Genomic DNA, 72,089 nt, shown 5'->3' with positions numbered 1-72,089 from the left:
GGCCACTGTTCTATCAGGCTGTCTCTGATGCCAGCTCTGAGAGCAGCACATACATGGAGATAGAGATAGGCTGCCTCCCAGTACTTTTGACCAGAGCCCTATGGGACATATTCCTACAGGACTGGCCGAAAGTGGTGCACTATAAAGGGAATAGGATTCCATTTGGGAGGCAGCCTATCTCTATCTCCATGTATGTGCTGCTCTCAGAGCTGGCATCAGAGACAGCCTGATAGAACAGTGGCCCCTGAGGAATCCACAGGGCTGTCGCTACAGCCTGCATGACCTGGCTTGGCCCTGCCTCCTGTCACTAGGTACCCCATGCTATGGGGCAGAGCAAGCTGGACAGAAGGGCACGGCATATGACTCTCAATGGGACCCGTGCAAAACAGAGAAGGAAGAGGCAGGGGAGCTCTTAAAACCTTCCCGACTGACCACTACTGTTTCAGAAGACTTCATTTGCCAGAAAATCCTGTTTTATGTCATGGTACAGTATGCTGCCAGGCCCTATATTGGATGTCAGATGTCAGCCGTTAGTGACAACAGCCTCGCCCAGTGAAGGCACACTCAATGACCAATATGTCAACTAGCTACATCATCCCCTTCAATGAAATCACCCATTCTCTGCCTATTCTAAGCTAAACATCCACAACCGTTTGGCCTATAGCACGCAATGTCTCTTTATTGCCCCCCAAACTCGGGTTGTTTGATTGAGCCGGACAATTTGTACTTGAGATATTGAAAACTAAAAGTAGTAAGTATGGTGGTTAGTCTCAGGAAACAAATCCAAAAGCCTAAACAGAGAAATATGCAACAGGTTTCAACCACTTGATACCTTATGCCAAAAGACTATCAAGGAGATGATAATACCGAGTTTTTAGACTATACCCACAAACCCTAAAGCAAGGACATGATTAGCATGCAAGATGTGTGGAACATGCAGTTCCGTACAGACTGATACAACACAGTACAGAAACAGCCATGGCTGGGGTTCAAAGTTGATGGATGGTAATATAACACACATAGAGAATGTGTGCTGTGATGATTGGCTACAGCTCTTCTGACTATCATTAATAAGGCCTTAATGGGGTGATAGTGAGATACGATTCATCAAATGATGTCTTGGTCCAGTGCTCTGCTGTGATTGGTCCATGGCTCATGAGTCTCTGTCAACTTTGCCAAAAAGTGCTGAATGACTCAAAAGACATGTTCCGACACCGAGCAGCAATCAGATCCATGAGTTGTGGTCCAATGCTCTGCAGTGATTGGCCATTGGCTTGTACTCCAGCACAATGAGTTGCAGGCCACAAGCTAGGCCTTGGTGTGGAACACTGCAGTCATCAGCCCATGACTTTAAGAAGGACTGACAGTGAATGGAAGGAGTGATGTACTAGATGCCAAAAACAAGTTAAGGAAGCTATATACAGTACATGAAGTCCATTCCAAAAGGCACTACGTACATGGTCTGCAGCAGGCTCTGCGGCACCGAGCAGTTAGCCTTTGAAGAGAAGTTCCAAAACAATCCGGGCCCCATCTATCACTACAAAATAAAATCATCCAGTGGTGGTTGAAAGAAAGAGGGGGAAAAAGTGAACAGCAAAGTTTAAGCCATATCATCATGACTCATAGGTCGATTTTTACAGTGACAGGAACAGAGCAGCTTTACATGGAGGAACAAACACACCGGGTATATTGCTCTTTGTGGTTTTATTCAGACCCAGAAGCAGCAGAGGATCAGAGCTGGTTCCGTACAGTGGGCTTTGTTGAGCTTGCATATGCTAAAGGAAAAAAAGTGGACCTCATAACTGTTATTTAACACTGTACAGGGTGAGAATACAACCTAATAAACAGCGTGATTTAAATAACAGGAACATTGTGTCTAATGTCCAATTGTTCAAGCGTTTGATCCTATAATCAAATGTACAGTATTAGGGTTCTGCACCAGTCTTATATAATACAATGAATTGGGGTTGCACCAATATGATTTCATATTATCTTGTCGACAGAAACTGTACAAATGAACAGGACATATTTCTCACAGGGTGAAAATCATACATATCAGCATTTACCTTCAGCCCAGACCAGGAGCATGCCATCCTTTTTCTGACAGATGGTGATCACTCACAACATGTCAGGCCTGACATTCAGCCTCAAATCGCTACGTTTTTCCTACAGGTCCCAGTGTGAAACTACCATTCAACAAGGCAGGCGGCCGTGCACACACAGCATGTAAATGAACATCTACAGACACACACAGGTATCAAAGGAGAGGTAACAGATATCCAATTTAAATGCCCTCTGATGAACTCTTTATTGAGACTGTAAAACTTGTAACAGTCTATTTGGACCAGAATATCAACTGTCTTGCCTCTATCTCTAACTCTGACACATACAATGGCCTCAGATATGAAGTGTGGTTCTTTTGTGATTTGTGTGGCTGCTGTTTATTGAAGGGTAGGGTAGAACGTAAACCGTGTTCTACGGCTGACACACAACTGAACACAACAACTCAAAGCAGTTCGCTGTTCGCTAGTCCCTTTAACTGGAAAGCAGAAGGCCTGCACCCGGTAAGAAAGTTGTCTGTATATTCTCTACATGACTTGTTAATACACAGGCTGCCAGGGACGACTAAAGGCAGGACTGATCTATATGACGCACTCCTGTTTCTAGGGTTAATAAATTCAACCTGACGACCTCATACTCGCGCCAATGCAGAGGCTGGCACACTGTCCTACAGCACTGGGACACAGTCAGAGTCTCACTTATACAGCTAGGAGGAGACAGTAGAGGATCTGGGGGGCTAATGTCTCTGTACTGTATGTGCAGTCAATTCCCTCTCCCGTCATCTATGTAATATAACATCCTTATGCACAAACAAAAGAGTTAATTCAAGCTTTGCAAAAATGTGTTCTGTCATTCTATCTCATGTAGGTATTTTGTTATCTGATCCAAACTGAGCACAGTGAACATACAGACAGATAAGAACTTACCTGCTGTGGTGGTTTGAGCTGCTAGGGTGGCTGTTGATGCGTCTGGATTTTGCAGTGCGTCTGTTTCCCTCTCTCTTCCCCCCAGTCTGTTCTGGTCTGTGTGTCTGTGTGTGCTACAGAGAAAGGCTGTCTACTCTATGGGTTCTCTGCTACCCTCTCATCCTCCCTCCAACTCCCTCCCTCCCTGATAATAAACAGAGAGCACGTGTTATCCCCGATGATGCAGCATGAGAGCGCCACCACACTGACAGATCAGAGGCGAGGGAGGAGAGAGGAGGGGAGAGGGTGATGAAATTAAACAGGGAAGAGTGAAAGTGAATGGGAGGTAAATTAAATAGAGGATTGAGATAAGGAGAGATGCTAAGAGCCTGCTTGAGAGAAGGATATGGTCATAAAAATTCGATTTAGAGTGATAGAAGATAAAGGATAGATAATTTTGGGGTAAGAATTATTGCTCTTGAAAACAGAAGAGTGAAGCTTCCACTGCACCAGTAAGTTCACAATCATGAGCTTCAGAATACTATTTTTAACAGCACCCACAAAATGACACAAAAAATATAGTACATAATGGATTTATCGTTCCCTTTGACACATTTCAACTCTAGTCAGCCTCTCTCAGGCTCCCTCGCACCCACACAGGCATAAACCAATACAATGGCTCCCGGGGATCAGACGGTTTACTTTTGAACATGATTTTTTTTATCCTATGATATCAAAACACAGTGGACATCATGCAGACAACACTGGATCTGTGTTTATTTCTGAATCCAGTGAGCATGCCCCATCACATCTCTCCCCTCTCTCTACGCACTCTGTTGTCCCTTACGTCTAGATTAACGTCTGTTTTCTTCATTTCACAGTGACAAAGTGACCTACTTTAGAACATCACTGTGTGACTGACTAGACACAGCGTGTAATCAGACTGACTAGACACAGCGTGTTATCAGACTGACTAGACACAGTGTTATCAGACTGACTAGACAGAGTGTTATCAGACTGACTAGACAGAGTGTTATCAGACTGACTAGACAGAGTGTTATCAGACTGACTAGACACAGAGTGTTATCAGACTGACTAGACACAGCGTGTTATCAGACTGACTAGACAGTGTTATCAGACTGACTAGACACAGAGTGTTATCAGACTGACTAGACACAGTGTTATCAGACCAGATGGAGTGATTGCCAAAATCTCTTTCATACCTTGTTTATCTCAGCTAAGAGGAGACTGTTTGTATGCAATAATTAAAAAAGGTTTCAAACAGGGGTGCAACTTTGGTTTTAGAAGTGGGGGGGACATAACTTTTTATTTCATTAATAAATCTGTCGAAGGCTTTCGCATGGTCCAAAAGCACACCGTTACCTCGTTTTGTATCACATTCCAGTGATAAAACTGTGGGGAGAATGCAATTTTAGAATGTGGGGGGGACATGTCCCCCTCGTCCCCAGTGAAAGTTGCGCCCCTGGTTTCAAATGTGCTTATGTCTAACGTATGAGAATTTATGTTCATGAAATGTAATCATTACTGTAAATTATATTCTACGTATTTTTCTCCTTGTAAGTGGAGGTAAACTGGTACATTAATTGAGATAAATCACAAATGTTTTTTGTTATTGTATGGTATCTCTCTTAAGATATATATCAATCATAAGGTATCTAGAGATAGGTCTACACAGTCGACTTAACCTGGGCGATCAGTTAGACTGTGGCACGATGACCAGCCTATTGAATCAATGTGTCCTGGTTATTGAGTCATCCCTCTGTGTGCCTGGCAGACATCTCAACTTGGATGTCGGCTCACCACTTCAAGCTCAACCTCGACAAGACGAAGCTGCTCTTCCTCCTGGGAAGGCCTGCCAGCTCCAAGACCTCTTCATCACGGTTAACAACTTCATGGTGTCCCCCTCCCAGAGTGCATAGAACCTTGGCGTGACCCTGGACGACCCCCCGTCATTCTCTGCTATCATCAAAGCAGTGACACACTCCTGCAGGTTCATGCTCTACAACATCTGTAGAGTACGACCCTACCTCACACAGGAAGTGGTGCAGGTCCTAATCCAGGCCCTTGTCTCCCATCTACTGTAGACTACTGAAAATCTCTGTTGGCTGGGCTCCCCTCTTGTGCCGTCAAACCCCTGCAACTTATCCAGAATGCTGCAGCCCGCCTCGTATTCAACCTTCCCAAGTTCTCCCATGTCACCACGCTCCTCCGCAAACTTCACTGGCATCTACCACAAGAATATTGTGCTTGCCGATAGAGCAGCAAGGGTAACTGCCCCTCCATACCTTCAGGCTATGCTCGAACCCTACACCCCAACCCGAGCACTGTTCTGCCACCTCTGGTCTCTTGGCCGCCCCATCCCTATGGGTTTTCAGCTCCCGCTCAGCCCAGTCAAAGCTCTTCAACACAATTGAACAGCTCTCCTGGCACCCCAATGGTGGAATCTGCTTCCCCTGAAGCTAGGACAGCAGACTCACTGCCCATCTTCCGAAAACGTCTGAAACCCTACCTTTTCAAAGAGTATGTTCCTACTATCCCTGGCTTTCCTGAAAACGACTTTATTAAGGGAAAATGTACTTGCTACCACTGTGATATTGCGGTATTGCGTTGCTATGGCTCTCAGTCTGTTTTGACTGAGGCAGACACCTCAGAAATGTCTCATGCAGCTCCTGACAGGCTGTCAGACTCAATCGGTTGCTCACAGATGAGATGTGCACTTTAAAGAGGTATGCAGGACATGTCTGTACAATTGTATGCATTTGTGAGAAAGATGGTAGTAGTATAGTGGGTGTGATGTGACTTGAGTAAATGAGGGATACAAAGTATATTGAAAGCAGGTGCTTCCACACAGGTTTCTGAGTTAATTAAGCAACCTTCATCCCATCATGCTTATGGTCATGTATAAAAATGCTGGGCTGGCCATTATGTTATCGACCATGGCTATGCGACCATAGGATGACAATGCCCCCATCCAAAGGGCACGAGTGGAGTGGTCACTGAATGGTTTGTTGAGTATGAAAATGATTTAAACCATATGCCATGGCCGTCTCAGTCACCAGCTCTCAACCCAATTGAACACTTATGGAAGATTCTGGAGCCTAAGACAGTGTTTTCCACCACCATCAACAAAACACCAAATTATGGAAGTTCTCCTCGTGGAAGAATGGTGTCGCATCCCTCCAATAGAGTTCCAGACAACACAATCTATGCTATGTGCATTGAAGCTGTTTTGTCTCGTGGTGGCCCAACGCCCTATGAAGACACAATGTTGGTGTTTCCTTTGTTTTGGCCGTAACCTGTATATCTACACTAGCTACACACAGTACCAGAGTTATCATTTATTTTAGGTTCAGTGAGGTTACTGTTTTGAGTATGGAGTGCATACAGTTGTAAAGATTAGCAGAGTGTACCACCACAGCCTGGTTGTTGACCACCACCATGAGTGAGGAGTGTCATTTTAAAAAATGATTATACACTTATGGAGTGACATGTGTCACAAGCTGTAATATCAAAGTCTGATAAATAATCTATCTAGCATCCTGAGGCTGTCAGGGCGGTCATCTTGGACACCGCCCTTGGCCAGAGCCCGCTATCTCCTTTGGGCCATTGCTTCGATCAGCTTCATTAACAGCAAGACCAAACATAAGTACATTTGACAGGAGCAGATATACAATTAGGGGACCATGCTCTTAAGAAAGAGAACTCACAATCCACTGCTGGGACCAGTGCCATGTATGTTTTGGGGCCAGAGAGAGAATGTCCAAGAAAAGCTCATTTAGCAGGGTGAGTCACAGTGCTACGCTGACCTGTTCAGTCTGGACAAACTGCTCAGTCTTCACCAGACAGATTAGTATACACAGTGTTCACAAACAGGGACCAATTGGCCCTAATTTGTCTCTTTGCAGGGATACTGGTTTTGATGGTCCGGTACAGTAAACAGGTCAGAGACTTTATTGGGTTGTAGACAGGAGAGTAGATTTGAGTAGAGAACAGGCGATAGCCGAAGGGGCGTGGGCAGCTGAGAAGCTGAGGGGAGACCTGGCACACTGAGGGACTGTGTCCCAAATTGCAAACCTATTATTTTTATAGTGCCCAGGGCTCTGGTCAAAAGAAGTTCACTAATAAGGAATATGGTTCCATTTGAGACACACTGTGGAGTGGTGAACAGCCTGGGTGGGTTAGTTGTGGTTTAGTTCTGCGTGCTTATTGAACTCACTTCGATTCCATTTGTTTGCCCAATCGCTAACGCTCCCAATTTCACAATCGATCACACCCGTCATCTCCCTAGTGGGTAGCAACATGTCCTCTCATTGTGCTGCACGTTGACAACTACATGCCTTAAACAGTATATCAATTGCAACACTCTTATCTGCTCATCTATGGCCCACAGTAAGAGACCCTAATTTTCACCACCAATGCTACTGTGCCAGTCGAGGGGCTGTGGTGGCGACAGGCACCCAGAGTGCCAAAGTGGATCTGAGTAATGACTCATCTGTGTGTTATGCTGAGATTGGGCAGCTCTCAGACAGCGAGGGTGACTCTCCTCTGATGTATTTATGGAAACCTCTTCTCTTGAGATGCTCCCTTGTCCATTGACAGAACACCCAGTGCTACATTCAATCCACCAACAGAGAGGTAATAGAACACAGAGAGAACCAGGGATCAAGGCAGAGAGAGTCAATCAAGACAGAAAGGGAGATGGATGAGTGGTAACACTTTACATGTACAGTGCCAGTCAAAAGTTTGGACACACCTACTCATTCAAAGGCTTTTCTTTATTTTTACTATTTTCTATGTTGGAGAATAGTAGTGAAGACATCAATACTATGAAATAACACATATGGAATCATGTAGTAACCAAAAAAAGTGTTAAATAAATACAAATATAGTTGAGATTTGAGATTCTTCAAAGTAGCCACCCTTTGCCTTGATGACAGCTTTGAACATTTAAATTAACAGGTGTGCCTTGTTAAAAGTTCATTTGAATTTCTGTCCTTCTTAATGCATTTGAGACAATCAGTTGTGTTGTGACAAGGTAAGGGTGGTATACAGAAGACAGCCCTATTTGGTAAAAGACCAAGTCCATATTATGGCAAGAACAGCTGTCACGCCCTGACCTTAGAGCTTTTTATGTCTCTATTTTGGTTTGGTCAGGGTGTGATTTGGGTGGTGATTCTATGTTCCTTTTTCTATTTTTTTGTATTTCTTTGTTTTGGCCGGGTATGTTTCTCAATCAGGGACAGCTGTCTATCGTTGTCTCTGATCGGGAACCATACTTAGGTAGCTTTTTCCCACAGGGTTTTTGTGGGTAGTTATTTTCTGTTTTGTGTTTCTGCACCTGACAGGACTGTTTCAGTTTCCGTTCATACTCTTTGTGATTTTTGTTATTTAGTGTTCAGCTGAAATAAAAGTATGAACACTTACCACGCTGCGCTTTGGTCCGATGATTCCTCATCTTCCGACGACGAATATCGTTACAACAGCTCAAATAAGCAGAGAAACGAAATGACAGACATCATGCGGAACATTTCCAGAACTTAAAGTTTCTTCAAGTGCAGTCACAAAAACCATCAAGCCATATGATGATACTGGCTCTCATGTGGTCCGCCATAGGAAAGGAAGACCCAGAGTAACTTCTGCTGCAGAGGATACGTTTATTAGAGTTACCAGCCTCAGAAATTGCAGCCCAAATAAATGCCACACAGAGTTCAAGTAACAGACACATCTCAACATCAACTGTTCAGAGGAGACTGCATGAGACTGCAGGCCTTCATGGTCGAATTGCTGCAAAGAAACCACTACTAAAGGACACCAATAAGAAGAGACTTGCTTGGGCCAAGATTTTTTAGAAATGTTTACTTAAGTCAGATAAGAACAAATTCTTACGACGGCCTACCTCAGCCAGACGTTGGACCGCCCTATGGGACTCTCAATCACAGGCGAATGTGATACAGCCTGGATTTGAACCGGGGACTGCAGTGACTCCTCTTGCACTGAGATGCAGTGCCTTAGACCGCTGCGCCACTGGGGAGCAAAGGGTGGCTACTGTGAAGAATCTCAAGTATAAAATATATTTTCTCAAGTATATAAATATATATTTATAAGTTTAACACTTTTTTGGTTACTAAATGATTCTATGTGTTATTTCATAGTCTTGATGTCTTCACTATTATTCTACAATGTAGAAAATAGTAAAAATAAAGAAAAACCCTTGAATGAGTAGGTGTGTTCAAACTTTTGACCAGTACTTCTTGCAGAGCACTCACACCTACTGTAGGCAAACAATGGTTCTGTATCACAGTTTTTCCATTACCACTACCTAGCTGTTACCAACCTATTACAAAACCAGTGTTTGCCGCATAATATTGGGAAGAATATGTTCCTCTCTCTCTATCCTCCCACCTCCAGCCCATGGCGTTGTTGGGCTGTTGCATCAGTACCAATGAGTGCGAAGTGGGGGGAGATTATAACCATTTGAAGAGCATTGTGGGGGTGTTCGCTCAGATATACCTAATCCTGACACCTCATCACTGTGGCTGCAATGTTCGCCTCAGCTCCTCTCCCTCACTATGCCTTTAGGCAGGGAGCCTCTGTTCGCCTCAGCTTCTTTCAGAGCACTCACACAGACATGGAGTCTGAGGAGACAGAGAGGAAGAGGAGAAAGCAGACAGATGCAGCGATAGTTCTATTGATGTAGCTAGGCTACATGCTCCCTGTGGTGAGGACGAGAGGAAGGTGTCATCTCTCACAGAAGTACACCACATCAAAAGTTGACTTTTAGTTGCTTGTGTTAAAGTTTCACCTCTCTGAAGTTATGGTACTGATTAAACAAGATACTTTATGCCGCTGGGTAGTGTAGTTCAAAACATGAATAGAGACAGCTGTCAGGTATTGAACATTTAATTAAAAAATGATCTTATCATTTATTTAACCAGGAAGTTCACATTGCGGTGGGCATCCATTTTTATAAGTTCCAAGAAAGTAGCATAAGTTTTATACACAAGATTACAAACACATAACGTACATGAGTACAATTTGACATTATATCTCCTTAAAATTCATGATAATACCTTCTTATAAAACTCTAGTGTGTAGGGTATTGTTCACCTTTTTGTGCAGTTTTCCTATTCAACCATGCTATTCACTGAAACGGCTTCCATACGTCAGAATGCAGGTAACTGCATAAATTATGGAAACACTTAAGTAAATAATGAATATGAAGTATATTGAAAGCAGGTGCTTCCACGCAGGTGTGGTTCTTGAGTTAATGAAGCAATTAACATCCCATCATGCTTAGGGTCATGTATAAAAATGCTGAGCACTGTGGGCAGACCATTATTTTGGCTACCATGGTTGGGATGACAATGCCATTACCGTCTTAGTCATCAGATCTCAACCCAATTGAACACTTATGGGAGATTCTGGAGCAGTGCCTGAGACAGCATTTTCCACCACCATCGACAAAACACCAAATAATGGAATTTCTCTTGGAAGAATGGTAGTAAAGTTCCAGACTATTTGTCTATTTGTGTACTACTTGTATGTATACAGACTATTCTACATAGTTAAAAAAAAGAGAGAATAATAAGTCATTTTTAAAACGTTCCAGACGTGTAGAATCTATGCCAAAGTGCATTGGAACTGTTCTGGCTCGTGGTGACCCAAAGACCTATTAAGATACTTTATGTTGGTGTTAACTTTATTTTATCTGTGAAGTCATGTGGGTAAAATCTTTCGACGAGATCGTGTTATAGCAGAAAAAGTACTCGTCCACTTCCACTATTATTCAAATAAGGACAACGACTTTAATGAGAAGTGCTGTAGTAGTATTGACAACTACAGTCATAATAAAAGCCCAACTCTGCCTGCATAACATCTAGAAAATTAGACGGAAGTTTACTTCAACACAGCAAGAGTACATAAATAGGTTAGTTTGAAATGTTCCTGTCAGAGACCCTTAAACTAAACAGAAAGCAGAGGCTGCTGTATGGGGTGGTGTGTGTCAGTTCCTGGACTCCATCTGCAACTCTACCCTTTTTATTTATAATCTTTTGGCCAAGTATAGTCTCTAGTTGGCTCCAGGGAGAGCTCTGACAGCCGTCACAGCACTAGACAAGAGCAGACCAGAACATTCTAGACGTCTGCAAATCAGCCATACATTACAATCACACACACATTGCATTACAATCTTCGGATATCTAGATGAGCGGTTCCCAAACTTTTACCTTCCGGAGACCACCAAATCACTTCCAAAAGCTTGAGGAACACCATTAAATGGAATCCCAGATTTTTTTTTACATAAAATAACTTGTAGATCAAAATGATTGCTTATAGTAAAAATTAATACTCCCAAATGTTAGTTTTGGAATAAAAAAAATAAAAAAATGTTTTTAGATGTGGCCCACTTACAGTAACCCCGCAGAACACCAGTGTTGAAAACCAGTGCTCTAGACCAGGGTTTCCCAAACTTAGTCCTGGGGTCCCCGCTGGGTGCACGTTTTGGTTCTTGCCCAAGCACTACACAGCTGATTCAAATAATCAAAGCTTGTTAATGAGTTGGTTATTTGAATCAGCTGTGTAGTGCTAGGGAAAGAACCAAAACGTGCACCCAGGGGACGCCCCAGGACTGGGAATCCCTGATAGACAACCCTGGCTCAGTCTGGCGGATCATTGATTGACAGCTACTCAAGCCAAGCCATGATAGTCTCACTCTCACCTCAAGACCATGGAGAAATAGATCCTGTGCTAGAGCTAAGAACATTTCTTCAGCATCAATGACTGGATCCAGAAGTTTTCCTGGTCAGGTCATGTGGTCAGGAAACACTCTTTGCCCAATCAATGACAACACACTTCTACCATTACCAGAACTGCAGACAAAAATGGTGAATACATGAAGATAGCTCACTCAGGCCATTTACCATTGTCTGCTTAAAGGGGTGGCTATCCCATAGACACCAATGCGATAGCAGTCTGTTAAGGTCATTGACTTTCATCTAAACATAAAAATGAGGGAGTGGGATATCTCGCTACCTCTTCCATCTATACTGCATTGTCCCTCCAAATGGTCTGGACTGGTAAGATTCCTGATGGTCAAGCATAAAAAGTTACAGTACATTGTGATGTAAGACCATCACGAGGTAAAGTTTAATCATATTCTTCAACCACTCCCCTCCCCACAGAGGGCAGTCCCCCCAGGATCAATGTCTAGACCCCAGAGGGGAACATCAATAGGGTCCATCACATCACCAACTCACTAACAGGACAGCCATCAGCTGACCCACATTTAACACATGAGAGAACAGCTAGGACTTTCACTGCACTAAACAAACACACTCCGATTAAGTACAACACCATAATAATGTCCAGAACGGTGCAAATGGAGTGGCATCAGACACCTGGAAACCATCTGTTTGATGTATTTTATGCCATTCCACCTATTCCACTTGTCATTACCACGAGCCCGTTCTCCCCAATTAAGGTGCCACCAACCTCCTGTATACCACACAAATGGTATGTGCATTTCCTCCCAACAGGGATGAAGTTCAATAGTTTGACAATAGAGAATGTGCTGCACTCAGTCTCCTTAGTAAACGTCTATAGGTCCTATAAAATTCCTACAGGTCTTTCATTTGAGTGTGTGTGTGAAGTGCTGAGATTTGCCCTTGTGCATAATGACGTAGATGGAGCTTTTGATTTCTCACACACAGAAATGTGACGTGTGTGTCAATGTCACCTCTGGGAAACAGGCAGTGCACATGAACACTAAGGCTAGTGAATGACAAGCAGTGAAAGGTCAACACACTCACATTCATGTATCTCACATTAACACTAAAACACTTATCCTCCAAATAAACCATTAAACGTGGACATTGTAACCATGTGCCCTCAGCTGGCTATAACATCCCCGTAGGGCTCCCTGACTGCAGACATGATTCATGATATTTATTAGGATCCCCATTAGTGACAGCTAGTCTTCCCGGGGTTCAACACGCAACGAAAAAGACATTACAGAAAAAAATACTTTACAATTTACGTATATTTAAAACATTAGCATAGACATGACAGACATACATATATATATGGAGACACTGCATCTCATGAATATATACTGTACAGAGAGGATAAAATCAGATGTCATTATTATTAAATGTCAACATTACAGGTTATCAAATGTGAGAATGAGTTTCTTACACGTCATTTTTTTCACAGGCTGAAACTTGATGAAGACACAGTACAACTGAGATCTATTCTTAACTAGGCAAGACCTTATGACAGTATCAGTGTAATGAAAAAGACACAGTACAACTGAGATCTATTCTTAACTAGGCAATACCTTATGACAGTATCAGTGTAATGAAAAAGACACAGTACAACTGAGATCTATTCTTAACTAGGCAATACCTTATGACAGTATCAGTGTAATGAAAAAGACACAGTTCAACTGAGATCTATTCTTAACTAGGCAATACCTTATGACAGTATCAGTGTAATGAAAAAGACACAGTACAACTGAGATCTATTCTTAACTAGGCAATACCTTATGACAGTATCAGTGTAATGAAAAAGACACAGTTCAACTGAGATCTATTCTTAACTAGGCAATACCTTATGACAGTATCAGTGTAATGAAAAAGACACAGTACAACTGAGATCTATTCTTAACTAGGCAATACCTTATGACAGTATCAGTGTAATGAAAAAGACACAGTACAACTGAGATCTATTCTTAACTAGGCAATACCTTATGACAGTATCAGTGTAATGAAAAAGACACAGTACAACTGAGATCTATTCTTAACTAGGCAATACCTTATGACAGTATCAGTGTAATGAAAAAGCGCAAATGAAGCAGCATCAACCTCTCTGTGCCGTTCATTTTTAGCCAGTGTGACTTACAGGAGAAATGATGGTAAAGTGCCTTGCTCAAGGGCAAATAGACAGGTTTTCACCTAGCTCGGGGATTGGAATCAGCGACCTTTCAGTTACTGGCCCAACGCTCTTAACTGCTAGGTTACTTGCTGCCCTGTTTACTGTGTTGACACTATGGACTCTATGGCAGATCCAACCTCTTCTGCAGCCTAATGTTAATGTACTGTAGATGGGGTTCAAATGGACTCATTAGATGTAAATCAGTTATGGCATATTTACATGAAGTTGCTGTAGAAGTTACATTTATGGAGAAAGGGTTGATTATATTCATTACACATGCAGAGCTAGACTATGGTAATAAATACATGTTACACAACCAGTTTAAAGTTATTTGGCCTACATCATCTCTGATCATATGCAAACCACACACTTTTCAAAATAAGATCTCACAAAACCTTTGCAGTTTTTCCCCAGCATTCATTCGTTACATAAGAACAAGGACAACATCCAGTTCAAAGACTGACTTACATAACATAAAACAAAGCCTTTGAAAAACATGTGTACAGCATGTGTGAAGATCTCAGAAATCAAACACACGCTTACACTGTAATATTGGCCGCATTTAGACAAGGAGCCCAATTCTGATTTCCCCCCTTAACTATCATACCCCACTAAAAATGCTAATCTCCTCAGTTATTGGTAATGTTGAGAGGTTAGCATGTTTTGGGGGCATGATCTTTGTGCATCTGTAACTTCTCAATCATCCTTCATTCATGCTTATCTGTAACCATTAATGTGTACAGAAACATATTCTATTTTTTTAATATATTTTATTATATTATTTTTACAATCAAATTTACTCCAAAATACATTATTTACCATCCATTTCTATTGGGCACAACATACACCGAAACACAACCAAAACAAACGACAAATGCCTCTGACGTGTCACAAGCTTGATGTAATCAATGTGTGGCAGGGATATGGGACCAAATATTTATGACATCTTCAAATGGAGGGCCTAGATACATAAAGTGCTTTCATTACTAAAACGGTAAACAGATACGTATGAAAATACCCTCAAATAAAAGGTGACATTCTGTATTGTTGCCTCAAAAACATTTGATCTCATAAAGTGCTTTCATTACTAAAACGGTAAACAGATACGTATGAAAATACCCTCAAATAAAAGGTGACATTCTGTATTGTTGCCTCAAAAACATTTGATCTCAAATCCAAAATGCAGCAGTATAGAGCCAAATTAAATGTTTCATCTTCACTGTCCAAACAAATACGTAGGGGAGTGTACATACCTCAAGAAGAAGAGGTTCATAAAAACATGATGAAACACAAATGAATCTACTAATAGTCCTGTTGAATTCACTTGTTTGTTGTTTTTCAAAGATGACTGTGATGTGATTTGCCCAGCGAAAAAACACAGTAGCCTACATTAGTCAACGGGCAAGTTCGTTTTACATGGCTCGGTGCCCCGGGTGAGTTGAATTTTATATTTTATTTTTTAAACCATTCCATTGTCCTTTAAATAAATCTCCACTTTTCTTGGGCACTGGAACATGCAAAACAAATTTGCCCAATGAGGACAACATGATCAGATGGCACCCTCTAGTGGCCCACTAAAGGGACATAGCACTGAATGAGTTGTTCATGGACAGACATCACGTTTCAAGATCTCACCCCGTGGGGTCAAAATGATCACAAGAACGGTGAGCAAAAATCCCAGAACCACACGGGGGGACCTAGTGAATGACCTGCAGAGAGCTGGGACCAAAGTAACAAAGCCTACCATCAGTAACACACTACGCCGCAGGGACTCAAATCCTGCAGTGCCCGACGTGTCCCCCTGCTTAAGCCAGTACATGTCCAGGCCCGTCTGAAGTTTGCTAGAGAGCATTTGGATGCATTTGGAGGACAAAGAATGCTGAGTTGCATCCAAAGAACACCATACCTACTGTGAAGCATGGGGGTGGAAACATCATGCTTTGGGGCTGTTTTTCTGCAAAGGGACCAGGACGACTGATCCGTGTAAAGGAAAGAATGAATGGGGCCATGTATCGTGAGATTTTGAGTGAAAACCTCCTTCCATCAGCAAGGGCATTGAAGATGAAACGTGGCTGGGTCTTTCAGCATGACAATGATCCCAAACACACCGCCCGGGCAACGAAGGAGTGGCTTCGTAAGAAGCAATTCAAGGTCCTGGAGTGGCCTAGCCAGTCTCCAGATCTCAACCCCATAGAAAATCTTTGGAGGGAGTTGAAAGTCCGTGTTGCCCAGCAACAGCCCCAAAACATCACTGCATGGAGGAATGGGCCAAAATACCAGCAACAGTGTGAAAACCTTGTGAAGACTTACAGAAAACGTTTGACCTCTGTCATTGCCAACAAAGGGTATGTAACAAAGTATTGAGAGACTTTTGTTATTGACCAGATACTTATTTTCCACCATAATTTGCAAATAAATTCATTAAAAATCATACAATGTGATTTTCTGGATTTTTTTTCTCATTTTGTCTGTCATAGTTGAAGTGTACCTATGGTGAAAATTACAGGCCTCTCTCATCTTTTTAAGTGGGAGAACTTGCACAATTGGTGGCTGACTAAATACTTTTTTTGCCCCACTGTATATCCTTTAGTATGTTTCGTTAATGGAAAATGTAGGTTTGACTAGGTAATTAATTGCTTAATTAATTGGTGTTAATTGTTCTGAGGGGAGGTACTAGCCCTACAAAAGGAGCCTCTCTTTCAGTTCATGGGAAGGCATTTTGGATTGAGCTGTGAATGGGGCAGCATTGTTTTTAGCTGGCCCATAAGGTATATGTTTGATGGCAGTACTGTTGTTTTTGTTCCGGAATCACTTTGTAAATAAACACCCTTGCACAGAAGAACTTTTGCGGCTCCGCCATCTTTTTATTTTGACAGAGGTCAGGTTTTCCAGTATAGCCTTCTGGCCTACTCTACATGACAGGGTTTTGAAAGGTAAATAGCTGAGTGGTATGAAATCCTGTAGTCTAGTTAATTGATCATGTGCTGCACAAAGCACATTAAGCAGTTCAAGGTCAATATAGCCTACATGCAGTAGATTCCGATGGCAGCAACAACAAAAAATCTATAAAATTAGCTGGTTCATATAGATTCATATAAGCCTATACGGCAGATGCTTTGACCCAAAGCGACCTACATTAGTGTGTGCATAAAAATGCATTCGTAAGGGTGAGCATTGCAAGTGCCATGTCCCACCAACTGAGACACACTCCTTCGTGTAGTGGCAGACAGGGTGCTCTTCAACACAAAAATACTAGCAGGGAGTAGGTGCATTGTGTGTTTGAGGGCATGCTGTAGACCTACTTGTATCCTGAAGCACCACCTGTAAAAACTCCAGATTCTCAGGGCTGTCAAAGTGCAGCATCTGGGAGACTAAAAAACTCCATAGTTCTTGCCGATGACAAGCATACCCATAACATTATGCAACCACCACCATGCTTGAAAATATGAAGTGGTAATCAGTGACGTGTTGTGTTGGATATGCCCCAAATATAATGCTTTGCATTCAGGGATAAAAAAAAAAGAATATTTGCCACAGTTTTTGCAGTATTACTCTGGCAACTGAATTAGGGAGGACGCCTGTATCTTTGTAGCGGCTGGGTGTTTTGATACACGATCCGAAGCGTAATTGATAACTTCACCTTGAACCTTGTTTTACCCATCTATAAATAGGTGCCCTTCTTTGTGAGGCATTGGAAAATCTCCATAGTCTTTGTGGATTTAATCTGTTTTTGAAATTCACTACACAACTGAGGGACCTACCAGATAACTGTATGTGTGGGGTACAGAGATAGAGTAGTCATTAAAAAAAAATATTAACCATTATTATTGCACACAGAGTGAATCCATGCAACATATATGTGTGTATATGTGACTTGTTAAGCAAAATTTGTAAAAAAAAATAATAATAATTGTACTCCTGAACTTGCCATAACAAAAGGGAATACTGAATACTTGACTCAACACATTTCAGCTGTTCATTTTTAATTTATTTGTAAACATTTCTAAAAACTAAATTCAACTGTGACAGTGTCACAATATCTCAACTTAATTAATTTTAAATTCAGGCTGTAACACATCAGAATGTGGAAAAAGTCAAGGGGTGTGAATACTTTCAGAAGGCACTGTGTGTGTGTGTGTGTGTGTGTGCATATAAGTGTGTTCGTGTTGTGTCGGTATGCGTGTGTGTTTATGTGTGTGCGTATGTAGTGTATGTGAATTTGTGTGGGCTTTGTGTCAATGTAATGTGTGTTAGTGAGTAGTATATGGTGTGTATACAGTTTCTACTGTAGTTAGTGTGTGTGCGTAGGGTCAGTGCAAGGTAGGGTCAGTGCAAGGTAGGGTCAGTGCAGATATTTTGGGTACCATTAATTGACTATGTTGCAGTCTGGCTATTTAGCAGTCTGGCTATTTAGCAGTCTGGCTATTTAGCAGTCTGGCTATTTAGCGGTCTAGGAATTTAGCAGTCTCCTGGCTTTGGGGTTTCAGGCGGTCTCTTGTTTACTCCAATTAATATTGACTATTAACTATTCTGTAATCAGAATTGATTGGAAAATGTTTTGTTAAAAAATAAGACGTATCATCTTATCTTTAAACTCCCTGATGAAGGCCATGAAGTTTTAAATGTTTTGTTCCATTGAACTTGCCATACAAATAAAGGCATTTGAATGAATTAATATGAAGAGTGCATTGGTCCTTCTTTCTTTCTGATGTCTCAGAGCCTGTTGGTCCTAGAGCCGATGCTGCTGTACCGTTTGCCAAACAGTCTATGGCTTGGGTGGCTGGAGTCTTTGGCAATTCTTTGGGCCTTCCTCTGACACCGTCTGATATAGAGCTCCTGGATGGCAGGGAGCTCAGCCCCAGTGATGTACTGGGCTATCCACACCACCCTCTGTAGCGCTTTGCAGTTGAAGGCCATACATTTGCCATATCAAGCGCTGATTCAGCCAGTTAAGATACTCTCGATGGTGAAGCTGTATAACTTTCTGAGGATCCGAGGGCCCATGCCAAATCTTTTCAGTCTCCTGAAGGGGACGAGGCATTGCCTTGCCCTTTTCAGGACTGTGCGGGTGTGTGTGGACCATGTTAAGTCCTTAGTGATGTGGATGCCAAGGAACTCGAAGCTTTCGACCCGCTCCACATCAGCCCCATCAATGTGGATGGGGGCATGCTCTCCCCTCTTTCTTCTAAAATCCACGATCAGCTCCTTGGCCTTACTTACATTGAGGGAGAGGTTGCTGTCCTGGCACCACACTGCTAAGTCGCCGTCAGGGATCAGGCCTACCACAGTCATGTGGTCAGCAAACTTGATGATGGTGTTAGAGTTGTGTGTGGCCACGCAGTTGTGGGTGACAAGAAGTACAGGAGGGGACTACGCACACACCCCTGAGGGGTCCCTGTGTTGATGATCAGCGTGGAGGAGGTGTTGTTGCCTACCCTCACCACCTGGGGGTGGCCAGTCAGGAAGTCCAGGATTCAGTTGCAGAGGTAGGGATTTTGTCCCAGGGTCCCCAGCTTGGTGATCAGCTTGGAGTGGACTATGGTATTGAATGCTGAGCTGTAGTCTATAAACAACATTGTCACATAGTTATTTCCCATCTTGTCCAGGTGGGAGAGGGCAGTGTGAAGTGCAATGGATATTGAGTCTCATCTGTAGATGTGTTGAGGCGGTATGCGATTTGGAGTGGCTCTAGGGCGTCTGGAATGATGGTGTTGATTTGTGTCATGACCAGCCTTTCAAAGCGCTTCATAATTACAGATGTGAGTGCAACATGGTGATAGTAATTTAGGCAGGTTACCTTGGTGCTATTGGCAACAGGGACAATGGTGGTTAGTTTGAAACATGTTGGAATTACAGACTGAGACAAGGAGAGATTGAAATCCATGAAGAAACTTGCAAGCTGGTCTGTGCATGTTTTAAGATCGCCCTGGTATTCCGTGTGATTGTTAACCTGTTTCAATAGTTTTTCTCATATTAGCGACAGAGAGCGAGATCACACAGTCATCCGGAAAAACTGGAGCTTTCATGCAAGGCAGTGGTATATTCCTCAAAGTGAGTTTGGGAGTTCTGCATCGCTGGGCAACTCACTGCTGGGTTTCCTTTTGTAATCCGTTATTGTCTGCAAGCCCTGCCACATACGACGAGCGTTAGTGGCGGTATAATAGAGCCACACAGTGGTGTCATAATACCCATGAAACCTAGCGGTCAGGGCCTAAAATGAACACCCGCCACCTTCCATTTTGGCATTGGCGGGTAAGATGACTAGTTCACCAGCCACGGTAGCGGGTTATCAGGGCTCCACAGTGTGAGCATTTCACTCAAATCAAATCAAATTTTATTTGTCACATGCATCGAATACAACCTTACCGGGAAATGCTCACTTAAAAGCCCTAAACCTACAGTACAGTTCAAGAAAAAGTTAAGAAAACATTTAGTAAATAAAATAAAGTCAAAATAAAAAGTGCTGGAGAAGATCTGCAGAGAGGAATGGTAGAAACTCCCCAAATACATGTGTGCCAAGCTTGTAGCGTCATACCCAAAAATGGTTGGCAGCTGTAATCGCTGCCAAAGGTGCTTCAACAAAGTACTGTGTAAAGGGTCTGAATACTTATGTACATGTGATATTTCCCTTTTTGCTTTGTCATTATGGGGTATTGTGTGTAGATTGATGAGGGGAAAAAAACAATTTCATCTATTTTAGAATAAGGCTGTAACGTAAGATCATGTGGAGAAAGTTAAGGGGCCTGAATAGTTTCCGAATGCACTGTACATTGTTTCACATTTGTGACAGACCTCGCAGGTCACTAGATTTCTCCAGGAATTCAAGTCAGGGAAACGTGGGTTCTGTCCGGCTAGGCAGCCTCTCGTGAGGAAGCAAAATATCTTCAAGGGAGAAGAGGGAGGCAGGGGAAGGTCTGACTTGTCTCCATTAAAAAGTCACTGTAGTTAAAAAGTAGATACCCGCCAAGTAACAAGTCATTAGCTAGCTACTAGCTTCTGCTGTGTGTTTACACTTTGCTTCCCTGGTGTGTTTACACTTTGCTTCCCTGGTTTGGCACGAAACTTTGAAATGGCGCAACGGTTGGCTATTGAGTCAATCGAGAGCAATCGATTTCCAACAGTCAAAACAATTGGATAAAATAGAGAGCTTTGTAAACATTTGACCTGTAGTTACGTGGTATTATGAGAAGAGCACATGAGAGACGTGCTTAGCTTAATCCTTTAAAAAATATATAGCAGACTTGCTTCATTTTCACAGAATAAATAGGCTCACCTGTCTCATTAAACACATTCTCGATATTAAATTCTGAAGATAGAGTAGACAGCATGTTTATCTTAGGTGACTTGTATTCCTTTGCAACAACAATAAAAGTTTCAGTGGAGGTGAGTGATTTCATTTGCAATTAGTCATTTATCCAGTGGAGGGCCCAAGGTCGCTTTTGAGCTAGCGCCGAGACCCCTAGAGGGCGTAATTTTCCTGATGTTGTAATACCTGTTGGTATTGACGCAGTCAGCCCAGCCAGTAATACATTAGCGTCCCCTATGGACTGGCTCGTACATAAAACATCCTCCATTCAGGCTGCAAAGGCCTTTTAACTATCTCAATGCCTAGGACCAAGAGGCATGGAGAGGCAGCCTTTAGTTATTATGCGCCCAGTCTCTGGAATAGCCTGCCAGAGAACCTGAGAGGGGCTGAAACTGTGGATATACAGTATTTAAAAGACATCTTAAAACAGTGATTTTCCTTAGGGTGTTTTTTAGTTCAGTTTGTGTCAGTAAATTATTTATTATCTTATGTTTGTTGTGTAGTAAAGTTTTCGCTTTTATTTTCATTGTTTTTTATTCGTTTTTTCCTGTAAATCACATTGCGTTGCATTCCATGTCTGAAATGTGCTGTATAAATAAAGCTTGATTTGATTTGATGGTGTATGTGTGCCATTCAGAGCGTGAATGGGCAAGACAAAATATTTAAGTGCCTTTGAATGGGGTATGGTAAAAATTGCCAGGGGCATTGGTTTGTGTCAAGAACTGCAATGCTGCTGTTTTTTTCACGCTCAACATTTTCCAGTGTGTATCAAGAATGGTCCACCACCCAAAGGACATCCAGCCAACTTGATACAACTGTGGGAAGCCTTGTAGTCATGGGCCAGGATCCCTGTGGAACACTTTCGACACCTTGTAAAGTCCATGTCCCTGACGAATTGAAGCTGTTCTGAGGGAAACTCAATATTTGGAAAGTGTTCCTAATGTTTGCTATACTCAGTAAAAATACATATACAGTATATATTATAGGTTGCAGTAGGCTACAAAATAGACTTTCCAGTGACACTGACTCACCCAATGATGAAGATGAACCCTAGGCTACTCACCTGTCATGGCCGATGCGCTCGTGCAAATCAATAGCCTATCTTAAAATAAGCTACTTTGAAAAACAGCGCTGTTCGCTCAGAATCACTCAAAAAAATTGTAGTTAGCTTCTACAGACAGATTTGTAATTCATTTTCAGCAGCAGGCATTTGCTTTCCAAACTGTACGGCTATGATTTTCTCGTGATTGTATTTTGAAATTTGCAAAAAACTAATTGACAGCCACAACCAAACATAGAAATATAATCCATAGATGCAGTTTCCATTCCAAACAGGATTGGCAACCATTTCTAGGGTAAACATCAGTTTAACAGTCAAAGTGCCGGGGTTAAAGGTTCCAAAATCCTTCTATGGATTATATGACTATGGCCACAATGCAACAAGCTGTTCTATATTTGGCAAGCCCTGCCCAAATTGCAGCCTTCATGACAGTAAGTGTTTACTATAAAATGTTTTCCACAGCTATTTCTTAGCAGCTACTGATCCTCTGTGGCTAAATGATGCTCTCTGGTGTAGTGTTTTAAATGATTTTATTCATGTATGTTCAGACAGGAGTATGCTAGTATAATTTTGGGAATAAAAAACAAATTGTATTATAATTTTGACAAGCAAAAAAAACAACAGAATATTGTCAACAACCCTATGACAAACAACTTCAAATGAATAATAGCACCATCTTGCGGCCCATTGGGCTACCTTTGAGCCGTTCCATGATAACAGAATGATCCTCAGACTCAGATTTCTCACTTTAAATGTATGTCAAACAAAAAACAATGATTGCAAGGTTAAACAAACCATACAACTCTATAAACAAGGACTACTTTTAACAATTTCCACAGAAGATTTTACAAAATCACTTGAAGAACAGTGCAGATTCAAAGATCGGTAACATAATGATGGGTGTGCTCTTTGTGCCATGATTCTGTTACCAAACTTTGTATCTGCATTTTGACATACATTTTAAAGTGAAAGAATTCGAGTCTCAGCATCATTCTGCTACCATGGAATTGCCCCTTCTTAAAAAGCAGTTGGTAGATTTCCCTAATTGTTTTGATTTATTTTACTCTTATTTTAACAGGTACGTTGACTGAGAACACATACCGGTACTCATTTACAGCAATGACCTGGGCAGTAATTACAAGGGAGAGGAGAAGGGATGATTGAATGAGCCAATAGGAAGCTGTGGATTAAGTGTCCATGAAGGTATGAGGGCCAGATTGGCATTTTAATTAGTGTGTGTGTGTGTGTGTGTGTGTGTGTGTGTGTGTGTGTGTGTGTGTGTGTGTGTGTGTGTGTGTGTGTGTGTGTGTGTGTGTGTGTGTGTGTGTGTGTGTGCGTGTGCCTGTACAGTATGTCTGTGTGTGTGTATGTTTAATGCAGCAGCAATGACTATACATCAACAGTGATGTCCTGAATTGGGTTATTTGACCTCAGATATGAGAATCAGAGAATCTGTGCATTAGACTGGCTTTATTTTGCAGGAGTGAATGGGAGTGACAGGTGTCTGTCACTCCCGACTGTGCTGTCACTCAAACCTGCTCATTAGCCTAAATCCAAGAGATCATCCTCATCATACTGATACATTCCACACACACACGATGTGTTCATGGTATATCATTTGTCTTTCAACTTTGATGCATGCATGAATAATAGTTTTCTCATTAATAGCAAATAGCGGCAGTAATAATTTACGTACGGTTTATAAAGGGTTTGTCAATGGTTAATAGTGTTTATTCTTTTTTTATTTATAGTTTAAGAACCAGTAATAAACAGTTGTATGATAATTGCGTGATAAATTCATGCCAATAACCAGTAGGCCTATTTGGGGGAAATACCTTTAGGCTGTTAATTGTCATTTGTCAACAATCTCAATAATTCAGCATAAAAAAAAATATGAATGCTGTGCCATCTGCATGTTAACTTGGTTATGACAACGTTACTAGCTCATATCAATCTCTGTCCTCTGCTCACACTGCGTTCGTCTGACTTGGTAGCCTGGGGAGAGCCAGACATGCGCCTTCATTGGATTTCTAAAAGATAAACAGACAATTAGGACAATATTTTAATTTAATTTGATTAAGAATATATATAGACTACTGTATATTCCCTATTCACACGCGTTACATTGTTAATCCGAGTATGCGCACTGAACGCCTCCATTGTCTACCAGCAGCAAGGAGTGAGAGCGAGCGCGCGGATATGAGAATGCAGGGGAGCGGCATACATTGACCCAAATCTCCGGGAACCGGAGAACAAGCGGACCCGGACACACGTATGTCGTTGGAAAGACAGACTGGCAGACAGACAGCAACAGTTGTCATGGATATGGTTATGATCAGCTGAACCAGTCTTCAAGACAAAATAATAACATTAAAGGGGGGTAGCCTAGCCTACTGCAGGGAAGCGCGACTGTCGGAACCGTTGTTGCGCTTTGTGCTTGTCATCATCCCTGTTGTGATTTGGAGCAGGCTGTCCTGTCATTCGTTGTGAGGGGAAAACGTTTTGCGTTTTGCTTATCTTCATCAAAGGGAGTTGTTTTTCTGTCATTCATTTGACATCATCCTCCTATAAATGATCGTTTTTCTCTGTTGAGCTGAATCAAAACATTCGAGTCGCTCATGTTCCTGTCAGGGAAATGGGCTGTTGCGTCTGTTATACACAGCTGCTTTAGTCAGACTTGACAACCGGGATTTTTTAAAGCTGCCGTTTTGTCCCTGGCAAGAGGCGATCAAGTGCACTGCAGACAGGCGTGTCGGGGGCGATTCCAGTGACGGCTCTCGACTCTCTGCGGAGCCCCGTTTCAACAGCCCCCACCCAATTTTATCGGGCGATTTGGATGGGGGGCAAGCAGAGTACGGCAGGGCGGCCCCGGGGTGCTTTTCACGGTGTCTCGGCGGATGACAGCGCAGTGGCACCCTCGGCCCACTTTGGGCACTACCGACCAAGTGGCACTATGGGGTTACGCAGCCGCTCAGTGAGTTCTGTGGCTGGGATGGGCATAGAACATAGTCCTACGGTGCCCTTTGGTTTTTATACCCCCAGAGGAACAGACTCGGACAGGGCTGGAGGGGGGTCTGGCACTAACGCCACCCATGGTAACGGCTACCAGGAAACGGGCAGCGGGCCTCACACGGATGGTATGCTCTATCTGGGCTCCCGAGGGTCGTTGGCAGACACCTTGCCCCTGCACATTGCACCCCGGTGGTTTAGCGCCCACAGTGGTAAGTATCAACACAACCAACCATGGCTGGCTGCACACATCACAGTTATCAGGGCTTACAATGACATTAGGCCTTGATGTCATCAGCAAACTTCCCTGCCATCCATGGAACTTCATTAATGAATTAGTGTGTGTGTGTGTGTGTGTGTGTGTGTGTGTGTGTGTGTGCGTGCGTGCGTGCGTGTGTGTGTGTGTTTGTGTGTGTGCGCATGTGTGTGCATCAGGGCAGTTAATCAGGGGTTCATTGAGTGTCTGACCTTATGTATCTTATGTACACATAAGATGATGCACAGCTATCATCTGTCTCACTGACTGGGCTTGTCAGGGCCTGAGCTGCAGAATACTGACGACACTGGCTCAGGTCCCCAGGCACTCATTACCAAAGCCCAAACCAGCAACCCACAAGAGGGAATGTCAGGCGTCAACGTTTGCCTTTTATTGCTAGATGACCCTGCTGTTCCTATTGATGACTGAGACGCTCCCATAACGGATAAGGCTATGGTCCTGCTTCAGGTACATAATTCAGCCCTGTTTTCAAGACATTCAAGACAAGTCTCTCTCTGTCCTCTCTGTAAAATGGCTATTAATAGGGCTGATCACAGGTGCCTCCGTCAAGTGCCCTTGGGAAGTGGTGAGGGAGTGAGGGGGCGGGGGGTAGAAGGAAGACAGAGACACCAGATCTTAAATTTTACCAATTTCAAACTCTCCAGGCTGGTGTGGTCACACTCCTATTATAGTATGGATTTGAATTGATTGACAGAACCATTAAAAATATATTTTTTCTGGAAATTTCTTGGAGCCTTTCTCTTATCTCGGTGGAGCATTGGTCAGACATCTTGTTGCCTTCAACTGATTAGTCAAACTAAAAACAGTACTCACGGTCTGCAAAGCATGAAAGACTCTGGTGAGGTGCCACCATGGCAGGTAGACAGTAGACAGTTCTGTAGCATAATAAACAATGTCATTCATACTTTAAAACCCAAAGTCTGACACAAGGTCACATCAGAAATCCCCTATGACAATGGTAAACATGCCGACACACACACACACACACACACACACACACACACACACACACACACACATTACACTGCATTACAAATATTGCAGAGCCTTCTGATATTTACCAACTGGACTGTTTTGGCCTGCCATTTTCCATGCAGCCTCATTGATACTCCATTAATACTCTAATTCATATTATATGACTGCTGATTAGTCTGATCCTGGCAGGAAACCTCATTCTGATAGCCAACTGCTTGATCCAGGAGCAAACAGTTTCACTGATCCAGTTCCTGAACAGAGTCCCGTCTACATTGTTACTTAGTAAATTGCTCACCTACTGTTGTTGGTATGCACTCTCAGATTAGAGACCCCTTAGCAATGGTCTGTGTAATCTCTCCTCCTGTGATAGACCCATGGTGTTCACTCACCCATCACAGAGCTAAGTAATCACTCACCGATTTGAGCAGAGCAGAGGCACTGACTGAACTCTCTTTGAGCAGAAGCCAATGTAATTGTTCTAAAATGAAAGTCATAAGCAATCATTCACTTGTGTACACCGCCATTTTCATTTAAATGTAAATGATGATAACACACATGAACACATACACACGCATGCTACTGTAGACACAGTGTTGTGGCTGGGTTTTAGTGGCAAGTCTTTTTGGAATGATGGGATGTGCTGAACTGAACGTCTGAAGATCTGTGCTGAACTGTCTGGCAGTGGAATTCAACAATATAGGTCATTCTCAATTTATTTATGTTTTCCCTTCCCCTCATACACACTCTTTCTCTATCTCTGTCTCTCTCTCTTCTCCCAATGTCTCAGCACAGTGTACACAGACTCCGAGACACACACACACACACACACACACACACACACACACACACACACACACACACACACACACACACACACACACACACACACACACACACACACACACACACACACTCTACACTGGATGGCTAAGTGAGGGGTTTCTGTTGCTGCGTCTGTGACAACCACGTTTCTTGTCACTGCTATTTTCAAGATGAACACTTGCTTGCTCCGTCACAATATCCTCACACACTTGTTTCATCAAGACGCAGAGGACGAGGGAGGGAGAGAGGGAAGAAGGGAGATAGGGAGAGATGGAGGAAAGGAGGGAGAGAGGGAAGAGAGAGAGAGGGAGAGAGAGGCTTGACATGTTCCTCTGACAGACTTCCTGTCACCAGTGTTTCACAGCCAGTCTGTTGTTGAGTGACAGCCGACAGACCTTTCTAATAAAAGGATGCCACAAGTGCAAACAACTGGCCAATTAAAAGGACAGGGGGCGAGGGCAAAGGCAGTGGCAACCGTTGCCATGGTGCAGGGACTAAATCCTGTCACTATACAGCAGAGACTTTCTAAAGATAAACCTTTGACTTCAGTAGCAGGGGGCATTAGCCTCTGTCAATCAAAAAGGCAGATGATGCCACTGAATAGCAAGCATCATACTGATCACAGGATGCTTTCTATGTCATTAAGCATCACAAACCTAAATCACATCGTTTCCTAGTGCTTCCCGTCACAGCAAAGCAGTCTCATTCACTGTGTAATGATACCCTAGTCTCTCCCACACAATACACCCCAATGCCATTACACACCTCCCTCCAACCTACACTCTACCCCCCATTTCACCTGTATCTAAGGCCACATTACCTCCTGCAATCAAGGAGTTTAGTGAGGAACACAACAATAGGTCAGTATATCTCTCTCACAGCTCCCTCCTCCCCATCTCCCTCTCTGTCTTTACCTTTCTCATTCAGCTGTTTCCATGGAAACTGCTGTTCCTTCCGGTAAGGTAAAGAGTTGTCTGAGTTGCGATTGAGTTGGATGTGATGTAATCAAATGGCTACAGTCCATATATGGGCACAATATCCTGTATTCTGGACTAAACAGGTCTCTAGACATGCTGACACACTCCAGCATTTAGTATCATCATTAGAGGGACAACCAGCCCAGACACGTGGAAAGAAGATGCACACAGGCATACACTAACAAACAAGGTCACTCATTTAATAAGCTTATCCATGTTGTCTAGTCTAATGACCTGTGATAGACAGTAAACAAGTGATGTCCTTGACATGACAGAAAGAGGGCATGAAACAGCAAGGTGTTTATTCTTCTGAGAGACAGAGGCTTTCTAGACAGCAGGGAATTACAGGGAGCTAGCTAGCTGTCACACTGCTTGCCTGCCATTTGATTAGAGCAGGAGCTAGAGGCAGCCACAGACCTCCCATCTGTACTTTTAATGGTGACTTCTCTCCTCTGAGTGCATCCCAAATGGCACACCATTTCCCCATATAGTACACTGCTTTTGACCGGATGGATGGGTTGGACTTGCCGAGAGACGAGTTCAGATTGGTCTGCCATGTTGCATGCTTCGGTCTATAACATGAGCTGCTCAGTATGTGTAGATAATACTTTTTCCTGCAGCTTTTTTGAAAGATATCAATAAAAACTGCAAAAGTGTTACTACAGTGCTCTCAACATTTCTGCCCTGAATTTGTGTTGTTATCACGGAAGAACTTGCCTGAGTTTTGAAATAAGTGGAATGCCCGGTGTAAGCAGAATATGATAGCAAAGGAGATGGAGAAAATTATAGTGTTTGATTGCTTTCGGAGGGAGTCGAAAATCTCTGGACTAAGGCCAACCATGGCATCTGTGACAGAGAGGGAGAAGCATACATGCATACGGGTATGAGTCTAGGTAGCTACATTTTCAGATATTACACGTTTCTAAGTTTGTCAGATAGTCATTTTCATTGCAAGTTAAAGCATACTGTTAGCTAGCTAGCTAATGTTAGCTGGCTGGCTCCCTAGCTAACATTACATGCATGATCTCTTTAGTAATATTATTTGTATCTCAGAAATCCATTTGCATTGCTAGTTATAGCCTAATGTTGGCTAGCTAGCTAACATTGAACCTAGTTGGTTAGCTTTAGCTACCTGCAGATTCATGCGTGGTGGCTAGCTATGATAATCGGTTTGTATTACTAGTAGTATGGGTTGGGATTAGGGCTGTGGCAGTCATACAATTTAGTAAACTGGTGAATGTCACGCAAATAGCTGCCGGTCTCATGTTAACTGACTGTTATTTAACATAAACACATTTAGCATCTCCTGGTTTCCACGCATAGCCTACAAGCCAATGATGCAGACCTTTAGAACATCTATATTTTAAAAAGTCTAATAAATCCATGTAATATAGCCTACACCTTCACAATTAATCCATGTAATATAGCCTACACCATCACAATAAATCCATGTAATATAGCCTACACCTTCACAATGAATCCATGTAATATAGCCTACACCATCACAATGAATCCATGTAATATAGCCTACACCTTCACAATGAATCCATGATTTATTTTAGACAGGTCTAAAGAAACATGATATGAAGCAAATGTAGTCTATTTCAGAAGAATAGAATAGCATACTCTGAGTTGTCCTTATGTTAGGTCCTGATCTGGCTATGCCATATGGCTGTGGGCTACGCTAGTTAATTTAGCGGACAAGATTTGCTTAGAATTCCGTGGCATTATTTGTATATCATTTTATAATATAAAGAATACAGTTGAATAAAACTGAATAAAATAAAAAGGATATTTTCTACAAATAATTTGAGGGAGTGAACACATGTGGCTAGTCTGTGTTGAACGGTTAACAAAGAAACAGGGTCCACCTATGTGCTTAATTTAAAGTTATTTATCTAACTTTAGTTGTGATAAAAATGTTGGGCTATATGTTTTGATTTTTCATACATTCTAAGGCTGCATGGTACAGCTCTAATGATGACATGAAAGGCATGAGCTCTGCTTTGTTGTTTTGCGCAAGCTGTACAGACTTCATCAGTCTCTCATTCACAATTTGACAAAGACTTGATAATGCCTCAATTTTCCCGGCTGCATTCCCTTTGTGTGGCCGTAATGCCTGCCCAAAAATACATGCCTTTTGCGGCCAGTGGCCATTGTGCCCTTGGGCTGAATATAATAATTATAATTCCCTTCTCCCGGCTGCATGCCGAAGCACCTCTCACTCACATGGCTACAAGTGAAGACGAATACATCAGGGACGCAACTGCGCACGTCCTTATCCAATTCCGAGGCGCATATTGAAGATATTGGATGAACTATCTACATTTACTTTTCGTCAGCCGACAAGATGAGTAGGCCTAAAGAACTGCAAAAGTGCTAGCCTATGTCAATCTACTATCCTCCATAGCACAAAGGTGGACCTATTCTATTCTGTGTGAGAAATAAATATTCCAAACATAGTCTGGGACAGTTATGGGATGCGATAGATCCCAAATTAATAAAACCACTAGCATCAAAAAACCTGTTTTAAGCAATGAGCCTGATGCAACAGATGTTAGCTTAAAACGTGATAAACTATTTGGCTATTTCTTCACATTATAAGTGCAGCAAAGTGCACACGGCAGAAGGCTATAAGCGTTAACGCCATTCTCAAAGGTGACCACAATTGTGATTATGCATGTAATGCTTTTATTATAAAAGTGCATTTTTATGGTGAAAATGATCTTCCCCAAATTTGAAACTCACATGCTGCTTATGTATGCCATTTGGGCGCTATACCCGTTGTAAAGCAGATTATTAAGCTTAATTTTAAGAAGTTATTTGTCCACTTTAGTTGTGATACAACCTTATCAAAACATATTGGCCTATGGGCTAGGAGGCTACATGAGGTGATTTGAAGTCATGAAAAAAAGCATGCGCTGTTTCTTACCTTAAACTGCTAATATATAATTCACAAGCAAATATTTTCACCCATCACACTATTCCATATACTAAATAATATATGTGTGAAATTAGTTTTGATTTAGAATGGTCCATTATCATGCACCTGTCTCAAAAACGGGCAGTGGAAAAAATGCATGTAATCTGTGCACTTAAATAGTGAATTGAGGACACTTTCCCCGTGGTTCATTTGCATGCCAGCCAGGTAGGCTATACTCCTGTTGTAAATAGAAGCAATGTGGTTAATATTAGCAAAGTTGATAAATAAATATAGTATGCCTAGCCTATAGAAAGATGATGGGATCCTCCTCTTTTTAATAGAGGCCATCACTCTGTTTTCTCATGCAATTGCATAGCCTATAGATATTTGATTAAGTTGTCATTGATGTCAGAGTGATTAGAGGGACAATAGAGTGCTGAGTATCAGGCAGTTAGCACATTTGGTAGGCTACTAATGACCATCAGCAGCATCAGAGCTTGTAGAAGCCTAATTACTGTGACTAAACGGTCACGTGGAATTTGACTGCCATCATGACTCGTGACCGCTGGTGTGGCGGTAATACGGTCACCATAACAGCCCTAGTTGGGATTATTGCCGTGTCCAAAACAAATGGGATCTCTGAATTTAGAAATCACCGACTTCTGACTTCAGTGTGTTCAAGATAACTGGGTACTCAGAAAAATCTCTTTGAACGGTCATCCAACTTTGAATTCTAACTCAGGAACTCAGGCATCTTTCTAGAGTTCCTACTTTCCGACCTGAAGATCACTGACGTCATGATTTTACCTTGTATTTTTCCAAGTTCCCAGATGTTTTGAAAGCACCATTAGGTTAATTATTTAGCTAGCTAGCTACATGTCTGAACAAAAGACCGCCAGATGTAAACATCGCCAGATGTTTACATGCCCCATCAAGTTAGCAAGGTGTATCTGGGGATGATTACGGTCATCTATTGTATTTCATAAACATGTCTACATGTCTAGACAACAGTGACCCATCCACTTAGCTAGATGTGGCTGGGGGTGGTTATAGCTTTTATTTCTAATGACCCAGTGTGTCTGGGTAAAAATCACATAATAATTCTATAATATTTAGACAATATTTATCTGAACACTTTCTATTTTTGATGATGCTACTAGGCAAATATGCAGGTAACCATTTCACTGTATCTTTTACACATTCTGTATCCTGTGCATGTGACAAACTTTGATTTTTGTTTGATATAGTGTGTGTTTACTAGAGACGGAAATGTGAAGAACAACATGACCTGCACCAAAGTCAGATTAGGATATACTGTAGGTCAAGGACTAGATAAAGTGTGTTTTTGCTACCACTTACACCACTTTTGGTCTTGAAATCTTTGGTTGTTTTCTAACTTCCTTACTCACTCTGTTCAGCACATGACTTCACATGTGAAAGAGATGGTTGGGGCTAAGGCTTAAGAGGGTGTGAACGATGCTGAATGGGTGTAGACAAAGAGCTCCACTACGTGTACCAAAACATTCAAGGGCCATTTTTCCAAAAGTGGGGTTGCAAGTTTATCAACTTTCAAAGCAGAATTACTATCCCATTGTTCCTCAACTGCAGTGTATGATATTTAGGACCGAATCGAGCAGGTTTGTCACAAATTGATACCAATGAGCTAAGTGAGTGATATTAAAATATGTATCTGAATATTGATATTGGGACTTTGAAATCCAATGATCTGCCCCTGAGGGCGTCTTCTTAATGTGAAGACTCCCTATAGATGTTTATGTTTATGGAAGGCTTAAGAGAACATGTGGGTAGGCATCCACAGATTTTAAACCCACTGAAACCGACTCCTTTGATCTAATACATGTTATGTTTTGATATTCTAATCTATATCAACCATCAAATATTATATATCATTTATGCAGAATGCTTCAGGATATAACACGGAATTTCATTCAACTAGAGATGCATGGTTCATGTAGCGTACAGATTCATGATTGCTATAAAGTCAATTCAAGCTCAAGATAGAAGCAGAACATTTGTCTAAATGAATTGCTACAATGAATCAAAATGGTATGTTGGCTTGGAAGCTGAGGATGAGTCATGATGAAAGTCTTTGGAAACATCTGGAAACTAAGGTCTAAAAGTTAGTACTTCATTCATTCGAAACTAGAAAACTATATCATTGCATTTCATTCCTTGTTTTCCAGTTGAAGTTTCAGTCCCAGGTTCATCTGGCTAACATTTATCCTTGAATGAGAAGAGAGATTCACAGTTTTGGCCTATGGAGTAAATTAGTTGTTTTAATTGTAATTACGCAGTGGTGTTTGTGCCACATGAGTGAAAGATTATGTCAGATGCATGACCTTGCCTTACTATCCATTGCCTTACTATCGATTGACTTACCACCTGGATTCGGTCTTATGTAGTAACATTTGAATTTCTGTTTTTTACATTGGATAAAAGTAGAGACGCAGAGCTACAAAATTGTATATCATTCACTGCATTTGAGGAAACAATGGGAAAGTAATTCTGCTTTGAAAGTTGATAAACTTGTAAACTCACCTTTGAGAAAACCGTCTTTCAATATTTTGGTAGTACTATTGAGAGCCCTTCTTTGTCTACACCCATTCAGCACTGTTCACACCCTCTTAATCCTTAGCCCCACTCATCTCCAACCATCCTGTTCTAACTTGCCAGCTACTTCCAGATATCTAAGAGAGAGAGAGAGAGAGAGAGAACAGCTCACTGAACATTACTCTCCCTATCGCTCTGTCAATCACCCAAGCTAATTGGCTAACATTGGCTAGCTACTTCCAGACACATAATGAGAGAACAAATCACTCAATTGTATGACACTTTGTTGCTGACGTTTACTGACACCGTTCATATTCAACGGGTTTTGAGCATTCAAAAATGCATCAGTTATTCTGCGCTCTGGCACACTAAGACGAGAGTCTATTGTTAAGAAATGTATCTAGATAGCTAGCTAGGTAAACAATGAATCCCAAAGCATGACATAACATTAGTTTGCGAACCAGCCAGCTAACATTCGAGTGGAGTCTTTTGTTAAGACATGTAGCTAGCTAGCTAAACAATGAACCATAATCACAACTCATGATGTTACTACCCTCATGAATCTGCAGGTAGCTAACCAACCAGGTTCTATGGCTTTAACTAGTCAAACAAATGTGTCTGAGATACGAATAATAAGATCATACACATAACTTTAGCTAGCGACACAGCCAGCTAACGTTAGCTAGCTAACAGTACACTTGAAATGAAACCACTTTCTGTCAAAATTAGAAACGTGTAATATCTGAAAATCATACAAGTATACATCATGGTTGGACGTGTCTCCTGTCTGATGCCATGCATCGTTGCCCTTAGTTTGACGATGTAATCCAGACTGGTGATTTCTCCATCTCCTTAGCTATCATACTCGAATTTCACTGATTTCAAAACTCGGTCCTCCAGAAAGTGGAGAGCATGCACATAACCTTAGCTAGCAAGCTAGCCAGCTAACGTTAGCTAGCTAACAGTACACTTTAACTTGACATTAGGTTTATGCAGTTTTGCTACGCAATACTTTTTTTTAAAGCCACGTCCCACATGATTATCTAAACATACTGACCAGCTCCAATAGACAGACACATGCTACATGGCAGACCAATCCAAACTAAATTCTCGGCATGTCCAGCCCACTCATTATCTCAGCCAATCTTGGCTAGCGGGAAGATTGCTCTCTTTTTCTGTGGCTAAACCAACTAGGCTCGTAAGTTAACAATTTTATTCATATTTACAGATGGCATACAGGTTTTATATTAAGGCACATGAAAGTTCACATGTTCAAGAAGGCATTTCTGCCCAAAAACTAATTTTGCTAAAAATATATATTTTTTACGTTCAAACAGCTTTCCTGTGAAGTCGTGACTTGCGGAATACGCGTAGTTTCCTGAATCGGTTCACATTTGAAGAAAAGTGATAAAGGGTCTAAAACTACGATGAGACTGTGATAGCTTGTTGTATTGATTCAGTCTAAGTGTAGACAACATTGGTGGGTATGGGGAGGGTAATGTTCACAATTTACCCTCAAATCACAGTCATTTACATTTTAAGCGCTTCTGAAGAAGGGTAAATGCTGTTTAACATCGCCTAAAAGAGGATATGGCTTTCCATCTACTCTGTCTAACACATGGAGAGGAGTGGGAATATATTGAGAGGGTAATGATCCTAAGGAAGGAAGCTATCATAATGCTGGTGGCCAGTCATGGACATTTTATGAGCTTCCGAGACACAAGTATTTTTGTAAGGATTTTAATTCTTAATCATTGACCATGGGGAATGGGGCAGGACTACAGAGGTATCATAAAAAATGCACAGAGTAAAGAGTGAGTCAGTTGGCTTGGGTTGAGAAATGTGTCAGCTTTGTGGAGAGGTGCCATGGGACACTTTAACAGAGCGCAGTGTGACGGCTCTATTTCACTTCTGTAGAAACAGAGTATGTCCACTCCATAGTTACTAGGCCTATACCAATGGCTTGATATCTATACAGTGTGACAACTATACTGTACATTGTTCAGGGTAAGTAAACAGTGGCTGTACTATTACTTAGTAGGGTATGATGAATCTGCTGTGATGGTTAGTTTCAGGTTGGGACATTGTATTGTGTTGATATTTGTGCTCTCTCTGCCAGTATGAAGTATGTCTTGTTAGTGGTTTGATGAAGGGCCAGCTTTGTGTTCATGAAACACACTGTGTTCACTGTAGGGGATATCTTTGTTTGCGTATGTTTTCATGCAGTCTTGTGATTTACTTTAATGGTCCCTATTTAACCTCACAGTTTCCTAGAATACAATTAATCCCCCATGACTTACTGTAAACTTTAGTTCCCAGCACCACCCTAGAAGTCGTACTAAGTTGTTCCAAGCAACGAGTGGTATTTCTCAGTTACAGTATGTTCTCAGAGACTGATTTCTTTTCAGTGCTGCCAGTGGAAGGATGAGCACACACACAAAAAGAGGTCCACAGTATCGTCATGTGAACTCTGAACATTTCTTTGATCATTGAAATGGTCATAGAGTTGTTGCCATATACTGTCTGCATTGCCATTTACAGATAGGGCCTCTTTGGCCTCTTGCCTTCTGGGAGGTGATCCATGGACTGTCTCTGTCCATCACATCCAACCATCTCTCATAGAAAGTCCTCACTCTACCTTTCTCCTGCACCTCTATTGTTTCTAAAATGTCTTCCATTCCTCTCTCTGTCTGTCCCTAAGTGAGGGCTGAAAATAGCAACCAGTGGAAATGTGGGTCAGCTGTCATGGGGATGTGGGGCTTCGGTTTACTGACTAAATAGGTTTACTTTTATCTTTCTTAGTTGCTCCCTCTATCTATCAATCCCACCCTCATCCCTTTGTCATACTTGCTGTTTAGTTCAAGTTCCCCCTTACTCTCTTTCTCTCATTTATAAAGCTGTCTCATTCACTTCAGCTTGAGGCCTTTACGGTGTGTTTTCATCTCTCCATCTCTTCCTGACTGTGCTGGTCTGTCTGGTTATTGCTTTATGCTTTCTAGGTGAACCCCAGACAGACTCAGACCAACCAGACAAGTCTCAAAGTAAGAGTTTAGACTCTGATCCCACCGAAGGAATTAATAAATATTGACTTAGCATTAACATTAAAACACACTTTCTGGTGCGGGAGTGTGGAGCAGCGATAGTGCTGCAGTCTCCCAAGTATACATGAACGACGTGGGTACAAAACCCACCCCTGACACATTCCTCTACCTGTATCCCAACATGTACTTTCAATATTGTCTGAATAAAGAGAAAATACGTAACGAGGAATGAATAGCAACAACCTTTATGACTGTATAGTTGTCATTGGACCAAAAACAAGCTGATTTTGGCACAGCTGAGCTTTTTTTTGGCAATGTACACACAGCACAGCGTGGTCCCTGGACTGAGTGGTTCAATGACCAACGTGATAATGGCCTGCTGTTGTGCCCAAAAAGACTGGCAAGTCCAGCCCTTTGCCGGTGATCTGGGATGGTAAATGTGTAAATGTACAGGGTTTGATGCAGTGGCCAGTTAAACACTACTGAGTTGAGTCCCAAATGGAACCCTGTTCCATATATAGTGCACTACTTTTGACCAGGGTTGGGGATAGGGTGCCGTTTGGACAAAGCCCTGGTGTCTGTACTTATGGTAGTTGTGTACATGTGAAGTGTTGGGTGCAGCCATCTGAACACTACTGGTGTCTGTGTTAAAACAGTATTGAGGACTCATGATGCAAAACTCAACTCATGTGGTTGGAAGGAGAGCCACGCCAGGAATTGATGTAATCTCCTTTTATGTGCTTTGCTAATTCTGTAATATGCACAAAGCTGAAAACAAACATCGTAAGAGAGATAGCTAAAATAGAGCTTTGCAGTAATTTATGTCTGCTATTTGGAATGGGATATACACATTGTACGTCTTTCATTTGTATCAACATTTCGTTTTTTATTATTCAGGGACCATGCACAACAATTATCTTACCAGATTTAGCAACATAGCTCATTTTCATCGGCAATGTCTTTTCATATGCAGGTTAACATTCTTCATTTTTACAGATGATAAATGATGATAAACTACATGTTTATTACATAGTGAATAAGAGACAGGTCTGTATTACATGCAACGGGGAATGACTTGAAAAGACCGACACACACAGAAAGACAGAGAAACACAGACAGACAGAGTGATTCAATGTGAGTCTACATGGTTGATGCCACTGTTTGTGGTGCCCCATTCTAGTTGGGAACACTGGTTTGTAATAATCTAGGATCATTTGGTTCACTTATTCACTGTTGTGAGTTGGATGGTGGCAGTGAGAGCCAGAGAGCCAGTGTAACGTGCATACACTAAAGTCTAACCAATCCTCCCTCTCTTTCTCCACAGGGTTCAAATGTCCTGTCTGCTCCAAGTCTGTGGCGTCTAATGAGATGGAGGTGCACTTCATCATGTGTCTAAGCAAGCCCCGCCTGTCCTACAACGGTGAGACACCCTTCCTCATACAATATGGCCTCCTCCCTCCTCATCTCTGCTTCCTTCCCCTCAGGTCTGCCACTTTTCCTCCATGTGAATCTCTGAAACCTTCTCCTCTTCCCCATCTCTCTCTTTTCCTACTTCAAATTCTTGCCATCTCTTCATCCCTCCATCTCTCCATGGTTCATGTAGCCTCTCTTCCCCATCTTACTCAAATGATGCTGGCTGTGACTGTAAGAATGTAGCTATGAACTCTATGTGGCCCGTCTCTCTAGTACCAGAGCTGGGGTCACAGTGGTGTGTTATTCCCTCCATTGACTCTCTCCATAGCACTACTTAGTCTGTCTGTCTGCCTGTCTGCCTGTCTGTCTGTCTGTCTGTCTGTCTGTCTGTCTGTCTGTCTGTCTGTCTGTCTGGGGGCGTGTCTCGATAGGATAGTACTGGAGTTCATAATTGTCAAATACAGTAGATATAGAATTAGAATCCTGTATTTCTATATCAATGGCTTGACCTGCTTGTACTCAAGTAATCACAGTATCCAAACAAGAAAAGCCTGATCTACATGTACCATACAGTAGCCAAATACATAGATAGTGTCTGTATGTCATTAGCACTACAATAGTTTTTTGTGTAATGCTGTCGTCAAGGCAAAAAGTGGCTAATCGAATAATCTCAAATATGAAATATATTTTGATTTGTTTAACACTTTTTTGGTTACAACATGATTCCATATGTGTTATTTCATAGTTTTGATGTCTTTATTATTATTCTACAATGTAGAAAATAGTACAATTAAAGAAAAACCCTGGAATGAGTAGGTGTGTCCATACTTTTGACTGGTACTGTAAATGTGACCAAACGACTTGATTCATTCTTACAGTAAATAGCAACATTTGAAATTGTGTTTTTTACATTGGATAAAAGTAGAGACTCAGAGCTAGAAAATGGTAGAGGGAAGGCTCCTGTCTTTTTTGGGGCTAGTGGGAAGATTCCCCTCTTTTTCCTTGGCTAAACCAACTAGGCTCGTAATTTAACCATTTTATTTGTATTTACAGATGGCATACAAGTTTGTTATTAAGACACACGAAAGTTCACATGTTCCAGAAGGCATTTCTGCCAAAAAATGGGTTTAGATTATACATGAAAATACATGTTTATGTTCAAATGCTTCTACTGTGAAGTAGTGACGACATACACCTAGTTTCCTGAAACGAGTCACATGTATACCTGTCTTGACTCCCTGAGCACAGTATGTTCAAAGTCGATTCAGGTATACAATCAGCCTTTCCAGGACATTATGGGTGCCTGTTTGCTGTTCTTTTCCCTGAGTGCCTGCCTGGCTCCAGGTTGTGTGATTGACAGTGTGGCTGGCTGAGATATCTGTCTGCGTGTAGTCTTGGGCAGCCCTGTGTGACTGACTGACTGACTGTCCAGCCCAGCCTGTCTGGTCTGTCTGGGGCTGAAGGTGACCCTGTGGGCTACGTGTCACATATGACCAGTCTGCTTTCTGGGGCACATTTAAGGCCAGGTATGTCTGGACACATAGGGAGAGGGAGAAGGAGACCGATGAGAGGCTGAAAATGAATGGGAGTAAAAGATTGATTGAGATAGTGAGAAGAAAAAAAAGAGAAACTGACTGGGATTGATGGAAGAGTACGGAGAGTGATACAGTGATGGCTGATAAAGAGTAAGAGGGGAGAGGTTGTGTGGTTTTCCACTTCCCTGTCACTCTTTTTTTTCTTACTTTTTCTCCCCCTCTCCATCTCTTCCGCTATCCCTCTCTATCATTATCTCTTTCCTTCTCTCTGTCACTCTCTTTCTCTCTCACAGTCTGTCTCTCTCTCCGTATTTTGCCCCCCCCCCCCTCTCTGTCCGCAATCCCCTACATTTGTGACACACAGGGACAGGACTGTGGCTTATCTTATTTCCCAGAATGCTCTGTGGTCTATTGTCAATCAGCTGGGCCCACTGCCTGTCACACATCAGCAGATCTCCTCTCTGCAAGGCCAATGTACACACACACACACACACACACACACCCTGCCCGCAGTGGCCCGTGATAAATGTGTGTGCCTGTCTGTATACTTACTGTGTTTCTGTTTGTGGAGCATTTAAAGAGTTTTGTGTGTCTATAGAGAAATAATGAGATAGACAATACATACATTGTGTGGGTATCTGGCCAACAAGGTTTGCATTGTGATATTGGTTAAGGGTTTGAAATGCCACACATTATTGTGTTGTATACCCTGTGGTATTTACTGGTGCTTAGCGCCATGAACTCCCATCTACCCCAGTGGGTATTGCTCCGGCTAGGGGATGAACATGGGGTGACACGTAAGTTACACCCAGATAATACAGAAATAGCAGTGCATTAACAGCAGTCAAAGACAGTTCCATCAAAATGATATGAGACAATGTAATATCTTGACTGTATTGAATTATTCATGTAATATTTAGCTGATAAACTCCTCCCACACTCAGTGTCATTTGCATACAGTATTTTACCAACAGAGATTTGGCATTCTCCCCAAACACATCAAATAGGAGTAAAGTAGTTTGTTCTCTCTCTCTCTCTCTCTCTCTCTCTCTCTCTCTCTCTCTCTCTCTCTCTCTCTCTCTCTCTCTCTCTCTCTCTCTCTCTCTCTTTCTCTCCAACTCTATCCTCTCTATTCAAGGGCTATATTTAAGCATACAAAGTCGTAGCCCAAAAAAGACACAGTGGTCAGCTCACGTGGACTGCGTATACCAAGGCCTCACTCTCCAGCTCATACTCACATGTTCACTAAAACAGTGGCACATTCATTCACTCAACAACCACTTCACGAACACCCCTAGAATCCTAGAAAACACAAACATAACACAAACATAAGACAACCTATCTTAGCAACCACAAGAATTAAACAATTTAATACGAATAAAAATACATACACACTACACAGTCACAAACATATAGTACATAGGCCGTATACAGAGAGCCCTGTAGACATGATGCACTGTACATTGCAGTGTGAAGACCTAGACCAGGGCTCTCCAACCCTGTTCCTGGAGAGCTACTGTCCTGTAGGTTCTCTCCAACCCGAATTGAGTTCACCTGATTCTAGTAATTAGCTGGTTGATAAGGGGAACCAGTTAGTTACAACAGGGGTTGGATTGAAAACCAACAGGACTGTAGGTCTCCAGGAACAGGGTTGGACCTGACCTAGATCTAAATCCACCCATTGTACTGTAGACCACATTGCATGTACACAAACACACACACTCACTCACAACTAACCTGTCTCCACCCTCCCTCCGGCTGGTTGGCGTAATGCAGAGGGAGCTGCTGAAGCCATAGCTCCTTAGAGGATAAAGCTAAGGAGCAGGAGAGTGGACTGGGGGAGGAGGACGGGGTGCTTATTGTTCTAGCGAGGAGTGTGGAAGGGGAACAGCTGTGTATAGACTTACTGAGATCCAGTTTTGGAGATTGAGGATGCTGAAGGAGGAAAGGGGGTGGGGGAGAGGGGGAGGCAGCTAGGGGGTTGATGGGACTGGGCGGCTAAGCTAAGCTGATTTACATTCAGAGCATATGTCTTCTGTCTGTCTCACTCCATCTCACGCTGTCTTCTCCTCCCTTCACCTTAGCTGCCCCACATTCCCTCCCTTCCTCCTCCCTCTTCTCCCGCTTTCCTTTGTTCATATGAGGAGCTTCAATACTTATTGTTAGAGTTGCAAAATTCTGGGACGTTCCCGGAATCAGGAGGGAATAAGCAGGAAATCCGGATTCCTCCATCCAGGATTCTGGAAAACCAGGGAATTTATTATTAAAGTTCCCAGAATTTTGCAACCCTACGGTATTTACCCAGGGATCAAACATTTTTAACGGTCATTCTCAAAGATACACTTCCTTGAATGCTTTGAATAGAGCATCAGAGATTCAGAGCAGCTATCAACTAGTAGGCTACCCTTTGTTTTAAAACCACACACTCACTCACACAAAACAGTCACTGCAAGAAAGCATGCAGGCAGCACACGTTTCCAGGGGAAGAAGTATGGAGGGAGATTTGTTTCTTAACTCTGTAAATATGTTTATCACAATCCGTGTGTATATTCAACATAAAGTGCCTTCGGAAAGTATTCAGACCCCTTAACTTTTTCCACATTGATACGTTACTGTCACCCCCTGACCTTAGTATTCTTTGTTTTCTTTATTATTTTGGTTAGGTCAGGGTGTGACATGGGCGATATGTGTGTTTTTGTCTCATCTAGGGTGTTTGTACTGTCTAGGGTTTTTTGTAGATTTATGGGGTTGTTTCCATCTAGGTGTTTATATAGGTCTATGGTTGCCTAGATTGGTTCTCAATTAGAGGCAGGTGTTTATCGTTGTCTCTGATTGGGAACCATATTTAGGCAGCTATATTCTTTGGGTATTTTGTGGGTGATTGTTTCCTGTGTCAGTGTTTGTGCCACACGGGACTGTTTCGTTTCCATTTCACTTTGTTATTTTGTATTTGTGTCATGTTCAGTCTTTTCTATTAAAACATGGACACTTACCACGCTGCGTATTGGTCCGATCCTTGTTACACCTCTTCAGACGAAGAGGAGGAAATCCGTTACAATTACAGCCTTTTCTAAATTGATTAATAGTTTTTTTTCCCCTCATCAATCTACACACAATACCCCATAATGACAAAGCAAAAACAGATTTCTGTAATGTTTGCTAATATCACAGTACAACTTGGTTGGAGTCCACCTGTGGTAAATTCAATTGATTGGACATGATTTGGAAAGACACACACCTGTCTATATAAGGTCCCACAGTTGACAGTGCATGTCAGAGCAAAAACAAAGCCACGAGATCAAAGGAACTGTCCATAGAGCTCCAAGACAGGATTGTGTCGAGGCACATACAGTGGGGCAAAAAAGAATTTGGTCAAGTTCTCCCACTTAAAAAGATGAGAGAGGCCTGTAATTTCCATCATAGGTACACTTCAACTATGACAGACAAAATGAGAAAAAAATGCAGAAAATCACATTGTAGGATTTTTAATGAATTTATTTGCAAATTATGGTGGAAAATAAGTATTTGGTCAATAACAAAAGTTTATCTCAATACTTTGTTATATACCCTTTGTTGGCAATGACAGAGGTCAAACATTTTCTGTAAGTCTTCACAAGGCTTTCACACACTGTTGCTGGTATTTTGGCCCATTCCTCCATGCAGATCTCCTCTAGAGCAGTGATGTTTTGGGGCTGTTGCTGGGCAACACAGACTTTCAACTCCCTCCAAAGATTTTCTATGGTGTTGAGATCTGGAGACTGGCTAGGCCACTCCAGGACCTTGAAATGCTTCTTACGAAGCCACTCCTTCGTTGCCCGGGCGGTGTGTTTGGGATCATTGTCATGCTGAAAGACCCAGCCACGTTTCATCTTCAATGCCCTTGCTGATGGTAGGCTTTGTTACTTTGGTCCCAGCTCTCTGCAGGTCATTCACTAGGTCCCCCCGTGTGGTTCTGGGATTTTTGCTCACCGTTCTTGTGATCAGTTTGACCCCACGGGGTGAGATCTTGCGTGGAGCCCCAGATCGAGGGAGATTATCAGTGGTCTTGTATGTCTTCCATTTCCTAATAATTGCTCCCACAGTTGATTTCTTCAAACCAAGCTGCTTGCCTATTGCAGACTCAGTCTTCCCAGCCTGGTGCAGGTCTACAATTTTGTTTCTGGTGTCCTTTGACAGCTCTTTGGTCTTGGCCATAGTGGAGTTTGGAGTGTGACTGTTTGAGGTTGTGGACAAGTGTCCTTTATACTGATAACAAGTTCAAACAGGTGCCATTAATACAGGTAACGAGTGGAGGACAGAGGAGCCTGTTAAAGAAGAAGTTACAGGTCTGTGAGAGCCAGAAATATTGCTTGTTTGTAGGTGACCAAATACTTATTTTCCAACATAATTTGCAAATAAATTAATTAAAAATCCTACAATGTGATTTTCTGGATTTTTTAATCTCACTTACGTCCGGTCCCAAGTCACTCCCCAACTATTTGTTTGGTAGATTTTGGTTCCTAAACGAACCGTGTGTCTGCTATGCTGATTGAAGAAATCCAGTCTTTACAGAATGTACTGGTAATGGTGCCCTGGTAGGAGGAGGGTCTGGAAGCATGTTGAGGCTTTTGGAAGGCTGCCATCATTCACTGTAACCTTCACTGATTGAGTCAGGATCTTCCACCCAACCCAGAATTCGAGGAGCATCATTAGCATGTCTCTTAAGGCTAATAATGAACAGAACAAAATCATTCCACTACTTTAGTAGTTTGTACTTTTTTATAGTACACACTACTATTATAGCAAAACTGAATGTCTACATAGGTATTGAACTTGATTCCCGTTTTCAAAAAACTGCCGGAGATATCCAGTTGTCAGGCATTTTGCATCTGTTGGGCATTCGTCAACATTCTCATCACTGTCGTCGTCCAGGGGCCAGACTATTTGTGCAAGTACAATTTAATAGAAAAAAATGAAATAATTCAAGCACCTCTTGAGAATAACTAGGACCAAAAAGTGCTATGCTGATCTCTAGACTGAGATCCTGACCCTGTGGTATAACATAACCTTAAATACCCAATTCTCCTTTTTTCTCTTTCTCATTGGAACGTTAGGTGAGAACGTGCACTCAGATTTCCAGCATTTGCGCTGATTGGTTATCACACAAGTTCTTTTCCCCAGGGGGGTTGAGACCTGCTGTTTGAATTGGAAAGCATACGGTTTTCAAAGCGAGGAGGCAGCGCTCAGAGGCTGTGTGTGTGTGTGTGTTTTGAGTGAGTGTCTGAGTGACAGAGAGATGCAACCAGTGAAAGCACATCCACCCCAATTATTGACTCATTGTGCCATCAACATCAAAGATCTGCCCCCAGATGCACAGCCAGGGCTAGGTAAAGGGTATAGATTTACTAAAATGTCTAAATATTATGAAGGGCACTATACCTCTAGGCTGCCTCTCACCGAAACACCAGTGTAGCAATGTCTGGTCGCTATGTCAGGAAGTTCCACATGGTGGTCTCCTGAAGGCCCTTTCTCATTGTTTGTCAGACCACCTAAAATACATGACTACAATGCACACAAGCCTTAGGTGATGAGGAAGCAGTGCAACAGTTTTAAAAGGTTTTATAAAAATGTTGGCTTCATGCAGTTATATGCTAATTTCCTCAAGACAAAAAACAATAACAATTGCGCCTGGGGCGGCCAGTCGCACTGTTTCAGCTTTCAACCCCAGCCCCCGTGTGTCGAAACCAAGACACGTTTAAATGTAGAAAAACAAGACCTGACCGAGACTAACCATCTTAAAATGACAGATAAATACCGATTTTTTTTTACATTATCCATTGCACACTGGCAGGGCATGCTCATCTGTCTTACTGTCCCAGTACAAAGCAAGGTGCCCTTTAACTTTTGTGTTTAATCACTTCTACTTCTACTTCAACGTAACCAACAAGAGTCTGTACTCAGTGGTGCATCTTGACCTCTTGAGTTGAGAGACTACATAGGCTATTGTCTTATCCCAGACCGTGGCTCTTTCTCAACTGTATTTCCTGTTTTCCTCACCTCCTTGAATCCATGACAACAACAAAAAACACATGTGAGAAAAATGTCAGAGGAATCTCAAAAAAAAGGGAAAGGGGGATACCTCGTCAGTTGTACAACTGAATGCCTTCAACTGAAATGTGTCTTCCGCATTTAACCTCTGAATCAGAGAGGTGCTGGGGGCTGCCTTCATCGACATCCATGCCTTCGGCGCCCGAGAACACAATTAGGAAAGACAATTAAGAAAGAGACGTGGTCTCAAATAGCATTATATTTGTAGTCTCTCAACCCATGTGGTGAAGCCTTAGAGCAGCACCCAGTCCATGATATTGGTACCAACACATAGTACAGACACCATGAATGAACAAAGACCGCATATGTGGTCTCAGGATCAGAACAACAGGATAAAGTAAATCTATTATAATGACACATTGACACAATACATATTGTGTTCTTAGAATGACAATAATGTACACTATCAATATACACACCAGCTTAATGGTTTCACGGATGTCCAAGGCCAGACAGTCATATAGTTCCACAGTGGCAGTATCTGCTTTTCTCCCCAAGAAAAACATGGACCACAGCTGAGCTCAATCCACGGAGGCATGGACACCCATGACAAGGTGTATGACATTAAAGTGAGATTCATATCATGTGCCTTTATGCTCAAGTTAAGTCTGTACAGCATGATTACAAAACGTAGCCTTTTATTTAACTGGAAACATTGCCCTCAACCCACAAGACAAAGGGCAGGAAACTGACAAAGGAAATCGACAGAAACAGAATGCATGTCATTTACTAGGCAACAACATATTAATCAATGTTACAATGAACAACAAATTACTTGACTAGCTAGCAAATAAGCCTAGATGTAGCAAAACACAGCAAGCAGCATTTCTTACTTTTTTAATCAGATAATGGTCAAATTTCATACCTTCAAACCAGTTGGGAAAGAGCGATTTGTCCTGCCTACTTGTCCTCTAGTTCCTGAATGAAAACATCAGCTAGCTAACTATCTGGCTAGCAAGATCACCAATTCAGGATTTAAAAACTGTGTGGTCCTTCATAATTGACACATTCCTGAAGTTACAATTAGTTAGTTTAACATAAGTTGTTCATCTAGCATAAACATGACGAGATTGCCATCTATGTTAGCTAGCTTTATCGCATCCAACATTGTTAGCTAGCTGATGTTATAGCTAGGAAGCTATAGTTAGCTAGCTTTACTCGGCATCGGTTGTACAGTTGAAGTCGGAAGTTTACATACACTTAGGTTGGAGTCATTAAAACTTGTTTTTCAACCACTCCACAAATGTATTGTTAACAAACTATAGTTTTGGCAAGTCGGTTAGGATCTACCTTGTGCATGACACAAGTAATTTTTCCAACAATTGTTTACAGACAGATTATTTCACTTATAATTAATTATATCACAATTCCAGTGGGTCAGAAGTTTACATGCGCTAAGTTGACTGTGTCTTTAAACAGCTTGGAAAATTCCAGAAAAATGATGTTATGGCTTTAGAAGCTTCTGATAGGGTAATTGACATACTTTGAGTCAATTGGAGGTGTACTTGTGGATGTATTTCAAGGCCTACCTTCAAACGCAGTGCCTCTTTGCTTGACATCATGGGAAAATCAAAAGAAATCAGCCAATACTTCAGAAAAAAATTGTAGACGTCCACAAGTCTGGTTCATCCTTGTGAACAATTTCCAAACGCCTGAAGATACCACATTCATATGTACAAACAATAGTATGCAAGTATAAACACCATGGGAGCACGCAGCCATCATACCGCTCAGGAAAGAGATGCGTTCTGTCTCCTAGAGATGAACGTACTTTGGTGTGAAAAGTGCAAATGATGGAGGAAACAGTTACAAAAGAATCTATATCCACAGTAAAACGAGTCCTATATCGACATAACCTGTGTCTGGTGTCTTGTTAGACAATAAACTCTTCTTCCAGACTCACATTAAGCATCTCCAATCCAAAATTAAATCTAGAATCGGCTTCCTATTTCACAACAAAGCATCCTTCACTCATGCTGCCAAACATACCCTCGTAAAACTGACCATCCTACCAATCTTCGACTTCGGCGATGTCATTTACAAAATAGCCTCCAACTCTCTACTCAACAAATTGGATGCAGTAGTCTATCATAGTGCCATCCGTTTTGTCACCAAAGCCCTGTATACTACCCACCACTGTGACCTGCACTCTCTCGTTGGCTGGCCCTCGCTTCATACTCATTGCCAAACCCACTGGCTCCAGGTCATCTACAAGTCTCTGCTAGGTAAAGCCCCGCCTTATCTCATCTCACTGGTGACCATAGCAGCACCCACTCGTAGCACGCGCTCCAGCAGGTATATCTCACTAGTCACCCCCCAAAGCCAATTCCTCCTTTAGCCGCCTTTCCTCCATTTATCTGCTGCCAATGACTGGAACAAACTGCAGAAATCACTGAAGCTGGAGACTCATATCTCCCTGACTAGCTTTAAGCACCAGCTGTCAGACTAGCTCACACTACCTGTACATAGCCCATCTGTAAACAGCCCATCCAACAACCTCCTCCCCATACTGTATTTATTCATTTATCTTGCTCTTTTTCACCCCAGTATCTCTACTTGCACATTCGTCTTCTGCACATCAATCACTCCAGTGTTTAATTGCTATATTGTAATTACTTCGCCACCATGGCCTATTTATTGCCTTACCTCCTTATCTTACCTCATTTGCACACACTGTATATAGACTTTTTCTACTGTATAATTGACTATATGTTTGTTTATTCCATGTCTAACTCTGTGTTGTATGTGTTGAACTGCTTTGCTTTATTCTTGGCCAGGTCTCAGTTGTAAATGAGAACTTGCTTTCAACTAGCCTACCTGGTTAAATAAAGGTTAAATAAAAAAAATATTTAAAACAACCTGTAAGGCCGCCATAAAAAACAAACTGCGGTTTGCAACTGCATATGGGGACAAAGATCGTACATTTGGAGAAATGTCCTCTGGTCTGATGAAGCAAAAATAGAACTGTTTGGCCATAATGACCATCGTTATGTTTGGAGGAAAAAGAGGGAGGCTTGGGAGCCGAAGAACACCATCCCAACCGTGAATGAGAACTTGTTCTCAACTAGCCTACCTGGTTAAATAAAGGTGAAATAAAATACAAAATAAAAAAGCACAGGGGTGGCAGCATCATGTTGTGTAGGTGCTTTGCTGCAGGAGGGACTGGTGCACTTCACAAAATAGATGGCATCATGTGAAGGAAAATAATGTGGATATATTGAAGCTACATCACATCCCATTTTCGACCAAGTTAAAGCTTGGTTGCAAATGCGTCTTCCAAATGGACAATGACCCCAAGCATACTTCCAAAGTTGTGCCAAAATGGCTTAAGGACAACAAAGTCAAGGTATCACAAAGCCCTGACCTCAATCCCATAGAAAAATTGTGGGCAGAACTGAAAAAGTGTGTGCGAGCAAGGAGGCCTACAAACCTGACTCAGTTACACCAGCTCTGTCAGGAGGAATGGGCCAAATTTCACTTATTGTAGGAAGCTTTTTTTTCTCTCTCTCTCCGATCAAATCAAAATATAGATTGCCCACCCCAACTCACGCCCTGACCAAACCAAAATAGAGACATAATAAGGATCTCTAAGGTCAGGGCGTGACAGAAGTGAGTGAGTTGCTGTAACAGGATGTGGTCTGGTCTCCTACTTTGGTCTGGCACGGTGCAGCATTTCCTGTCAAATTAAAACTAGGTTTACTGGAATCCACCACCTCGTCTTTAAAGAACACTCTGTTTCAACATGTGTTTCAGTGAGTCACGGTAGGAGTATGAGCTAACATGTCATATCCTGCTGATCAAGACCTTGCTGAACAACCGGCTGGATGTTTCAGTAACAGCTCAGACTATACGGACACACAGACACAGACACACACACAGTACAGCATACCCTTATGAAAAAATACATTTTCACATGTTGAGCTGACATTTCACAAGTGAAATTTAATTTAGAGTTCACATGTTAACACCACCTTTTCACATCTATAACATTTATTTATAAAGCCCTTTACACTTCAGTTGAAACTCAGCCTAAAACCCCAAACAGCAAGCAATGGCGGTGGCTAGGAAAAACTCCCTAGAAAGGCAGGAACCTAGGAAGAAACCTAGAGAGGAACCAGGGTCTGAGGTGTGGCCAGTCCTCTTCTGGCTGTGCTAGGTGGAGATTATAACAGTACATGGCAAAGATGTTCAAACATTCATAGATGACCAGCAGGGTCAAATAATTGTAATCAAGTGGTTGTAGAGGGTGCAACAGGTCAGCACCTCAGGAAAAATGTCAGTTGGCTTTTCATAGCTGAGCATTCAGAGTTCGAGACAACAGGTGCGGTAGAGAGAGAAAGAGTTGAAACAGAAGGTCCGGAAAAAAGGTAGCAAGTCCAGTGAACAGGTCAGGGTTCCATGGCCGCAGATAGAGAATTTCAATAAGCATTTCTCTACGATTGGCCATGCTTTCCACCTGGCTACCCCTACCCCGGTCAACTGCCCGGCACCCTCCACAGCAACCCGCCAAAGCCCCCACCATTTCTCCTTTACCCAAATCCAGATAGCTGGTGTTCCGAAAGAGCTGCAAAATCTGGACCCCTACAAATCACCCGAGCTAGACAATCTGGACCCTCTCTTTCTAAAATTATCTGCCAAAATTGTTGCAACCCCTATTACTAGACTCTTCAACCTCTCTTTCGTATCTTCTGAGATTCCCAAAGATTTGAAAGCTGCCACGGTCATCCCCCTCTTCAAAGGGGGTGACACTCTAGACCCAAACTGCTACTGACCTATATCTATCCTACCCTGTCTTTCTAAGGTCTTCGAAAGCCAAAATTACAAACAGATTACCGACCATTTCGAATCCCACCGTACCTTCTCCGCTATGCAATCTGGTTTCAGAGCTGGTCATGGGTGCACGTCACCTCAGTTTTTATAACCGCTTCTATAACCGATAAGAGACATTACTGTGCAGCCGTATTCATTGACCTGGCCAAGGCTTTCGACTCTGTCAATCACCACATTCTTTTTGGCAGACTCGACAGCCTTGGTTTCTCAAATGATTGCCTCGACTGGTTTACCAACTACTTATCTGATAGAGTTCAGTGTGTCAAATAGGAGGGCCTGTTGTCCGGACCTCTGGCAGTCTCTATGGGGGTGCCACAGGGTTCAATCCTCGGCCGACTCTCTTCTCTGTATACATCAATGATGTTGCTCTTGCTGCTGGTGATTCTCTGGTACACCTCTTTTCAGACGACACCATTATGTATACTTCTGGCCCCTCTTTGGACACTATGTTAACTAACCTCCAGACGAGCTTCAATGCCATACAACTCTCCTTCCGTGGATTTCAACTGCTCTTAAATGCAGGGAAAACTAAATGCATGCTATTCAACCGATCACTGCCCGCACCTGCTCGCCCGTCCAGCATCACTACTCTGGACGGCTCTGACTTAGAATACGTGGACAACTACAAATACCTAGGTGTCTGGTTAGACTGTAAACTCTCCTTCCAGACTCACATTAAGCATCTCCAATCCAAAATTAAATCTATAATTGGCTTCCTATTTCGCAACAAAGCATCCTTCACTCATGCTGCCAAACATACACTCGTAAAACTGACCATCCTACCGATCCTTGACTTCGGTGATGTCATCTATAAAATAGCCTCCAACACTCTACTCCATAAACTGGATGCAGTCTATCACAGTGCCATCTGTTTGGTCACCAAAGCCCCATACACTACCCACCATTGCGACCTGTACGCTCTCGTTGGTTGGCCCTCGCTTCATACTCGTCGCCAAACCCACTGTCTACAGGTTATCTACAAGTCTCTGCTAGGTAAAGCCCCACATTATCTCAGCTCACTGGTCACCATAGCAGCACCCACTCGTAGCACGCGCTCCAGCAGGTATATCTCACTGGTCACCCCCAAAGCCAATTCCTCATTTGGCCGCCTTTCCTCCATTTCTCTGCTGCCAATGACTGGAACAAACTACAAAAATCTCTGAAACGGGAGATTCATATCTCCCTGACTAGCTTTAAGCACCAGCTGTCAGAGCAGCTCACATATCACTGGACCTGTACATAGCCCACCTGTAAACAGCCCATCCAACAACCTACCTCATCCCCATACAGTATTTATTTATTTTGCTCCTTTGCACCCCAGTATCTCTACTTGCACATTCATCTTCTGCACATCTACCATTCCAGTGTTTAATTGCTATATTGTAATTACTTCGCCACCATGGCCTATTTATGGCCTTAACTCCGTTATCTTACCTCATTTGCACTCACTGTATATAGACTTTTTGTTTTATTTTGTTCTACTGTATTATTGACTATGTTTTGTTTATTCCATGTGTAACTCTGTGTTGTTGTATGTCTCTAATTGCTATGCTTTATCTTGGCCAGGTCGCAGTTGCAAATGAGAACTTGTTCTCAACTAGCCTACCTGGTTAAATAAATAAAGGTGAAATACAAAAATAAAAAAAGATGAGAGCTAGGATGGAGTCCGTCACTCCTCAGTAGGCCAGGCTTGGTCCTGTTTGTGAATGAGTCCCAGAAAGAGGGCCAATTATCTACAAATTCTGTCTTTTGGAAAGGTTAGAAAACAGTTTTCAACCAGTGATTGAGTTGTGAGACTGCTGTAGAGTTCATCACTCCCCCTAACTGGGAGGGGCCAGAGACAATTACTCGATGCCGACACATCTTTCTAGCTAATTTACACGCTGAAGCTATGTTATGCTTGGTGACCTCTGACTGTTTCATCCGAACATCGTTGGTGTCGAACGTGGATAACAATATCCCTATATTCTCTACGCTCGCAAGATTTAGCCTTAGCCAGCAGCCTCATCAGATTAGCCTGCAGTAGCCCTGCCCCCTGGTAAACAGTGTATGATCGCTGGATGATTATTTTTAAGTCTAATACTGCGGGTAATGGAGTCGCCAATGACTGGTTTTCAATTTGTCAGAGCTAATGGTGGGAGGCTTCGGTGGCTCAGACCCCGTAACGGGTGGAGGAGAGACCAGAGAAGTCTTGGCCTCTGACTCCGACTCGTTGCTTAATGAGGAGAACTGGTTGAGCATTCCGACAGCATTTCTTTCCAGAAGCCATGAGAAAATAGTCCGGCTGCGGGGACTGTGCGAGGGGAATTATACTGCTGTCTGTGCTTATTTGTGGCATTCATTCATTCTTTCCTACACTTAAATTACCATTGCCTAACGATTACGTCTGAAGCTGGGCTTGCAGCACGGCTATCCTCACCATAAGGCAATAGTTTTCCTGTATATTACGAGTATAGCGATGTTAATGTTGCTACTTAGCTTCGGCTGGCGGAGGTCCTGTAGAACCATGTCCAGATAAAGTGTCTGGGGTGAATAAGTTGAATGAAAAAAGTTGAGCGAGGAAAAAAAAACTTTAGACTTTGTCGTAAAACAAAGATTTTGATTAAACGGTTATTAAAAAGTTAAAAAACGTAAAGTTGGCAGGTAGCAAAGTAGCAACAAAGTACCCATGTAAGGAGAATACCATGTTTTCACCTCATGTGAATTGTAGTTTCATATGAAATTTGCGGGTTTCACATTCACGTGAAAAAGTCACTTTCACATTCCAACCCCACAGGTGCATCTGCAATTCCACATGTGAAAGTTAGATTTTCAAAGGGAGTTTTCTTACACGTGAAACTGCAAATATGACTTTCATGTCATTATTTTTCATATGTTAACTTGCAATTCTATAACTGTGATTTTCAAATTCACATGTGAAAATCCCATTTTCCATTTCACATGTAAGAAAACTCCACACTTGAAAATCTCACTTTCACATGTGGAATTGCAGATGCACTTGTGGGGTTGGAATTGCAGATGCACCTGTGGGGTTGAAATAATGTTATTCTCCTCACATGTGAAAAGATGATTTCCACTGGTGGAGTTAGGGTAGGAACATCTAAAAAGCCCAAATGCGGGACCAGGGAATGATTTTGAGGGACATTCGCGGAACACTGGACAGAATCATTTTTGGGGGCAGGTTAATGGATCATGTTCAAATGGCAACATAGTTTTGCTGTATGAAGGGTGCTACCTATTAAAGGGGCAATCCATTTTTGGATTTATATACCCATTGATTCTTGAAGAATAGAATGTACAAATGCCTCATGAGTTTAGTTTAATTGTTGTACTCCATCAGAACCCAAAATATAATATTGTTTTACTCTGTTTGTAAACAAAGTAAATGTAAACAAACACTGTATAGTGTAAAATAACGATGGTTAAAACTAGAATTTTGATATCTTAGATGGTCAGTCCTTGCATCCACAGCTTAGTCTATGGATTTGAGAGTGTTTGCTTTTATCTAGCTACTTAGGGTCAGTCCTGGTCAGTCCCTGGATGGGAGACCAGATGTAGCTTGAAGTAGGGGGAAAACTTAACACGTGTTCAACCCACATCTGACTCTTGAAAATTTCAACAACAAATTTTTCTTCTTTATTTTTTTGTGATCTTTTCATGTGTATTTTTTGTAATGGGCAGCACAGCACAACGCAGCACAGCACAGCACAACACAGTCTCCAGGTTCTTCCTGTGCACAGAGACAGTAACTGTGAGCCATGTTGGGTCTACAAGCCAAACAATGATGTGGTGGTGGCACTGTGTAAAGGCGCCCGAATACTAGGTTCGGTTTGCTCCTAGCAGAACTCGACAAGGCGAAGTGAACGTCTGTGCCTCGCATACTAAGGAGTAAATCCAAATCATCTTCGCTCCTAGACCCTGTCCATGCATTTCAAGGCTGCATTGAGACAGTGGCTGCGTTTCAAACTTGTAAGAGACACACGCTCATCCACTTACCCTCGACTTATGCTCTTGGGGGAATCCCCATAACCATCTTTGTCGTCAGTCCAAATGATTAGCCAAGCAAGTGAAGTTCGCAACGTAAGCCCCTCAGCCCTCGTTTTGAATCGAGTTTGCGAGTGTACAATTATGTTCACTTCGGGGACTGAAACGCCCCATGATTAAATTTGTGACGATTGTACAGCCACTAAGACTTAAAACCTCAACGTCAATATGGAGAAGTCAAGATACAAGTGTAAGTAAAAACAAATGTAAATAAACTGTGCTACTAGTACACATGACGGCACAAACACATCTAGTAAAAGTAATGTTTTTGTTTGGTTATCTTTTGGAAATTGTAGAAATAAAACATTTTCCTTCTTCAGATGTTCCAGGTAGGCAGGCTAGCTAATTTATTTGCTAGCTATCATACAGTAGGCGTATATGAATAATTATATAGTTAATATTAGTAGACATGCAATCATAATTGACTGTAGCACATATAAAGCACCCACAAGCTACCGGTGACTGAAAACACAATCGTCGCGGGACGAACGAGGGACGAATTTCCGGGCAAGGGTGGTCTATTTAAAATTCCTTCCTTCCTCCCTCACCCCTTGCCCTGCAAGTGAAAACGTCATGGTACGTCATCAGAGGGTGTGTCTTTTAAGTGTTTGGAATGCAGCCAATGACTTATCTGTGACCCAAGACCTGCTCAGATAATCCCTACCATTGTGTTGCTGAGTTGTCATAGTGCTGCTGCAAATGTACATTGTCCGAGGAGCGTTGGCAGTCATAATGTAAGTAATCTAATTTATGTCCCTCTAACTCCCCTGATTGCCCCTGTCATTCCTAAAATTAACATGTGGAGCATCATTCATGAAATCGATAACTTGCTAGTAACCGATAACATTCATATACTGTCTATCTCTGAAACCCACTTAGATAATTCCTTTGATGATACAATGGTAGGAATACATGGTTATAACATCTGCAGAAGAGACAGGAATGCCAATAGTGGAGGTGTTGCTGTGTATGTTCATGTCATGTTCCTGTAAAGCTTAGAGAGGATCTCATGTCAAATGCTGTTGAGAGGATCTCATGTCACCTGAAGCTCATTCTTGTGGGAAGCTGCTATAGATCACCAAGTGCTAATAGTCAGTATCTGGATGATATCTGTGAAATACTTGATAATGTATGTGATATCAACAGAGAGGTATATTTTCTGGGTGACCTAAATATTGACTGGCTTTCATCAAACTGTAACCAGTGCCTGCAACCTGGTTCAGGTTATCAGTCAACCTACTAGGGTATTTATGCATTAATCAAATCTTTACTAATGCTGCAGAAATCCTCTCTAAAGCAGTATCCAAATCCATCAGATGTAGTGATCATAATACAGTAGGCATATCTAGGAAAACCAAAGTTCCAAAGGATGGGCATAATGTGTGACCGACTGCCTTGATTCAGTCTTATGTAGAAAAATTTGAAATTGTGTTTTGTTTTTATAAAACAGAAACATAGAGCTACAAAATGTTATATCATACACTGAATTTGACAATCAATGGGAAAGTAATTCTGCTTTGAAAGTTGATAAACTAGTAACCTCACTTTTAAGAAAATGGCCTTTGAATGTTTTGGTACCAACTGGAGAGCTCTTCTCTGTCTACACCCAATTCAGCATCGTTCACACCCTCTTAAGCTTTAGCCGACCCATGTCTTTAAGGGTTGATCAGGGCTTTCTGTACAAGCACCCAAGCTAACTGGCTAACTACCTCCAGACACAAATGAGAGAATAGCTCACTGAACATTACTCTCCATAGCAGAGCTGGTTAGGCTGTTTTTATGTTATCCTGAGCATTGGTGACTGCAACTGTGCTGTCAGATTGTCCGTATGGCCATATTCTGCGCTCTGGCACATTCAGACGAGAGTGCTCTGAAATCGGAGTAGATGGCCAGACTGACTTTACGAACACACCCAAAATGGTTACTTGCATCGTGGAGTCTTTTGTTAAGACATGTAGCTAGCTAGCTAGGTAAACAATACACCATAATCTCAATTCATGACGTTACTACCCTGCATGAATCTGCAGGTAGCTAACCAACCAGGTTCAATGTTAGCTAGCTAACATTAGGCTGTAACTAGCCAAGCAAATAGCACTGAGATACGAATAATAAGATCATACATATAATGTTAGCTAGCGAGCCAGGCAGCTAACATTAGCTGGCTAGCTAACATTTCACTTTAACTCGACATGAAAACGACTTTGTCAAAATTAGAAACGTGTAATATCTGAAAATGTAGCTAGCTAGACTATTTTTCTCATATACATCATGGTTGGACACTTCTCCCTGTCAGGGATGCCATGGTTGCCCTTACTTTGAAGATATAATCCGGAGACAGGTGTTTTCTCCATCTCATTAGCTATCATACTCTAATTCCACTGATTTCAAAGCTCAGTTCTCCAGAAAGTGGAGAGCAACACTTGTGCAGATCTACTAAGCAATATATATTTTTTTAAAGCAGTGTTAGACAGGATTACCTACACGTACTAAACAGCTCAAATAGACAGAAGTGTGCTATATGGCAGACCATTCCGAATTCATCTCTCGGCATGTCCAGCCCACTCATTATCTCAGCCAATCATGGCTAGCAGGAAGGTTGCTCACTTTTTCTGTGGCTAAACCAACTAGGCTGGTAATTTAACAATTGTATTCATATTTACAGATGGCATACAAGTTTGTTATTAAGGCACATGAAAGTTCACATGTTCCAGAAGCCATTTCTGCCAAAAAATTAATTTGGATTAAAAAACAGTATATTACATTCAAATGGCCCATGTGAAGTAGTGACTCGCGACATACGCCTAGTTTCCTGAAACAGGTCACATATAGTGTATAAGAGGTCATACAATAAGTTTTTTAGTGATTCCTATGTTGAAGGTGTAAATAATATTTGCTGGTCTGTGGTGTGTAATGAAGAGCAATCAGACGCTGCACTTGACACATTTATGAAATGGCTTATTCCAATTACTAATAAACATGCACCCATTGAGTAAATGTAAAACTGTTAAATCTCTGTGTATTGATGAGGAATAAAACTTGTATGGTTGAGAGGGTTGAGGCAAAAGGAATAGCAAATAAGTCTGGCAAAGATACTGTATTGGCAAACATACTGTAAATTGAGAAATCATGTGACTAACCTGAATAAAAAGAAGAATAAACTGTACTGTGAAACAGAGATAAATTATATAAAGAATGATAGAAAAAGCTTTGGAGCACCTTAAATGAAGTTTTGGGCAAAAAGACTAACTCCGCTCCATCATTCAATGAATCTGATGGCTCATTCATCACAAAATGTACTGATAAGTCAAATCAAATAAAATCAAATTTGATTTGTCACATACACATGGTTAGCAGATGTTAATGCGAGTGTAGCGAAATGCTTGTGCTTCTAGTTCCGACAATGCAGTAATAACCAACGAGTAATCTAACCTAACAATTCCAAAACTACTACCTTATACACACAAGTGTAAAGGGATAAAGAATATGTACATAAACATATATGAATGAGTGGTGGTACAGAACGGCATAGGCAAGATGCAGTAGATGGTATCGAGTACAGTATATACATATGAGATGAGTAATGTAGGGTATGTAAACATTATATTAAGTGGCATTGTTTAAAGTGGCTAGTGATAATTTTTTTACATCAATTTCCATGATTAAAGTGAGCTGGAGTTGAGTCAGTATGTTGGCAGCAGCCACTCAATGTTAGTGGTGGCTGTTTAACAGTCTGATGGCCTTGAGATAGAAGCTTTTTTTCAGTCTCTCGGTCCCTGCTTTGATGCACCTGTACTGACCTCGCCTTCTGGATGATAGCGGGGTGAACAGGCAGTGGCTCGGGTGGTTGTTGTCCTTGATATTGCCAACTACTTTAATGATTTTTTAATTGGCAAGGTTAGCAAACGTAAGCATGACATTCCAACAACAAATTCTAAACATCTATGCATAACTGACCAAATTATTAAAGACAAGCATTGTAATTTAGAATTCAGTAAAGTGAGTGTAGAAGAGGTGAAAAAATTATTGTTGTATCAACAATGACAAGCCACCTGGGTCTGACAACATGGATGGAAAATTACTGAGGATGATAGCAGATGATATTGCCATTCCTATTTGCCATCTCTTCAATCTAAGCCTACAGGAAAGTATCTTCCCTCAGGCCTGGAGGGAAGCAAAAGTCACCCTTTACTGGCTCAAACAGCCGGCTAATCAGCTTGTTACCAACACTTAGTAAACTTTTGGAAAAAATAGTGTTTGACCAGATACAGTGCTATTTCACAGTAAACAAATTAACAACAGATTTTCAGCACTTACATGGAAGGGAAATGCACATGTACTGCACTTACACAAATTACTGATAATTGGCTGAGCGAAATTGATAATACAAATATTGTTGGAGCTGTTTTGTTTGACATCAGTGCAGCTTTTGACATTATCAATGATAATCTGCTGCTGGAAAAACTTGTGTTATGGCTTTACATGCCCTGCTATATTGTGGATTGAGAGTTACCTGTCTAACAAAACACAGAGGGTGTTTTTAATGGAAACCTCTCCAACATAATCCGGGTAGAGTCAGGCATTCCCCAGGGCAGCTGTCTTAGGCCCCTTACTTTTTTCAATCTTTACTAATGACCTGCCAAGGGCTCTGAGTATAGCTTTGTGTCTATGTACTGTATCCTGGTGACTCAACACTATACACATCAGCTACCACAGCAAGTAGAATCACTGCAACACTTAACAAAGAGCTGCAGTTAGTTTCAGATTGGGTGGCAAGAAATAAGTTAGTCCTAAATATTTCAAAAACAAAAAGTGTTTTATTTGGGACAAATCATTCACTAAACCCTAAACCTCAACTAAATCTTGTTATGAATAATGTGGGAATTGAGAAAGTTAACTTAAGGATCTGACACTTTTTTCAATTTTCACCTAAAATGACATACCCTAATCTAACTGCCTGTATCTCAGGATGTGAAGCAACGATATACATATTCCTAATACCATTTGAAAGGAAACACTTTGACATTTGTGGAAATGTGAAATTAATGTAGGAGAATATAACACATTAGCAAGTAAATTAGTAAATTATAATACAAACAAAAAAATGCATTTTCAATTTTTTCTTTGTTATTCCATCTTCTTTGAAATGCAAGAGAAAGGCCATAATATAATATTTCAGTTTAGGTGCAATTGACATTTTTTGGCCACTACATGGCAGCAGTGTGTGTGCAAAGTTTCAGATTGATCCAGTGATGCATTGCAATACTGAACAATAATTTATGTCTAACCAAATGTGTCAAATTGGTGGGGTGGGGTGGGTGTGGAGCCAGAGACAGCAGCGGTCCAAACTGTAGAACCCAGTTCCTACATTTGAATATAAACATTTATTTTAGCAAACAAACTATGCTACATGTTATCTCTGGGACCCCCAGGATGACAAATCAGAGCAAGATTCCTGAATCTAAGTACATTTTGTACCTTCAGAGGTGAATGTATCAAACCAGTTGCCGTAATTCATTTATTTGTTGTTGTGCACTCTCCTCAAACAATAGCATGGTATTTTTTCACTTTAATAGCTACTGTAAACTAGACAGTGCATGTAGATTAATAAGAATGTAAGCTTTTTGCCCATATAAGACATGTCTATGACCTGGAATGTTTTCTGTTACTTACAACGTCATGCTAATCACATTAGTGCACATTAACTCAACCGTCCCGGTATAGGGACACCGATTGCATAGAGGTTAAGGAGACTAAACTGCTTGGAGTAACCCTGAATTGTAAACTGTCATGGTCAAAACATTTTGATGCAACAGTAGCTAAGATAGGGAGAGGTCTGTCATAATGAGGTGTAGTGGCCTGAGGGCACACACTTAATGTGTTGTGAAATCTGTTGTGAATTGTATTGTAATGTTTTTAAAATTATATAACTGCCTTAATTTTTGGGGACCCCAGGAACAGTAGCTGCTGCCTTGGCAGGAATTAATCCATATATCCAATTAGTCCATAAATACAAATACAAAATACTACATAAAATAACTTCGCTTGAAAAATGAGAAAAAATCAGCAATATTGCTGTTTGTCCCTCTTGAGGCACTATAGCAACCTCATAGCCAATAACATTTCCTCAAATAGTCAGAATAATTCAAGAAATCTGAATTCAATTGACATTTTTGTTGAGGTCTTAGTCGCAAAATTTTACATCAAACTAGGATGGTTGTTGCAGCATTTCTCAAGTGAAAAACTTTGCATGAAAACTAGTCGCCTCAGCACTTAATTGAAGAATCCCATCCATAGTTCCCACTCCTACTGTTAATCAATCACAGACAAAGGGGTGTAGACTTCGGCTACTGAACTTTGCCTTGCCTCAAGAAAAAATATTGTGTGCGCGAACAGCCGGAAAAAAACCCTGACAAACACCAAAACAACAACAACAACAAAATGTTGTTATAATATATCAAAATCAAATCAAATCAAATGTTATTAGTCACATGCGCCGAACACAACAGGTGTAGACCTTACAGTGAAATGCTTACTTACGAGCCCCAAACCAACAACAGTTAAAAAAATACAGATAAGAATAAGAAATAAAAGTAACAAGTAATTAAAGAGCAGCAGTTAAATAATAATAGCAAAACTATATACAGGGGGGATACCTGTACAGGATACCAGTTATTTGAGGTAATATGTACATGTAGGTAGAGTTATTAAAGATGATATAGATGATAACAACAGAGAGTAGTAGCGGTGTAAAGGGGGGGGGGGGGGCAGTGCAAATAGTCTGTGTAGCCATTTGATTAGGTGTTCAGGAGTCTTATGGCTTGGGGGTAGAAGCTGTTTAGAAGCCTTTTGGACCTAGACTTGGCGCTCCGGTACCGCTTGCCATGCGGTAGCAGAGAGAACAGTCTATGACTAGGGTGGCTGGAGTCTTTGACAATTTTTAGGGCCTTCCTCTGACACCGCCTGGTATAGAGGTCCTGGATGGTCCGTTCACACTACCCTCTGTAGTGCTTTGCAGTCGGAGTGAACAGGGAGTACAGAAGGGGACTGAGCACGCACCCCTGAGGGGCCCCAGTGTTGAGGATCAGAGTGGTGGATGTGTTGTTACCTACCCTTACCACCTGTGGGCAGCACATCAGGAAGTCCAGGATCCAGTTGCAGAGGGAGGGGCTTAGTCCCAGGGTCCTTAGCTTAGTGATGAGCTTGAGGGCACTATGGTGTTGAACGCTGAGCTGTAGTCAATGAAAAGCATTCTCACACAGGGGTTCCTTTTGTCCAGGTGGGAAAGGGTAGTGTGGAGTGCAATAGAGATTGCATCATCTGTGGATCTGGAGTGGATCTAGGATTTCTGATGTAATGGTGTTGATGTGAGCCATGACCAGCCTTTCAAAGCATGGTTCAGTAGTCATTTAGGCAGGGTACCTTAGTGTTCTTGGGCACAGGGACTATGGTGGTATGCTTGAAACATGTTGGTATTACAGATTCAGACAGGAAGAGGTTGAAAATGTCAGTGAAGACACTTGCCAATTGGTCAGCGCACGCTCTGAATACATGCCCTGGAAATCTGTCTGGCCTTGCGGCTTTTTGAATGTTGACTTGTTTAAAGGTCTTACTCACATCGGCTGCGGAGAGCGTGATCACACAGTCGCCTGGAACAGCGGATGCATGTTTCAGTGTTACTTGCCTCGATGCAGCAATTTAAGTAATTTAGCTTGTCTGGTAGGCTCGTGTCACTGGGCAGCTCTCGGCTGTGCTTCCCTTTGTAATCTGTAATAGTTTGCAAGCCCTGCCACATCCGACGAGCGTCGGAGTCGGTGTATTATGATTTAATCTTAGTCCTGTATTGACGCTTTGCCTGTTTGATGGTTCGTCTGAGGGTATGGAGGAATTTCTTAAAAGCTTTTGGGTTAGAGTCCTGCTCCTTGAAAGCGGCAGCTCTACCCTTTAGCTCAGTGCGGATGTTCCCTGTAATCCATGGCTTTTGGTTGGGGTATGTACGAACAGTCACTGTGGGGACGACGTCATCGATGCACTTATTGATGAAGCCAGTGACTGATGTGGTGTACTCATCAATGCCATCGGAAGAATCCCGGAACATATTCCAGTCTGTGTTAGCAAAACAGTCCTGTAGCTTAGCATCTGCTTCATCTGATCACTTTTTTAATTGACCGAGTCACTGGTGCTTCCTGCTTTAATTATTGCTTGTAAGCAGGAATCAGGAGGATATAATTATGGTCAGATTTGCCAATGGAAGGGTGAGGGGGAGCTTTGTATGCATCTTTGTGTGTGGAGTAAAGGTGGCCTCGATATTTTTCCCCTCTGGTTGCACATTTAACATGCTGGTAGAAATTTGGTAAAACAGATTAACAGTTTCCTTGCATTAAAGTCCCCGGCCACTAGGAGCGCCGCTTCTGGATGAGCGGTTTCCTGTTTGCTTATGGCCGTATACAGCTCATTGAGTGTGGTCTTAGTGCCAGCATCGGTCTGTGGTGGTATGTAGACAGCTACGAAAAATACAGATGAAAACTCTCAAGGTAGATAGTGTAGCCTACAGCTTATCATGAGATACTCTACCTCAGGTGAGCAAAACCTTGAGACTTCCTTAGATATTGTGCCCCAGCTGTTGTTTACAAATATACGTAGACCGTCACCCCTTGTCTTACCAGAGGCTGCTGTTATATCCTACCAATACAGTGTAAAACCCGCCAGCTGTATGTTATTCATGTTGTCGTTCAGCCACAACTCGGTAAAACATAAGATACGTTTTTAATGTCCTGTTGGTAGTTCAATCTTGCTCGTAGGTCATCGATTTTATTTTCCAATGATTGCACGTTGGCCAATAGAACTGATGGCAATGGGGGATTATTCGCTCGCCTACAAATTCTCAGAAGGCAGCCCGACATCCACCCCTTTTTCTCCATCTTCTCTTCACACAAATGACGGGGATTTGGGCCTGTTCCCGGGAAAGCAGTATATCCGTCACGTCGGACTCGTTAAAGGAAAAAGCTTCTTCCAGTTCGTGGTGAGCAATCGATGTTCTGATGTCCATAAGTTATTTTCGGTCATAAGAGACAGTAGCAGCAACATGTACAAAATAAAAAAATAAGTTACAAACATCGCAAAACACAAACAAATAACAGTTTGTTAGGAGCACGTAAAACGTCATCCATCCTCTCTGATGTCATTCTACTAAAGACTGATGCAGGGTTTTACCGGCTTAAGCCTGTCGCATGCTTCCCAGTTGAAACAGTTTGCACAGCACGGCCCCATTCTCATCGACGGGGCTGCTGTGGAACAGGTTGAGAGCTTCAAGTTCCTTGGTGTCCACATCACCAACAAACTACCATGGTCCAAGCACACCAAGACAGTCGTGAAGAGGGAACGACAAAACCAATTCCACCCTCAGGAGTCCTCAGATCCTGAAAAGGTTCTACAGCTGCACCAGTACATCACTGGGGCCAAGCTTCCTGCCATCCAGGACCTCTATACCAGGCGGTGTCAGAGGAAGACTTCAACCACCCTAGTCATAGACTGTTCTCTCTGCTACCGCATGACAAGTGGTACCGGAGCATCAAGTCTAGATCCAAGAGGCTTCTAAACAGCTTCTTTCCCCAAGCCTTAAGACTCCTGAACATCTAATCAAATGGCTACCCAGACTACTTGCATTGCCCCCCTCTTTTACGCTGCTGCTACTCTGTTATTATCTATGCATAGTCACTCTACCTACATGTACATATTACCTCAATTACCTTGCGTAGTCGATGCCCCCGCACATTGACTCTGTACCGGTACCCCCTGTACATAGCCTCACTATTGTTATGTTACTGCTGCTCTTTAATAATTTGTTTATTTTATTTCTTATTCTTTTTTTTCAGGCATTTTTTAAATATTTTTTTAAAACTGCATTGTTGGTTAAGGGCTTGTAAGTAAGCATTTCACTGTTGTATTCGGTGCATGTGACATAAAATGTGATTTGATTTTGATTTGTTGGTCCAGACTAGACAGTGTTCAATGCTGCCCCCTGCTGTTTATTTACATAACAGCAACCAGATCAGGCCTAGACCTCTTTCTGACGCACCGACTAGATGTTCTTCCATCTGACTAGTCCCCAGCTGTGTGTCTTTTGCTCTGTTCTATTCTGGTATTTCTGTTCTATTGCTGCTGTAGTTGTAAAGCCTATAGTAATTTACAGATTTGTTGTTGATCTTGATGTGCCACTGCCTTTGCTATTTCATATTAGGTACAATTTGATGATGTGTCATTGCCGCTCACGGTTGTCTTGTGTTTTCTTTTGTGTGTTTGTGTGTATGTGTACCTGCTTGCCTGTGTGTGCGTCTGCTTGTGTGTTTGTGTGTGTGTTCCAGATGACGTGCTGGCCAGGGATGCCGGGGAGTGTGTAATCTGTCTGGAGGAGCTGCAGCAAGGAAACACCATCGCCAGACTGCCGTGCCTCTGCATCTATCACAAAAGGTGAGACGGTGGGACTAATCAAATGGCACCATGTCCCTTATATAGTGAACTACTTTTGATTAGGGTCAATTGGGGGCTCTGGTCAAAAGTAGGTTGCCACAGGAAATAGGGTGCCATTTTAGGACACACCTTCAGACTGAGCTCAGTTCCTGATCCTGACTGTACAATACGCATGCAGGCTCACAGGATTACACACAGCCTGAAATGACCACTAGATTAATTATACTCAGTGGGGCAATACATTTAGGCCCTTGCGATGTACTGTAGCTAAGGCCAGAGAGATATGTGCATTCATGTGATGATGGTGGGTTTTCTCCTCTTTCTGTTCAGCTGTATAGACTCCTGGTTTGAGATCAATCGTTCCTGCCCTGAGCATCCTTCAGACTGACTGACCTCTGTGCTCCTACTCCTACTGTTCAAGGTGAGAGCATCTCCTCACCTCCTTCTCTTCCACACAGGAGACTGGTGACACGAGGTGTTTCAAAGAACATTATGATCCACATAGCTCACTCACTCGCTGCATAATGCATACGCAGTACGCACACATATGACCACCCTCAATAAAACTCACATTCTTAGTCAGTTTGAAGCTAGAGCATACTGTAAACGTAAATGATGCACTCGAAATAACCTTCTGAACTGTCTTTGTGTATCCACTTTAATGTATGGTTAACATCTCCCCTCCATTTCTCTCTTTATCTATCAGGACACTTTATGTTCCTATCATGGATATCTGGACACTGAAGTAACCAAAAAAACTAAACAATCAAAACAACCTATCTATCAATTGATCTATCAATCTATCAAGAGAATTCCTAGCAAACGGAACCAAAAGAAAAAACATTAAGCTTATACTTTCACTTCCACATGCATAAAAGAGTGCCCCTCCTCCCTGCCACCTCCCCCCTAGCCCTAAAGGCTGCTAACTGCCAGTCCCTATGTTGGCCCAACTAGGCTGACCATCCCTCCAGGCCAACTGCCTCACCAGGCTGCTTGGCCCCCCAGCCAGCCAGTCACCACGCCACATGGCCTGGTCCTCTCTGGGCTCCTCCGGGGGTCTGGCCCTTGCTCTGCTCTGCCTTCCATTTTGCCTCCTGAGTTTGGCCCTGCCTGGCTCCATATCACTCATCTGGATCCAGCCATCTCATGGCCTTCATCAGGAAGAGACAGAGGAGGATAATGAAGATAAAGAAAAAGATGAAGAATAGGGCTGGATGAACCCTGTGTGCCAGGGCAGGGTCGACTCCCAGGACGTTGTCTGGTAATGCAACAAAAGGCTTTCCCCCAATCCCCAGAGTTACAGCACCCACCCACCCAATCATTAGTTGAAGAGACATGCGCTTGTCTTAGTCTTTACTTTGAGGTGGAGCAGCGATGTGTGAAGTGCAGCATTGGTGTGGCAGGCAGGGTCTGTCTATGTAGGTTTCTGTTTGGGTTATGTGTGTGTGTGTGTGGAGGGGTGTAGATAATGCTTCTATATGTGTCGGGGCAGTGAAAATATCAGTCAGACTACACCTGTTCTGTGTGCGTTAGTGTGTGGAGGGGTACGTCGTTTATGCTTGGTGGTGGGTGAATGTGTGTGAGTGTGCTTATGTGTCGTGGGGGACTGTTGGGGGTCGTTGGTTTATGTTTTTCTATGTTCTGGGGCTGTGAGGATGACGTCCGTAAGCATACATGTGGTGTGGTTGAGGTTGGGGTTATGATGCAGCATTCTCTGTAGTGTGAGAGCCTGATTTGCTAAAGGGTCAAATAGAAGTCTGAGACAATACTATGTGTTGGTCTGTGTTTGAAATGTTTACAATTTAGATGTCCATTTTCCCTGTGTGAATGTGGTATCGCTCCCTTTATTTTGCTAATGTTTACAGTTACATAAACTCGACATGACATACACACTCTTTCTCCTTGTTTTTGTCCACCAGGTTTTTGCTGCGATGGGGAAACGCTGACCAGAATTTGTAATTTCCCTGTAAGGGCCTTGAGTGTGTTCATGTGTGTGTATGTGTGATGCCTCTTGGTCTAAGCTACTGTCTGTGCCCCACATGTTTTCTGATGAAATAGGTCAGGTCCTCTCTGGTTGTGTTGGCTGATGTGACTTAATGTAATGGACATATTAAAGACCTATCAACCCAAAAATGACAGTCACATCGTGGAGCTATTCCGGGGTTATAACTTATTTATTCACATTTAACAAGATTTGTTTTCGCAAATCTGTCAGAAAACATACATTACTCTTCAGAATGCCTCTAGTGTATAAAGAATAACAGAATGATGATTCTGGAAGAAAAATACTAACATAGCTCAACAAATGGGTGAATATTTTTTCAATTTCTGTAGGGTGAAAATGTAGAGAATATAGTACCTGTGAGGCCACTATAAACAATTCATTAGCAAGCAGACAACCACCAAGCTTCAACTGAACAAGGAACACAGGGAAGACAGACTACTAGTCAGTTATGATAGAGTATACTATACATATTCATGTCTCCTGCTAACTGTATCCCTGCCCGACTCTGCTAAAGGGCCATATACCTTGATTTCATTTAATGTTTTGAGATGACTTTTTTTCCAAGGATGTGAATGGGTGCCTGTTTTGGAGGTACCAACTAATTGTTTGATGATTTTGATGTGCAATCTGTGGGATGAATACTGATAATGATATATACACAGTACCAGTCAAAAGTTTGGACACAGCAACTCCTTCAAGGGTTTTTCTTTATTTGTACTATTTTCTACATTGTAGAATAATAGTGAAGACATCAAAACCTTCAAATAACACATATGGAATCATGCAGTAACCAAAAAAGTGTTAAATAAATCAATATATGTTTTATATTTTAGATTCTTCAAAATAGCCACCCATTGCCTTGATGACAGCTTTGCACTCCATCACTCTCCTTCTTGATCAAATAGCCCTTACAGGCTGCAGGTGTGTTGGGTCATTGTCCAGCTGAAAAACAAATGATAGTCCCACTAAGCGCAAACCAGATGGGATGGCTTATCGCTGCAGAATGCTGTGTAAACCATGCTGGTTAAGTGTGCCTTGAATTCTAAATAAATCACAGATAGTGTCACCAGCAAAGCCCCCCCACACCATCACACCTCCTCCTCCATGCTTCACAGTGGGAACCACACCTGCAGAGATCATCCGTTCACCTACTCTGCGTCTCACAAAGACACGGCGGTTGGAACCAAAAATCAAACATTTGAACTCATCAGAGCCACGGACAGATTTCCACTGGTCTAATGTCCATTGCTCATATTTCTTGGCCCAAGCAAGTCTCTTCTTATTATTTGTGTCCTTAAGTAGTGGTTTCTTTGCAGCAATTTGACAATGAAGGCCTGATTCACGCAGTCTCCTCTGAACAGTTAATGTTGAGATGTGTCTGTTACTTGAACTCTGTGAAGCAATTGATGCTTGATGGTTTTTACACTTGAAGTTCTTGAAATGTTCCGGATTGACTGACCTTCATGTCTTAAAGTAATGATGGACTGTCGTTTCTCTTTGCTTATTTGAGCTGTTCTTGCCATAATATGAACTTGGTATTTTACCAAATAGGGCTATCTTCTGTACACCACCCCTACCTTGTCACAACACAACTGATTGGCTCAAACTCATTAAGAAGGAATGAAATTCCACACCTGTTAATTGAAATGCATTCCAGGTGACTACCTCATGAAGCTCGGGCTCCAGGCCAGCTGTCTAAGGCAATTCATCTCAGTGCAAGAGGCGTCACTACAGTCCCTGGTTCGATTCTAGGCTGTATCACATCTGGCCATGATTGGGAGTCCCATAGGGCGGCGCACAATTGGCCCAGCGTCGTCCGGGTTAGGCCGGGGTAAGCCGTCATTGTAAATAAGAATTTGTTTGTAACTGACTTGCCTAGTTAAATAAAGGTTCAATTAAAAAAAAAAACATAAAAAAAAGCTGGTTGAGAGAATGCCACGGGCGTGCAATACTACCATCAAGGAAAAGAGTGGCTACTTTGAAGAATCTCAAAAATATTTAGATTTTTTCTAACACTTTTTTGGTTACTACATGATTCCATATGTGTTATTTCATAGTTTTGATGTCTTCACTATTATTCTACAATGTAGAAATTTGTAAAATAAAGAAAAATGCTGGAATGAGTAGGTGTGTCCAAACGTTTGACTGGTACTGTATATAAATATATATATAAATATATATATATAATAAATAAATGACAAAATAAACATGCCTTTTCATGTAATTTCCTTAACTAGATTCAGGCTTAAATGTTAAGTTTAACAAATCTACTCAATAAATAATGGTGTGCTAATGCTTGTCATTAAGCTACTTTGTTGACCCATCACCTAATGTTAAAAGGCAAAAGCTGTGTTCTCTTCTGTCCTGAATAGATTGATGGATTCTCTTGAGGAGAAAACTGGGATCACTCCTGTGACTACTTACAGGTGTTATTGCTCTGTTGCATAAAGCCTGGGTTGTTTTTCTCTAGTCTCATTGGCTTGTCTCAACACATGTCACCACTGAGCAAATAAGATTGTAAGAAGAAATCTTTAGAGACATGAGCAACTTCACCATGGCAATATAAATAAATACTTAACTCTCTATCAGAAGGGGCCATTTACAGTTTAAGTACAGTATGCACATATCAACGGCACAAAATAGAGCAGAAACAAAATGCAAACCGATGGATTTAGTTAATTACAATGGCTTGACATAAAAAATGTCAAGCCATACAGTTATATTGTAGTAAAATCTAAAGAAGCATTTAATTCTGAGGAACTTAAGAAGATAAACAGAGGACAGACAATAATACACTATTTGCCCTTGGGACTAGTCAGTCACTCACGCTACAAAAACAAATATACCAAACGCCTGACACCCAGTGGCAGACAGAGGTATTGCATCCCTAAGTAGTACTGTACACTTCATTCATTTATTCAGTGCTCTGTGATAAGGTGATAGCTTCAGTACCTTCAGTTACAGTAACTTCCCAGGATTCATTAGGTTATTTGGGGTCCAGAGTGGCCTTGAGGCCCTGCATGACCTCCATGGCAAGGGGTCCCATCTCCTCACGAAGCAACACTCGTTTCCCAGGCCCACCCCGTGCTTCCATGTGCATGTCCCGTCCAGTGCCACTGCTTTTCTACAGAGTGAGAGAGAAACAGAGAAATATGAAGACAGGGATAAGAGAGAATGAGTTCCATGGTGAGGTACAAGGGGTCGATCAATGACGAGGTAGGAAAAACTAGGGAGAAAATATAGAGGAAAGAGAGACCTACAGTACCTGGCCAGTCTCTCAGTGAACTCTAGTGACCTCATCCTGGTCATTAGGGGTACATGACCATTATACAGTGGAAGTTTCCATCTCCAACATAACCCACAATCAGACCTCAGGAGAGAAAGAAGCCGTAAGACACTACTGTGTACACAAACATATACAAGTACATCAGTTCCCCAACTAGCAGCCCAAAGGCAGTTTTATTTGGCCCATCCAGTTTTCTGAGCAAAATAGTATTATTATTATTAAACTTATATATTTTTTGAATGTTCATTTTTGGACATAAAAGACTGTAAAAACACCATGAAATCAGCACCAAGTGATTTACAGTGCCTTCGGAAAGTTTTCAGAACCCTTGACTTTTTCCACATTTTATTAGGTTACAGCCTATTCTAAACTTGATTTAAATCAATCTACACACAATACCCCATAATGACAAAACAAAAACAGGTTTTAAGAAATAAAAATACGGAAATATAACATTTAAATAAGTATTCAGACCCTTTACTCAGTACTTTGTTGAAGCACCTTTGGCAGCAATTGCAGCCTCGAGTCTTCTTGGGTATGACGTTACAAGCTTGGCACACTTGCATTCGGGGAGTTCTCCCATTCTTCTCCGCAGATCCTTTCAAGCTCTGTCAGCTTGGATGGGGAGCGTCGTTGCACAGCTATTTTCTGGTCTCTCCAGAGATGTTCGATCAAGTCCGGGCTATGACTGGGCCATTCAAGGACATTCAGAGACTTGTCCCGAATCCACTCCTGCGTTGTCTTGGATGTGTGCTTTGGGCTGTTGTCCTGTTGGAAGGTGAACCTTCGCCCCAGTCTGAGGTCCTGAGCGCTCTCGAGCAGGTTTTCATCAAGGATCTCTCTGTACTTTGCTCTGTTCATCTTTGCTTCGATCCTGACTAGTCTCCCAGTCCCTACCGCTGAATTACATCTCCACCGCATGATGCTTCCACCACCATGCTTCACCGTGGGGATGGTGCCAGGTTTCCTCCAGACATGACGCTTGGCATTCAGGCCAAAGAGTTCAATCTTGGTTTCGTCAGACCAGAGAATCTTGTTTCTCATGGTCTGAGAGTCTTTAGGTGCTTTTTGGCAAACTCCAAGCGGGCTGTCATATTGCCTTTTACTGAGAAGTGGCTTCCGTCTGGAAACTCTACCATAAAGGCCTCATTGGTGGAGTGCTGCATAGCTGGTGGTCCTGCTGGAAGGTTCTCCCATCTCCACAGATGAACTCTGGAGCTCTGTCAGAGTGATCATCGGGTTCTTATTCACCTCCCTGACCAAGGCCCTTCTCCCCCGATTGCTCAGTTTGGCTGGGCTGCCAGCTCTAGGAATAGTCTTGGTCACCAACAGCACACATCAATAAACATTCATGTGTAACAGGAAGCTGGTTTGATGTTGATAATGATGTGTTTTCCTGTGTGCCAAATACACCAGATGTTGTTGTTGTTGTGGGGGGAGGCCAGAGGGAGGTTCTTGGACACATACACAGGCTTGCAGTGCATGGCCTCCAGATTGCAGGCCTAACAAGACTAGGACAAGGCAGTTGGCTAGGTATTGCTCTAT

The 72,089-nt window shown here is 42.1% G+C and overlaps 2 protein-coding genes across 14 annotated transcripts in view; one reads left to right on the top strand and one right to left on the bottom strand.

Moving 5' to 3' along the window:
• The window catches only part of LOC139387873 (protein NDRG4-like), a 39,921-nt gene extending 36,731 nt beyond the window's left edge, over positions 1-3,190 (bottom strand). For 2 of the 11 annotated variants that reach the window (XM_071134568.1, XM_071134656.1), the window contains exons 1-3: positions 2,988-3,078; positions 1,682-1,775; positions 1,458-1,537 (exon numbers count right to left, since the gene is read on the bottom strand). In XM_071134568.1, coding sequence (XP_070990669.1) covers positions 1,458-1,531 — 74 coding nt within the window. In that variant the 5' untranslated portion in view covers positions 1,532-1,537; positions 1,682-1,775; positions 2,988-3,078. Of the gene's footprint in view, positions 1-1,457; positions 1,538-1,681; positions 1,776-2,987 lie in introns of all 11 variants that reach the window. The other 9 variants (XM_071134728.1, XM_071135002.1, XM_071134406.1 and 6 more) reach the window with 8 other exon arrangements.
• A 21,061-nt stretch (positions 3,191-24,251) lies between these two features.
• Positions 24,252-69,592, top strand: LOC139387610 (E3 ubiquitin-protein ligase znrf1-like). 3 transcript variants are annotated; one of them, XR_011629221.1, is made up of 6 exons: positions 24,252-25,503; positions 38,202-38,297; positions 65,148-65,253; positions 65,584-65,674; positions 65,960-66,514; positions 67,173-69,592. XR_011629221.1 is itself a non-coding variant. In XM_071133993.1 (5 exons), the coding sequence occupies exons 1-4, from the start codon at positions 25,119-25,121 to the stop codon at positions 65,639-65,641; spliced, it is 645 nt and encodes a 214-aa protein (XP_070990094.1). In that variant the 5' UTR covers positions 24,252-25,118; the 3' UTR covers positions 65,642-65,674; positions 65,960-69,592. The 3 variants fall into 3 exon arrangements, 1 of the variants encoding a protein (XP_070990094.1); XM_071133993.1 differs by having other exon boundaries at positions 65,960-69,592; XR_011629223.1 differs by having other exon boundaries at positions 24,267-25,503; positions 65,584-65,728; positions 65,960-69,592.
• Positions 69,593-72,089: the final 2,497 nt, after the last annotated feature.

This window comes from Oncorhynchus clarkii, chromosome 1 (assembly GCF_045791955.1).
Source record: "Oncorhynchus clarkii lewisi isolate Uvic-CL-2024 chromosome 1, UVic_Ocla_1.0, whole genome shotgun sequence".
In the NCBI taxonomy this organism is placed as follows: Eukaryota; Metazoa; Chordata; class Actinopteri; order Salmoniformes; family Salmonidae; genus Oncorhynchus; species Oncorhynchus clarkii.
Note: the sequence above shows the minus strand (reverse complement) of the source record. Positions and strands in the feature narration are given on the sequence as shown.

Excerpts from the sequence above, each read along its gene's own strand:
- LOC139387610 (XM_071133993.1), top strand. The coding sequence starts at position 25,119 with ATGGGGGGCAAGCAGAGTACGGCAGGGCGGCCCCGGGGTGCTTTTCAC. Across the intron at positions 25,504-38,201 it reads GTGGTTTAGCGCCCACAGTG|GGTTCAAATGTCCTGTCTGC; the intron begins GTAAGTATCAAC and ends CTTTCTCCACAG. Across the intron at positions 65,254-65,583 it reads CTCTGCATCTATCACAAAAG|CTGTATAGACTCCTGGTTTG; the intron begins GTGAGACGGTGG and ends CTTTCTGTTCAG.